Source organism: Pteropus medius, unplaced genomic scaffold (genome assembly GCF_902729225.1).
Source record: "Pteropus medius unplaced genomic scaffold, Ma_sr-lr_union100, whole genome shotgun sequence".
In the NCBI taxonomy this organism is placed as follows: domain Eukaryota; kingdom Metazoa; phylum Chordata; class Mammalia; order Chiroptera; family Pteropodidae; genus Pteropus; species Pteropus medius.
Window position 1 is genome coordinate 39,369,052 of NW_024349800.1, and position 71,650 is coordinate 39,440,701.

Genomic DNA, 71,650 nt, shown 5'->3' on the forward strand with positions numbered 1-71,650 from the left:
ATTCAAATGAGGCACCCCTAGTTTGAAGGGCTAAGATTATGAATTTAGTCTTAGATATATTGAATGTAAAGGTGCATTTGGCAATCGAAGGTAATGTCAAATCAACAGTTTTGTCTGTGCTTGGGCCAGGAGATTTCCAAAGCCAGTCATTTGAAAACATGATGCTCAGAATGGAAGGAGTAGACTTTCAGCTAAGCAAGAAAACTGAGATCAAAGGAATTGATGTGAGCTACCCCAGCATGTTTACCTGTCACATTAATAAATATGCAAACATATATAGTTTCCATTCTGAGAGGCTTGTAATGGACACTAAAATAAAATTACATGTGCCCTAAATTCAATTATACTTAAAAACAAACAAATAAACAAACCCAGGGCTGCACAACTGTAAAAAACAAACAAACAGGAACTATACAATTGTAAAATGCATGCACGCATAACTCTTATTGAAAGATTTAAATCTTACCGACGCCAATATGAAATGATGGGTTGTAATTCATAGGGAAGGTAATGTGATTTCTGCAAGTGGGCTGTGACCTTGGATGCCTCAGCCAGAGCTTGGAGAGGGGTTCTAATGTAATCAACATTCGACTGGGTTGTGTAGAGTGGAGATATAATGTTCACTAGGAGTGCAGAAAGAACAATCTTACTGCTCTTTAGACAGAAGGAAAAAACGGGGTAGCAGACAAGAGATGGTTCACATAGAAAAGGGAGTTTAGAGAAGCAAGATGCGTCCAACTTCTTCAGCTTGGCCCGGGGCCAGGAAACAAGATGTGAAGAGCATGAGTAGCCTGGTGATCAGAGGGTGACCATTGTTTCAGGCATGGGGCCGGGCAAAGGAAATGTCACTGATGTCTCCAGAATTAAGGAGAACTATTGCCTCAACTGCCTTTTGTTCTAATTCTGGGCTCACCAAGCAGCCTTCTGGTGAATAATTCTACTTAATAATAATAGACAACACTTTCTAAGTACTTAGAGAACCATAACAGAGAACATTCTTCTAAGCCCTTTACCTGCATTATGTCATTTAATCTTCATAATAACCAAGGACGTATGTTACTATGATTATTCAAGTATTACAGATTATAGAACTGAGGCAAGAGAAGTTAATTAATTTGCTCAAGGTCACATAATAAGAGAGCTGGAATTTGAACCTAGGTGTTCAGGCTCTCGGGTCTCCAGCTCTTAACCACTTCCCTTCACTTGCATACCCAGCCAGTGAGTTTGATTGGGGTTTAGTATTTTGGTCCTGAGTGAGAGAGTGAGGGGTCAATCCCATATTAATGTAATAAACTGTAATTCTTGTTTCCAAAGCAGTTTCTATGAAATGTGCTCATCTGAGTCTGCTGCTGAAAGACCACTAGAAGAACATCCAATTGTTGTCTTGAAAGGCATGGGCCAGAACTGGAGCGTGGCCTTTCAACATAATTGCTCTTCTTGGAAGTGCCGAGCACATGAATGGCTCTCGAGACTCTTTTATCCGGGGAACTGAAGTGAGGGCATTGCCTGAGAGACTCTGAGGGCTCTCCGGGCAGTACCCTGCTAGTGGCCCCCAAACAAAAAGATGACAATTTTTAGCAAATTTTCAACATTTAGAGATTTTCCCCCCTTCTCAATTGCAAACTCAGACTGCCTAAATGAACAATTGTTAACACAACTCCATACTTGTGTTTTAAACATAGTTATAGAAGAAAAAAAAATTCACTCCCAGATGTAAATTGAACCAAAAATGCACACAGAGTATGAGAACAAGGCTGTTCAGTGTAATCATTTTTTGGGAGAAAATTTTCCAAAAGGCTTTTTTCCCTCACAAAAGGTTCCAAGTGGAAGGAAAGTAGATGTTTTATAAATGCTAAGTCTTGAATGGCTGCAAATGTCTGTAATTTGGAGTAATTTTTGGAGGCTATATTTCTATATTGCCCTCTGGAATGATAAACTTGTGGAGAGGAAAGTTTTCCAGCTTCAATGTCTTCAAAACGCCATCTGAGCACTCAGATGACACCTGAAGCAGGTTTAGCGGAATCAAACTCCCAGCAAACAGGGTTATTTACTATTTTAATATTATTATTATTTTTAAACTTTAAAAATTTGAAATAATTATAGATTCACAGGAAGTTGCAGAAAAATGTACAAGGGCTCATATGTCTTTCACCTAGTTTCTTCCAGTGCAACATCTTGGATATTGTTTTTAATTACATACAGAAAATTAAAAAGTGACTCAGGCCCTTCTGTGGCAAGCTTTCAAAAGACTGAATTTACGCTTGAAAGATAATATTGCTTTAAACAATGAGGGGAAAATGTGTTTTTTGCCTAATAACCTAATTTGAAATTTAAAATGTATTTGAAAATTTTATTTCTTTTCTTTTAAACTTGTAGAAATTGGTCCATATTCCCCGGTAAGAGAACTCCAAGCTCCTCTTACAGCCCTGTGCAATTTGAGCCCTCACCACCGGTCCGGCCTCATCTCCAGCTTCTCCTCCATGGCTTTCCGCATCTCTTTAGAAATTAAAAATGTCAGCCCCTAAAGTGGAAAGATAAAAAAAAAATAAAAATTCTGGAGTAACCATTAAACGTTTAGTGATACTTTGAGGCCAAATGAGTTCCCAGGCATTTTCAGTAATGTAAGTACTTTAATTTATGGCAACTGAGAAGTTGATGGAGAAATTTATGGCAAGGGAAATTACTAAGTTATATTTGTGTCTCCCATATTTTTGGAAAAAAATGACAAGCATTTTCCAGCTTAAAGGGACTTCTTAGCCCTTCTTCTGCATGAGGGATATTTTATGCAATGCTTTTTTTTTTTTTTGTTATGCTCTCTCATCAAATAATTTGCTGACATGAAAGCTCAATATTTTCTTGAAACCAATTTGTTTTAAGAGAAAATTCAGCGGGATGCCTATAGAACTCACCCATGTATTAGTTTCAAGTGACTTTTTAAGGTATTATTTCTCTAGGACTCCTATTAGAGGTGAAAATAAGTATCACAAATTGATTGTGATACTTAAACTCCAGAGAAGAGAAATCTTTACCATCCTTGTTTTAAAAAATCTGTCATTAATGAAAGATAAGCTTACTTTTTACAAAGAGTCTTTCAGAAAGCCTGATCTTGAGGCACTCAAAATTACAAGACATTAAAAACATTTAAGTGATTGGAAACTACTCATATGTCCAAAATAGGTAAATTGTGGCATATTCATACAAAGGAATACTATACAGCAATGTGAATCAATGAACTGCAATTGTGTACCTGAAAAAATGTAAATGACTCACAAACATAATATTGAACAAAAATGCCAGAAACAAGAGTACATAACATTTGATTCCATTTATATAAAGTTTTAAAATAGGTAAAATGAATAATCAGTGGTATTGGAAGTTAGCCCTTGGGAAATGGAGTGGGGTAGTTATTCCAAAGGAATAGCAGAGCGGTTTCTGGGATGCTGAGAATGATCTGTTTCTTGATATTGGTTATATGGGTGTGTTTGATTTGTGAAAATTATCAAGATACATACTCCACAATTTTTGCACTTTCACTATGTAAATTATACTCCCATGAAACATTAGAAAAAAAGCCAATAAATGCAATAGGATTATGGGAGAGCCTGGCTGGCTGGCAGACATCCCAGCATCCTTCACTCCAGACATGCTGGTGGCCTCCATTCAATTCTGTCTCAGACAGGGTGGCGGACAGTGGGGAGGTGGGGCAGGCTCCACAGAGACAACATAGATGGTCTCTAATTATACTTTTCCTTTTAGAAAATTTTTTTTTTCCAAAAGAGACTTTAAATGATAGTTCATGGAAGAACCTCTTTGATTTCATCTACTCTTGGAATACATTTCTCACTGACAAATCCGTGTGACTAAACCTGAACACTCATCTCTAGCTCAGCATCACACTGCTTGAGAGGGAGGGTGGTGGCACCCAGAAGGCTTAGAGTTCCACAGAACTGGCTGCAAATCTCTGCTCCACTTCTCACCTGCTCTACAACCTTGGGCAAGGTCTGCTCTCTAAGCTGCAACCTCCACCTCATGGGTCGACACCGAGAATTAATACCCCAGGGGATATGTGTCTAGTCCAGATATGTGGCAGACGTTTGAGGAATTATTCCTTACTTACAGTGTTTCTAATTTCAACTTCGTGCAGTAGGTACTATTTTTATTTTACAAATAAGGAAACTGAGCTTGCACGTAGCAAGATCACACCTACTGAGTAGCGGAGCAAAATTTGAAGCCTGACCATCAGCTTTGAGCCCAAGTGCCTAACCTCTCTGATATGCTGCCTCAGACTCTGTGCCTGTAGCTGGCCATGCTGCTGTGGTTCCAGGACCCCTTCGGGATGAGCTTTTTGAACCTCTGATCATTTCATTTTCCCAGTTCCCCTGGCTACAGCTCTCGGAAGCCCAACTCTCTTCTCTTCCACCTTGTTCCCTAACTGAAAACCTCTTTCCTATTTTCCTGCTGTCCCCAGAGTTCCAGATGCTGTGGACCCACAGAATAATCTAACTGTGCTCTTCCCTGGGCCAGCTGTGATTTGCCATCTGGGTTAGCAGTGACTAGTTTGAAGGGCTCCTGCCCACACCAGGCTTTCTACATCTGGAATTGGCTTAGGGACCCCCAAAAAGGATCCAAGCCATAGGGATACCAATGCTGTTGTACAGGACCAGCTATATAATATGCAGGGGCCAGTGATAAATAAAAATGCAGAACTCCTTGTTACACACACACACACAAACGTACACACGCACGCACGCACACACACACACACATACACACACCAAGAATTTCAAGACAGTAACAACAGGACATTAAACCAAGCATGGGCCCTTCTGAACATGGAACTCTAGGCCTGGCCCCTTGAATCCTACCTTGTGATTCTGCTAAATGGGGTCCTGAGATTTGTGGCCTTAGACACAGGTCCATCCCAGGATCCAAGCTTGCTGGATTCCCTAGTGTCAGAAGGGACTAAATTAACAGTGAAGTCAGTGGTTTGTGTGTGCCCAGGATTAGAGCAGAAAAACTGCAGTGACCTCGGGACTTGCAGCCCTAGTGATCTAAGGCTCTGAGGTCACACTGATATCAGGTGTCAGGCTCTTCTTGTGCAGCCTCAGGCTCCAGAACTGTGGCCTGGCTGATGGGGTCAGTGTGTGGTGGAGGGTAGGGAGATGTGGTGGTGGGTAGTGATCGATAGATGAATACTTGGGCAGTAACTTTGAAGGCCAAAGGGAGGGCTGAGGGGATGCTAGAGATCTGGACTTTGGAGGAAAGAGGAAGATACAGCCTCTAGGCTTAAAATGGCTCAGGCCAGGACTTTAGGAAACAGGCTGGTTCCTGATGGAGTCTCAGCCTGGAAAGGCCAGTGGCTTTTCCAGCCTGGGAGCGTATGTCTCAGTTTCTGAGGAAGAAGTTTAGGGCCATGCCATCCCTCTCTTTCTGGCCATAAGTGAGGCTGATGACTGTTGTCTCTTCTTTAGCAGGGACCTCTGTGTGCCACGTCCAGGGCAAACCCGTCTTTGTGTGGGCCACCTCTTCCACTCCCTCCACCCCCAATTATGCTACCTTTTCCTTCAGACCCTCTTTAGACTCAGACAGGAGGAGCACAGGCTGTGGCATTAGAGGAATCTGGGTTCCAATTCTGACTTGGCCACTTACTGGCTGTGTGACCCCAGCCAAGTGACTCAACCTCTCAGAGTCCTGGTTTCCTCATTTGTAAAAGAGAATAATAAAAGTCCCTGCCTCATAAACTGGATGTGAGCATTTAATGAAAAAATATAAGCAGAGTACCTGCCACATAGCAAGTGCTCAATAAAATGATAACTGTTAAGTAGTAGCAGTGTAGGAGGAATAAAATAACGTAAACAGGCAGCATGACGTATGGGGACAATAGTTTCTATTCCATATGTAGGTGTGAGAATCAAGATGAAGTAGTGTCTGCGGTACGGAACCACCCAGCGTGGTGCCTGGTGTCAGGCAGCGGCAAAAATGTAAACTGTTTATCTTCTTTCTAGCTGTCCCCTGTGTTCCATCCAGTACTTGGAGTCCCCTTAGATCCTGTCTTTCAAGTTCCTCTAGACAGCTTATCTCACATGGCTCTCTGGCTCAGCAAGCAGCGCTGAGGAGAGGGTCTCAAGCATGGATGAGAGGAGGCCTTGAGACCTGGAAGCCTGGGGCAGACCCAGTGAGAGGGGCAGCCTAACTGGCTTACTCTGCCCACTGGTCCCCAAGTATCTCTATCTGCTACTCGTCTCAGGCTATGGTATAACCCTCCATGTCTCATCTACCTCAAAAGGGGCTCCAATCCAGGCCAAAGCAATCAGCCCTGCTGCCGCGTTCTTCCTCACCCTCTCCTCTCTTTACTCCTTCCAGTCTTCCTCTTTTTTCCCACTCCTATTTATCTCTCAGCCTGCCCTATCTCACCAGATTCTAATCCAAACCCACCCCACCCCTGCCTAGTATTTCCCCCTTCTCCAGGGCTCTGGGGAGGGTCTGTGTACCCCTCTGAGATCTCTAGAGCACATGCTGTCCCTGACTGGAGGCAGCCATTCCATTCTGGTAAAAGCAAATGCCCCAGGGCAGAGTGTGGGTTGTTCCCCTCACCCTCAGGCTCTAGGATGCCCCTGCCGTGCCTTCCTCCATCCCTACCGAGGGCCACTCAGCTCCTGGGGGCTCCTGGGTACAGGGAGGCAGGTCTGTCTCTGCTGTTGTTTATGTAATCCTTTCCCGCAGTAACAAGGTGTTTACTGTTGCACAAACACATTTTGGTTTAATGGCTGACAGTAAAACTGTCTGATAAAGTTTGATTTAGCGAAAGAAAGCAAAATAAATCTGGGGGCATGGAGAGCTGTTGGGAGGACAAACTTCTAGGGCTTTACAGAAGGGGCATGAGAGTGAGGTATGAGGGTGCCAGTTGTACTCCCCTGGCCACTCCTTCTGCCTGTCTCCCAAGAGCACCACTGACAGCAACTCTGCAGTTAGCCAGATTCCTCCTGAACTGGTAAACTCCTGGTCTTGGCATTTTCTTGCCATAGCATATGGTCTGGCTTCCTCCATTGTCTACCTTCAGGAATCGTCTCCATCCTTCAACATCCCATGTAATTTGTTCCTCCCCCACGGAGCCTTCCTTGATTGCTCCAGCTCAGATGGAGCTGTCAGTGTTGCTTGAGAGAAAGATTCTTGAGCTAGGAGACCCGAGGATTAGATTTAGCTCTGGGATTTATACTAGCAGTGCGGTCTTAGGCAAGTCACATTACCTTTAGGGATCTCAGTTGACTCAGCTGCAAAGGGCCCCGAGCGGGGGGGGGGGGGGCTGGGGAATACATAAAAAGTGCTTGGTTCTTTATAAAGCCCTACCCACATTTCAGACATTCCTATCTTGTTCTCTTCTGAAATCTCGTGAGGCAGGTATTGGCTGTGTACTCACTTGTACTCTGCTCACAAAGCAAGGAAGAGTGAGCATCTGTTCTTGTATGTGCGTGATGATTCCACAGTGTCTCCTTGGGCTGTCTCCTACCCCTGATTTGTCGGTATGGGGCGAGGGGAAGGCAAAAGTTACCCACAAAATATTTTTCAAACTTTTTATTGAAGTATAAGGTATATGTAGAAAGAATACAAATCATAAGACTATAGCTTGATGAAATTTCTCAGAGTTAACACATCCATGTAACCAGCACCCTGATCGAGAAAACATTCCCCCACGCCAGAAGCCCCATTCCCCATACCCTTCTCAGTTGATACCTGGTCAGGGCTAATCACTGTCTTGACTTCACCAAAGATTAGTTCCACCTGTTTTTGTATTTTATACAAATGTATATAAATAAATCTGGCTACTTTCTGCTCAATATCATGTTTGTGAAATTTATTTACATTGTCGTGTGACATAGTAGTTCTTTCATTTTTGTTGCTGTGTAGTATTTCATTTTATGAATATACCACAATTATTTATCTGTTCTATTGTTGATGAGTCTTTGGGTAGTTTCTACTTTTTCTATATTATGAGTAGTGATGCTATGAACACTCTTGCACATGTATTTTGGTGAATGCTTTTCTGTTGGATATATATATATACCTAGGATGGAATTTTTGGGTCAAAGGCTATGTTTACCCAAAGATATTGCTGAATAGTTTTCCAAAGAGCATGTGCCAATTTATATTCCACCTAACATCTGGTATTGTTTGTCTTTTTCATTTTAGCCATTCTGGTGGGAGTGTAGTCATCTCTCTCTGATGTTTGAATTTGTATTTCTGATTACTGAAGTTGCGCACATTCTCACATGGCCATTCGTATGTCCTCTTTTGTGAAGTGCTTGTGCAAGCCTTTTGCCCCTATTTCTGTTGAGTAGTTTGCCTTTTTCTTATCAATTTGTAGAAGTTCTTTATATATTCTGGATCTGAGTCCTTTGCCATACACATTCTGTAAATATCTTTTCCCACACTGTGGATTGCCTCTCCAGACTCTCAGTCATGTCTTTTGAAGAACAGAAACTCTCTTTTGAATATAATCCAATTTATATAAGTTTCCAGGAGATATGTTTTGACAGGTTGAACCCAGCTTCTATCTTCCTGGCTAATTCCATTTTCCCCATCTAAGCCATCTGTTTTCCATGTTCTGTCCTATGTTTGGGGAAAATAAAAAATTGTTTTCAAGGAAACTCCCATAGTTCAGGCCCAAATTGTTCACCTTGAAGCCTTTTCCACTTGAAAGTATTTCTTGAGCATCCCTGTTTCTTGTGCCTGGGGAACTCCCAACCTTTCCTCCTTTTCCAGGAATCTGGGTCAGTTTTGTGGACTAATCTTCCTTCTTCCACTTTAAATCTGATTAGCTCACTCAAGAGAACCTGAAGGCTACTATGCATATAAAGAGTTGCTGCAACTTACTAATAATCAACGAGATACAAATGAAAGAAATAATAAGGTATCACTTTACAACTATTGGACTGGCAGAAATCAGAAACACCAAGTGCTGGCAGGGACATTAGGGTATGAGAATGTGTGTGCTCTACTGGTGGGAATGTATCAGAATAGTAAGCAGGCATCAATGAGTTAAGACTATTTATATGCTCTGTACCAGCAGTCCTGCTCACACAGGCCCAGAAGGGATGTGGCAGGATGTGTATCACAGCATTGTGATGGTAGTGGTGAACATCTGGGTGTCATCCCTAGGAGAGCGGATGGGTTAGATGTGGTAGCTACACACCACGGAGTATTATGTAACAGTTGGAAGCAACAGATTATATGTACCCTCAGTAGCATGCATGGATCTTTGAAACATAGTGCTGACTGGAAAAGTAAAAATACAGAAGGAGATATACAACATAATATCATTTGCATAATCTAAAAATATTTATCAACAAAAAAAGATAGGCACTTTGTGAAAGAACAAACAAACCGAAAGATACATAAACATCAAGCACATTAAGATAGTTGCCTGTGGTGGGGATGGGGGTGAGGAATGGGGATAAAAGGGGGCTTGAAAAGCTCTTATACCTTATCTTTCTCTTGCTTAATGCATCTTCTGGCTCCATCTTTGAAAAATCCCCTTCTCTGTAATCTTTTCTGGGTTCCTTCCCAAAGATCTCAGCCCTCATTTGTCACCTTCCTTTTCAGATCAGCGACTCTTAAGCCATGTCTGACCAGCACAAGGTAACATTTATAAGATCCACATTTAACCTGTACAGGCACTTAGTACATGGTGGTGGTCTACATGAAGCCCCACAGGACTGAGGAGGGTGGGGAGCCAGAGGACTTGAGGGAGGCCCATATCCTATTATTCATGGTGTCTGGTATCTGGAAGTTGTTGCTCAGTCAATGTCTTTTGAATGGACCAAAGAAATTCTGGCTCTGTCGTTTACCAGCTGTATCAACCACAGCAAATGTCTTCACCTCTCTGAGCTTTGATTTCCATCTCTGTCAAAATGGAGATAATAATTACAATTCCTCTTTCACAGGGTTATTGTTAAGATTAGATGAGATCATTGCTTTGGAAAGCATTTTGTTCACTGTAGTTACCCAATGCAATGGAAAAAGTGTGGAAATAAAAATGTAGATACACAGATGTTGAATTATAAATCTCGTACACCTGAAAATTATATAATGTAATTAACCAATGTTACACCATTGGTTAAAATTTAACAATAAAAAGAATACAGGAGTCTCAGCTCCCAGCTCTTCTGAGTATTGAGACCTTGAAAAACATAGCATTCCCTGGTCTCAGCTTTTAAATTCTGTAAAATGAAAAATTATGTCAACCTGGTAGAGTTGTTATGAGAATTAATGACAATGTTATAAGGATCAAGGACAATATAGGTTTAGTATATAATAGTAGGTGTTTAGAAAATTAGAAAATGAGAGATCTGTATCTCCATTTGTTAATTTATTCAGTGAATAATTGTTGAATGCCAGGCTAGACACCGGAATGGCGCAGTGAACACAACAGTCAAAAATCCTCAATTCCTATTCTTTGGTCTGGGGGAGAGGTCAAGTAAGAAACAAAATTCATAAGATATGTAGTAAGCTAGACGATGGTAGAGGCAATGATACAAACTAAGCAGGAAAGGGAAATAGGGAGCATGAGGAAGAGATTTCCTTTTTAAGTAGAGTGGTTGAAAAAACGCTTGCCAAGAAGCTGATGTTCAAGTGGAGATTTGAAGGAGGAGGAAGAGCAAGCCCCAGAGAAGTGGAAAGGCCTCAAGGTGGGTGCTTACCTGGTGTGTTCAAGGCATAGCAAGGAGGTCAGGATGGCTGGGATGAACTCAAAGAGGTAAAGGCAGCAGTGGGGCTGATGGTAGAAGACTGCTGTAAATTATGGCTGGGAGCACAGAAATATCTCAGGGGAAGAGAAAAGGTTGAGGGAGCTGTGATTTTCCTGGTGTGTAAGTGTCTTATCTATGGCTGCCTAAGAAATTACCCCCAAAGTTATCAACTTCAACAATAAACATGAATTATCTCACATTTATTATTATCCTGTGAGTCAGGAATTGGGCACAGCTTAGGTCTCTCAGACCACTACAGTCAAGGTGTTGACTGGGGCTACAGGTGTCTCAAGACTTGGCTAGGGGAGGGTCTGCTTCTAAATCAACTCTTGAGGCTGTTGGCAGGGTTCATTTCCTTACAGGCTCCTGGCAGGAGGTATCTCTCAGTTCTTTGCCGTGAGTGCCTCTCAGAATTCACCTCACAACATGGAAGCTGGCTTCCTTCAGAGTGAGAGAGTGTGTCCAAGAACGAAGCCACCATCTTTTAATAATGTAATTTTGGAAGTGACATTTCATTACCCCTGCTTCATACTTTTTTTCTAGAAACAATTCACTGAATCCAGTCCTTGCTGGGGCAGAAGGTGATTACATTTGAATATCAGAGGAGGGGAATCGCCTGGGCGATCAGAAGTGAGGTTGCCTACCACCAGGATGCTGTGATTTTCAGATGTTGCCATAGGCTGCAGATGGATGAGAAATTATTTGTCCAGATGCAAGAGGGACATTTGAGACTTAGTTTGTCAGTCTGATGCAGCTGTACTTTTCTACAAGGACTAGAAGTAATTGAAAACCGTCTATCTCTATCTATTTATCATTTATCTACAGACCGACCGACCTACCTACCTACCTACCCACCCTCTATCATCTTTCTATCCATCTATTTTTCATTTATTAATATATCTACTACTGGTGCTATGTGGTCCTAGCACACCTGGTTAATTAGCCTCCCAGGCTAGATTTCAACCTGCAGGGTAAAGATATTATTTATGTGCGCGCGCACGCGCACATGCATACGCATGTCTGGTTATTTTCTAAAGTATCTGCATCTGGGGTCCTACTCTTCCCTGAGACTGGAGACCCCTGGGTTCACCTTTCCTTTGCTCCCCGCCCCCCACCCCTGCACTTTGTCGAGAGGTCACGTGTGAGGAAACAAGCCCCACGTGGTTTTAATCATTTTGCTATAAAAGCTGAGCTGCTCTCCTCTTTGATCCAGGCTGAGCTGCTGGAGGGAGGGCTGGGGGCCAGGCTGGCCAGTCCGCGGAGCGCTCCGCACACGGCTCCCACATCAGACGGCAGCCGTAAAATGGAGCACAGCTCATTAATTCTCCCTCTTAACCAGGGCACCTGACAAGAAGTGACTTTGGAAACCCGGAGGATGGATAGGCGGGCGGGTGGGCGGCTCTCAGGCTCTGGGAGGAACATCTGTTTCCAGGTCCCTGGCTGTTAAATTGACATCTTTTTATTTGAAACATTTCTTTTATTTCTCAACTTCCTGTAATTGGCAAGGTCTCTGTGCCAGGGAGTAGACTGTCGTGGCTTTTTGGGCCTTATGAGTTGAGTGCCTTGCTGTCCTGCATGACAGGCCTCTAAGTGCCAAAGTGGGCAGCCTGGCACTCTGTCAATTATTAAACCTATGTTTGTGCAGAGAACATCAAACCCCATAAAACCCCAAAATGGCCTTGAAATTGAAAACCCTGTGAAAAATCTATGAGCCTCCATATGAGAAATATTAGCATTTCAGAACTAGAAACTTCACTGGGAGTCTGACATTTTCCATCAAGAGGAGTCTTCTCTCCCTGGGACCTAGCAATCAAGTTTCTTTAACAAGAATGACCCACACTCTTGTGCCTGCAGATTTCATCTTGGATACTGAGATAGCTATTGGTGACTAAAGACCCAGGTTTGACCTTTAATCCTGACTTGGCAAAGGTCACTAGCAAAGGCTGGCTGACCTTTCTCAAGGTGAGAGCTCAGGGCTCTTATGATGTGGGCTTGGAAGTGGTGGGTGGATGATCCTGTTTATCACTACTTTGTCCTGGGGGCCTTTGGATCATCCTGTATTTCTGGCAGTTTGATCCGTATGCTTGATCCTTCATCCTTCAGAATCCAGCCTTGGCCAGGTTCATGATTGTCAGGAGGACAGACAGCAGTCCATCGACAGTTGAGAAACAATGGCATAACCACGTCTCAAAGACTCAGTAGGAGGTAACTGCATCTGCTATAACCCTTGGTGTGCACAAGTTTGTGTGTTTGTGTGTACGTATGTGCTTCTGCGCTTGTGTGGTGCCAGAAGATGTGTCTGAATATTGGCGCATCTGTGTGAAAGCACGATGCCATGATGTGTGTGTGTTTCTTAAGTTTGTGCTTATGGAGTAAGTAGATGAGTGCATAACATGTCTTTGTCAGATGTGTTTCTGTGGGTTAAGGTGCATGAGGAACCGCTGGGATGAAGTGGCGTTGTATATTTGAGGGATGTGTGTGAGAATGAAAATTTTCTCATCTCATGTTTTCTGAAAGCAATGGAGATGTCCTTGTTGATTTTGTTTTACCAGTGACTCCAAGACTCACACCCCTTAATTTCTAAGATCTCGAGTATTCCCATACCTGAATCTTTGAAGGCCCCATTTAGAATGTAGGCTCTTGAGTCAAAGTGCCTGGGTTTAAATCTTCACTCCACCTTTTTTAAGCTGCATGACCTTGGGCCAGTTGCTTAACCTCTATATATCTCAGTTTCCTTATCTCTAAAGGGAGAGTAAAATAATACCAAATTGGAGGATCAATGCAATAATTCACATAGAGCAATTGAGATTACCTGGCACAGAGTAAGCATTTGGTTAGATGTCGGGAGCACCACCCCTGCCATTGCCATCACTCTGACCTCTTAACTCAAATCCTATACTTCTATTATGCTTTGATAGTCTTCCATTCTCCCCCATCTCCCTTCATCATGTTATCAACCCACATAAACTCAGTTATCCAAGCCTCTTTGCCACTGCTCTTTTGTGCCACTTTTCCAATCCAGGCCCCAAAACTAGAAAATTTCCAGAAAGGTGAAGCTGGCAAGGAGTGATCGAGCCAAGATGGGTCACTTAGGTGGTAGAACCAGAGTATAGATCCTCCTTGATTTCTTGACTACTTGGGTAGAGAACAAGAGCAGGTGAGTGAACATAGGAAGGGAGCCACCCAAAGTGTCCCATGCAGCATGCTTCCTTCTCCTCTTCTCCTCTTCCCCTTTTGGGCTTGGCTTGGGGTGAGGAGAGAGGACCTGGGGCAAGGCCATGACCGTTGTCAGCTCACTACCAGATTGAGAGTATCCAAGAAAGAAAGGCAATGTCCTGGTCACTTTGGCTTTTCCATTCCAATTTGAATATATTAAAATGCAACCGTCCAGCTGTGCAAATCCCCAGGCTGTTGAAATAAAAGGTTTTTAACTTTAACCATTAAAGATTTAACTAGCCAATAAATCTAAGTATGTGGGGGGTTGTTACCAAACGTTTATTACATTGCTCTTGCTTTTAACTTAAGTACAAATGCCAAGTGTGGACTTCCATGAAAAAGACATTGCCTTATGGTCAAAACTGATGTCAGTCCCTGCCTCAAAAAAAGCAAGAGATCACTGTCTCCAGAAGGGCCTGCTCACTTTCCTCTCAAATCCCTTTAGGAGTTAACATGGCTGTATCAATTTTACAAAGCAATTTGCTTGCTGCAAAAAAGGCCTATAATAGCCTCATGTTGCCACGGTCGGAACATGACTGACTAAATTAATCCAAAAGTCTACTTTCAGTTAGAGCATCTTGGCGCCAACTTTTCCAAAACCAGATTTTAAAAAGACACCAAGGGGATATAGTTTTAGTGATGAAAATCACAAGATCCTTCCCTTTTACTATCTTCTGGGTGAGTTGGGTAATCAGGGTCTAGGATCATAATACTTAGTTTTGCCATTTTTACCTTCAAGGCAAGCAGATCTATCCAGTAGTGAAATATGGCTTTTAATTTACACAAATATAAACATGTAGAACTTAACAATCATATTCACCTTGGACGTAAAAATGAATAGAAGCCAGATAAAGCTTGGCTATTAAAAAAAAAAAAAAAATCTGACATACATGTTGAGTTATACCAGCCAACAAGAGGACAGAGCCACATCCCAGATGTGCTATTTTCCTGCCCATTGATAATTCTCCAACCCACCCCAGCAGTAAAAAAGTCCTGAATTGGATTTTTAAATCTGGCTTAGACTCCTTTTTGCCCAAAAGACTTGCTGGGTGGGTCTTCTGTGTTTCATTTCTCTCAGAACAAACCAGTGAGCCCTGTTTGTGGAAAATGCATAGAAAATCCTGGCTTGGCTTGGGAAACTTCCCTCTGGACCATTTTTCACATCAAAACAGGAGGTGAATAAAGTTGATAAGCAGTTATATTTTTTTAAAAGTGATTTTGCTTTTAGCTTGAAGAGTTCTAGCTCAAGATTCTTAGCTCTATGAGCCCTTACCTCTGTTCCCTAAATTATAAGCCAGAGTAAATGGCAATGGTAAAGCACATGCTTTGTTTCCAGACAGTTCAAATTGCAAGGGACACTGACATTTGTCTTTTGACTGGGAACCCGTTCACATCTCCCTGGCTTCAGCCAAGGAAGAGACATCGGTGGATTCCATGGTTCCTTTTCTGCTCACATGATCTCCATCTATCCCTTCCATTCATTTGCAACTGCTTAGAAGGAAGCGTGAAACCCAAGGATCTGGGGTACAGAGGCATTTTCCCTAGAGTTCCCTAGCCATGTCTTTTGATGTGGGTGTGGTAGGGAAGGACTAAACTGGATACATTTTAAAGCTTCCTCTCAATGGTTTGAGAGGTAGAGGCACTGGAAAAATTATTTTATTTTCAAACCAGAAATTATTTCAAACTCCTTCAAGGGGAAGCACTGGCTGATTTGCTGGGAATCTCTCTTGAGTCTGGGAGGCAAACTGAGAAACTCCAAAGACCTCTTTCAACCACAGAAATTGGAAGAGCTGGCACCATCCCCCAGGTGGCTGCATGGGCTGTCTGCCTTCTGAGGCTTCTAAATGGTAAGGTTCAGCAACCTACGTGGAAAACACAGGATCTCACGCCAGCCTCTCGCTGGGGTTCTTCCAAATTGACTTTACTGTCTCTTCTACCTTCTCTGATTTTCAAATCCCAACCTGTCTAACCCAGAAGAGAGAGATAGAGCAAGAAAGAAACTTCTAAAATATTATTAGAATATTTTGCTGAATGACAAGCCAGTTCGGAAGAAAAAATTTTATTTGACTTTCTCATACCTGTGCAACTGTCCATGGCAGCCTTGTTTTGGGGGATGCCATTTTGTAGTTGATGGAGAAGAGGCACCCAGACTTCTTCCTAGAACGTATACAGTTGCTTAGAAGGTATTAATTTCATTCATTCATTGATCCATTCAATGAATGGATCTATGAGTCTCTGCCAGGTGTCTGGTTCAGGGCTGAGGGCAGGTTAGGACCCAATGCCTGGTAGACAGCCAGCCAGAGGCCCCTGGAAAGAGAGAAGTGACCCTGGACTATCTCTAAGGAATACTGAGTGGAATCCTGTTCTGTGAGTGTTCAAAAACAGCAGAGCCTTACACTTGTTAGAGGTCGGATTACTCTTTACATGCGGCTTTCATCATCTCCCAAGGGCTCCTCACAGAGCTATTTCAGATCTCCCCACCACCCATAGTCCCCAACTCCACAGTCTCCTCCACATTCTATTCCTTTTTCTAGAGAAAATGGAAAACGTGGACTATGCTTCTGGCTAATTTGCTGACCCTCTGCTCCTGCCAGTGTCCTTCCACATACTGTCCCAGCCTGGGTATCAAAACTGATCCCTCCTATTTGCCTCTTGATCTCTCTGCTCCCACCTTCTCCACAACCCCCCTGAACCAGGAAATCCCTGTCTCCTGTCTGTGCAGTCTCTTCTCCCCACCAGGACTTCAGAGGCTCACCCCTTAGCCGTGGACCTTCCCCTCCCAGGCTCTCCATGGGCTGTGACCTTGGACCTGAGGGAGGAGACAGACTCCATCTGCACAGGCTGGGACCATTTCCTCTCCTGCCAAGACATTGCCCGAAACACATTTCCTTGCTTCTTCTTTTCCCTTCTTAAAATAGTCATTTAAAAAGGTTGAAATGGGCTTTGTGAGGTTTAAGGGGTATATTAGTTTTAAAAACTATGTTCCCTCTTTGGAGGGAGGGAAAACAGCCGCCTTCTTTTCACATTACGTCAATCCACAGGCGTCTGTAATTTACATTTTTTTTTTTTAACTCAAATGTTCAGAAATAATGGAAAGGCTGCTCAAAAAAAGCAGATGAAATAAAAACTGGGAGAAATGTGTATTATACAAAAACCAGACCTGTGAGCCCGAGGCGAGACACCCCGATGACCTGGGGAGCTGATTAATGAGGCAAACCAAAGGAAGGCCAGGTGAGTGTAGATGCCATGATTTCTTCACAGTCACTGACGCCCATGTGCTGGCATTCCATTTCCCACGCACGACTTCACGAATGGTTTTCATTCGGAAATTTTAGAACCAGTGATGTTCCTGCCCTAGGAGAGCTGTGGAAGTGGGGCAGGTGGGGGAGTTTGGAGGAAAGGAGTTGGAAGCTTGGAGAATGGGACCCTCCTGGTCCTAGCCTTTGTTTCTCTTGGTCCTCAAAGGCAATCTTTTATGATCCGGCCTCACTCTATTCAGTCTCTTCCTTATTCCCGATTCCTTCCTCATTCTCTGAGAAAAAAGAGATGAAGATCAGATGGTAAAACCATGGTAGGATGTATTAATAGTTTTATTTTCTGACAGTCTTCTAATACAATCACTTCATTAAAATAAAAAAAAAAACCCAACTCCTAGTTACAAATTAAATATGTGTTTACAAGATAACTTATTCTATTTCTGCGTATAATCATTCTAGGCGTTGCATCTCTAAATGCTATGTTTAACATTCCTTTGACAAATATTTTAAGCACATACTTTACACCAAGAATGATTATAGGTTTTGGGGATCCAAGGAGACCAAAACAGATACGATCTTCGCTGCCTGCTTTGGTGGGGGCAGTATGTTGGATATAGCCATCAGTGTAGGATGATGAGGTCTCTGACAGCAAAGGTATCACAAAAGCACCTGTGGGAGTGGAGGGGTAGGGGTAGGAAAGCTTCCTGGAGGAAGTGACTTTAGGTGCCTGGAAGAAGGAGTAGCATTTAACCAGGTAAAGAGGCTATGGAGAGCATTCAGGCAGAGGGAGACTGTGTGCCTGGGCCCAGAGGCAGAGAATATCGGGAATCTAAGTTCTGTTGAGTAGTGGGACAGCAACTGGCAGGAAGCGAACCTGGGGGAAAGGGAACCAACCATGCAGGCTCTTTCCAAGTTTCATAGACTTAATTCTGTGGGCAAAGAGAAGCCATTAAAAGGTTTAAGCGGAAAGCTGACATCTCTCTGAATCACTTCTATGCGGTGGCCTTAAAAATCATTTAGTCCCACTCTCTTTTCAGATGATGAAGTTGAGGCCCAGAGAGGGAAAGACCACCTCTTACTGCCACTGTTGCCAGCTGGTATTGATTGGGAGCTTATTGACAGCAGTACTGTGCTAAGTGATTTACCTGCCTCTGCTCCCTCATCCTCACAGCGCTCTGGGGGAAGTGCTAATAATATCTCTGTTTTACAGACGAGGAAAGTGAGACCTGGAAAGATGAAGTAACTTGGTTACTCAGCTAGCAAGTGTCGAAGCCAGTCTTTGAACAAGGTCTGTTTGGCTTCACAATCTTAGCTGTACACTCTCTTTACCAAGGTTTCATAATTAACAGCAGGCCTGGAATTTCAACCTAGGCCTTCTAATATTTGTCTGTACTAGTGTGCAAACCGCTCTCTAAAGAGGTGGGTAACAGACCTTGTGTCATCTTCTATGCTTTTGTCGATCGTGTCATTTCTGACTCTGTGTACTCCTTTGTCATAGGGACCTCTCTGAATATACCACTTTTGTATCCTATTCTTCATATGTCTTTGAGGAAGATTATAACACCAATACAGTCAGTGTTGGTGTTGCAAGGAGGACAAGAAATGAACTCTGAGAAAGCTGGTGTGGGAAGGAGTTCTGACCAGTGGGTTAAACAGCTTCGTGGGATTTCGTATCTGGTGGTCTAAGAACCCTGGCTGCTGCAGCAAGACTAGCCCCTTCCCACCCCAGCTGGTGAGCTGGCCTGTTCCTCTTGGGATGAGCAGTCCTCAGGCCAAGGACCTCCCAGGGCTGGTCACTGTAGGCCCCTGGGACTGTCACCTTCAGGTTCTATGGGGCTCGTGGCTGCCAGGCCTGGTGAAGTCCTAGCCACTTGTCACTGTTTCCCAGCTAATGACCTCCTGGCCTGGCCACATCTCAGCTAATTTCTGCAATTAGGGAAGCTTGTTTTCAGAGGCTGAAACAGGAACTTTTCTGAATTAGCTTTTATGGTTCAGAGCCTTTAATTTGAGATTTAAAAAACATCATAGCTCGCCAAAACCAAATAAACTGCAGCTAATGAAATTCACAGAAGTTCTCGAGAATGCTTCTCACTGGTGCTCCTGCATGATTTATTGACAGCCGGTTGTAAAAACAATCTTATTAAAGGTCATAATGTTGGGTAAAAAAAAAAAGCCCTTTAATTTATAGCATAATTAGGCTTCCTCCAATAGCTCTGCTGCCAAGGCTGTCACTTAGGGCTCTGAGGAAGCACTTGGTGTTTTTCATTATATCACAGTGAAGGAGATCTATGCTCCTAGAGGGCCCACTGACTTTCTCTTTATGGCCCTTTTATTGCTGCTAAAATAGTCAAAACAGGGGGTTGATTAGAGCTGACTGATGCCTACTGATTATGGGAACACCTCTTGTGGGGGGAGGGAGAAAAGGTAGGAGGGGGTTTAGGACTTCAGGACAGGCCACCGACAAAAAGGGACGGACTGTGAAACTTGCCTGGGAAGTGTGACCAGGCTTCCGGGCTCTTCCCCAGACACTTGTGGATTGAAGGTTGACCCCAGGCAGAGTGGGGCTGGGGTGATAAAAGGCATGTGGAAAGTGCTAATGCTGCAAGGAAGAGGACAATCCCAGGACAGGATGTATATGGGAATAAGAACCTTAAAAATGCTAATGGGTCCCTAGGTGGAGAGCAGGCTGAAGGCAGGTGGTGAGGGTAGCAGCCCCAAAGAGTGGAAGGTCTTGGCTGCTGTTGGCCTTGCAGAAGGAAGAAAGGCGACTAAGTTTTTTGTGTATTGTGATGGGGGTGAGGGAGGTGACCAGGTCCTGGACTCCCACTTCCATGAGCCCCAGGCGTTGTACTCTGGAACCAGCTCTCTGGGGGCTGTGGTTGCGCAGTGGCAGAGCCTGAGAGAGGTGATGAAGGCCAAACCAGAAATGCCCCCAACTGCCACCCCAAATCCTGTCTCCCTCCCCCGATCTGAGGCTCTTGTTAGGGGCAGGAGCTCAGAGCTGCAGCTCTAATCACGGAAGTCATGCAGCCCCAGCCCAACCCCATGCCAGCCTTCATCCCAGCTCCAAGCTCTGATCCCCCACCGTCAGGCCGAGTGTGCCACCGGTTCTGGAGCTGCCTTCGCTCTGCAGACGGTGTGTGTGTGTGGAGGATGGACTATCCTTCTGCCAGTGTGTGGTGTGGCCATTGTGACAGGGGAAAGGGGTGGGAGGCCCTGTAGTTATTCTGGCATTTGGCCTGGAACTTACCTAACAAGAGAAAGGTGATCACGTGCAGCTTTAGCAGCTGCAGCAACTGGTCTGCTTCTTCTGAGTCTCCTTTGTTGTCTGCTCTACCAGATACTGGAGTGAGAGCTTCAAGATTCATCCAGGGCTGCCTCATTTTGTCCGGTCCCGTCCTGTCCCATGTCTCATCCCCTCTAGTCTCAAGTCAGATCTTACAAAATCTCTTTCTTCTCCTCTGAGGTTTATCAACCACTCAGGTTTATCCACCACCCTGTGTGAGACTGGGGAGTACATCTCAGTCTCCTGGCATCTGCTCTACCTTTGGAGGGTCAGACCTAGGCCTGTGGGCACACACTTTGGGGTTGTAGCCACTTTCCTCCTTCTACTCTCCTTTCCCTCCTCTGTCTCCTCCTTTTGGAATTAAGTGTGCAAAAGGTTTATTAGGGAGTGATATTGTGAAAGGAAAAGGGCAGAGTCTTGAGATAATAATACAGAACTGACGATGTCTCTTTTGCCTCTTCTCACAGGTTTCATGGGCACATGTGGACTAGTAGGAAAAGCTTACTGGGTGCTGTCTGTGTCTACCTCAGGAGTGGGGCAAGGAACCAGTCTAGAGCTGAGCTAGGGGAAACTTGCCATTGAACCTGGCATTTTTCTGAGGAGTTACTTCAGATATTTTTCCTCAATTCCAACTTCAGCCTGAGAGGGAGAGAGAGAGAGAGAGGTTGTTTTGCTCCTTGGACCAAAGTCTTTAGTCATGGAATTCAAAGTTCATACAGTGAACATTATTGAGCACTTATTATGTACCAGGCACTGTGCAGAAAGATGGGCTTACAGAAATAAACTTAGAAATTTTCCAGACTGAGGCAGAGATGACGGGGAGATGTTATATACTGAATCGCATTATATGTGGTAAATGCCACAGCTGACTTTACACCAGGGGCTACTAAGGAAGGAGCAGGTACCTGCCTCGTATGTATGTTTATCAGTAACTGTGTATGTGAGTGTATGTGAGTGTGATGTGAGTATATGAGTGTGTCAGTGTGTGCATCAGGGGGAGTGACTGTGTGACTGAATGTATTTGCGAGCGTGCAAATATGTGCATGACGCTGTGGTGTAGGATAATGTGAATGTGTGCACATGAGTGGGTGTCAGTGATACCTTGCGGGATGGGCCTGGGTATCCATGGCAGCCTTTGTGAAAGATGGACATGCCCAGAGAAGGGATGATATGTGCAATGCTGTAACGGTGCCTATCGCAGTGCCGGCACACAGGACATGACCAAATACACACTTTCTGAATGAACAGCCGCCTCCCCTAGCTGTGCAGAAAACAGAATCTGGTCTGTCAGCATTTGCTGGGGCACTGCTTTCTTTTCAGCTTTTGTTCTCTTGGACAAAAACGGGGAGCAGGAGAGTGTTTTTCTTCTCGATGTTAGTAAGTGAACCTAGAGAGTAAAAGGATACATTTTTGAAATAATTAAGTGCTAGTAATGTTCTAGCCCTTTAAATGACTGTAATTCAAGTCAAAGAGTTGTGGTTAATTTTAATTTGTTTCTACAAAATTTTTATACTTTCTAAATTTTCTTCAATTTTTTCGAATCAGAAAAACAGAGTTATTAAAAAAGGAATCTGGCTTTTCCATGGACACTTGGGCTGTAAGGGTGTAAAAGATGCTTGGGGTGCTGGCATTTGGACCCTGAGATAACTTCAGACCACTTGCCCCCTGTCTGCCTGCCCCGACCTGCAATTTCTCATTCCGGCCTTCACTGCTCCTGCCATCCTGCCATTGGGCTTTGTGTCTTAGCCTCAGCTATTTGTCTTGTTTCTCCTTGATTGACAGATCATTTTGGAGTCACATTTCTAGACTGACCTCTACCTTCTCCAACAGAGCGTATAACTCTGGAAACTACCTTGGTCCTCATGCCCTGAAACTTAACTTTCCCTGCCTCACATACAACCCTGTACCCTGTGGGCCACAGGCCTGGCACCCCTAACCAGCCTCCCAGGGTCCGGTGGAGGCTGGATGTTAAGTCAGAATGAATCAGCTAGGGGAAACTTGCCATTGAACCTGGCATTTAAAAATCTAGCTTCTCCCTTTGGATTCTTCTATCTTCTCTTTTCTTAGAAGATGGCAGTTATTCATCATTTATAAATTGAAGATAATCCTATTTCCTGATGACTGCTGGCAGACCAGAGGTGGGGGAGATAAGTTTCTTAAGAACTTTCATCCCATTGTGCTGCTTGTAGAGGAAATAACTAAAATGCTTCTATTTCTCAGCTATGAACTTCCAAGGCCTGGTTATTTCCAAATAGATTTCTGAGGATTAAATCCTTTAATAATGGCAATCATCTCCTATCAGGTTTTAAACCCAAAGGACAATGTTCAGAGCACGTTTCAGGCTACAAATTGCAGACAGCTGTCGCTCGAGACCACCAGATTGTGGGGCAGTGGCGATTCTTTCTCTGAAGATCATTCCTTTCCATCTTTCCTTTGACCTAGGGTGAGGTTGGAATTGGAGCTAAAGTTAGGGCTGAGGACAGTACAGGATTGATTGGAATTGAAGTTGGTGTTTGAGTTACGTTAGTTATTTTGGGTTCCAGAAGGCCCGGGCTGGGATTCGAATGGTTGTAGTGTTAGCAAAGAGGATGAGGGTCAGGTGGAATGTGGGTTAGTGTGTGGCTGCTGTTGATGTCAGGACTGGGGCTGGATCAGGTGGTTTGCTGAGCTTTTGGAAGCTCATCAGTGGGGACCTTCTATCTGAGGGTTGTGCCACACCTAAATTTTCATGCTCACTGGGACCAAACCCTTGCACTTGCTGTGCAATTTGGGGCTGAGAAATATAAAGACATTGTTTTTCCTTTGGGAGTGTTTGGGGGTGTGGCGCCACATATGAACTCCATGGCAGCCTCCTAGGTAAGACCCAACATTGAGGTTTATCTTTTCTGGCTCCTGTGGAGGCAGGAGGGCAGGAAAAGGCAGTAGGCTGTGATGTTTGACCTCCTGCACTGTCTGGCAGTTGGGACAGGACTGTGGAACTCAATCTCAGGACCTAAGGCACAGAGTCAGTCAGCTGAGTCCTGGGGACACCTCTGGCTGCAAACCCCACCTGCTCTTGTACCTGGTGTCTAGCTGACACCATTTCTTCCATTTCAAGCACTTGGAAGAAATACCTGCAAATGGCAATAACCTCATTCTATTCCTCTGCCCCCACAAGGAGATATACATGGAGCACTCTGGTGCCTTTCTGGACTATTCTGTGAAAGAGTGTTTTATTCACAGTCTCCCCAGAACCTCGCACAGGGACAGAAAGAGAGTGGACATAAAACAACATTTGTTGAAAAAATGAAGAGCAAAAAGACCAGACCATCATGCTGATGAGTTTTACCAATGTTATTAAGACTGAGGCTGTTTTATAGAGTGCCCTAACTCCTCCACACTTCAAAAATCTCTTTTTTAAAATTGCTCCTTCTCCTCCACTTGAGTTGAATTTCAATAAGCCTAACAAGTGATCATGTCTAGGTGCTATGGGGTATATAATACTTTTATAGCATGTACAGCTGGGAGTGTAAAATATCTCCTCAACATTGCTGACATAGGCCACAGATACAGAGAGGGAATCATTCTTATTTCTCCTAGCAGTGCACTTGGTTTTTAGACAAAATTTGGCTCCTATAAAGTTTTATTGATATTGTGTTTTTAATAGCTAATATCTATCGTATTCTTAGTATATCTGGAAACTGTTCTAAGCTTTATGAATGTATTAGCTCATTTAATCTTCTCAACAACCCTGCGAAGTAAGTGCAATTATTATCCCCATTTTACAGATGAGGAAACTGAGGCCCAGTGAAGACAATTTCCCAAACATCTCACAGTTGGTATGTGGTGGAACAAGAATTCAAAACTAGATTGTGTGATCCCAGAGTTCATGTTCTTACTCTTCTTCTCTATTGCTTCCTAAAATATCTCTCAAATTCATGCTTTCTTTCCCCTTCCAGTTGATATCACCATCATTTAAACCTTCATTTTTTGCACCTTTTCTAGTAGGCTCTGAATTGATCTCCCTAGGCGAATTTCATCCTTCTTCATCTTTCCTGGGCACTACAGCCAGGGTGACCATTATGAAAAGATAAACATCACCTCCCTGACACCCTCCCCATTGTGATGGCTTAGAGATGCCTGCAAATTCTTTGACATTCTTCCTATTGAGGGGTGGAGTCTAATCCCCTTTCCTTCAGTCTGGCATGGCTTGAGTGACTTGCTTGGCCAATAGCATGCAGTGTAAGTCAATGTCTGGAATTTTCAATTAAAGCTCTTATCTGAGCCTCTTAGAACACTTTCTCTGAGCCACCATGTAGAAAGCCTGACTACTCCTAGAACGATATGCTGGTGAAGACATTCAGATCAGTGGTCTTAGCTGAGACCAGTCTCCCAGCCATCAAGGCACTAGAAATGTGAGCAAAATATCTTAGATTCTCCGAACCAGACCATCAGCCAGCTGATGCCCTTGAATGACTGCCATGCATACCATGGAAGAGATGAATTACCCAGCTGATCCCTTCTCTAATTACAGACATACAAAATTGGGAAACAAAATGGCTGCTGTTTTAAATGACTAAATTTTGAGATGGTTTGTTGCCAGCCATCTACAGTGGGAAGGGCTTCTGGGGGCTTCTCTGCAGCTCACTGTGCTGACCTACCCAGCACCTTGAGGCGCATGGCTGGAGAGCATTTTAGATTGTGAATATGTCTTATTGCAACCCCACAAGAAATGTTTGGATAGTGGAGGAGAAACAAAACTTGGAATGTATAGAACCTGTCTTAGTTTCCTAAGGCTGCCATAACAAATTCCTGTAAACTGGGTGGCTTAAAACAACAGGAAAGTAGTCTCTCACCGTCCTGGAGTCCAGAAGTCTGAAATCAAGGTGTCGACAAGACAGCACTGCTTCAAAGTCTCTTGGGAAAAACACTTCTTTGCCCTTTTCAGCTCCTGGTGTTCCTTGGCTTTTGATAGCATCACTCTAATTTATGCGTCTGTCTTTACATGACCTTCTCCTTGGTGTCTGTGTCGCCTCTTCATCTGTTTCTTATAAGGACAATTGTCATTGGATTTGGGGCTCAGCCAGCGAAACCAGGATGATCTCAAGATCCTTAATTTAATCATATCTGCAAAAACCCCTTTTCCAAATAAGGTCAAATTCACAGGTTCAAGAGATTAAAGCATAGACATATCTTTTTGGGACCCAGCAGGCAACTCACTACAGAACTATAAGCTGATCTAGGAAATTTTTTTTCATTCATCAAAAGTGTAAAACTATAAGCAAGAATTTGGTTTTCATCAACACTAAGTCAAGATGGGAATTCTTTCCTGCCAGAAATATACTCAATTGTAAAATACATTTTTCTTTTTTTTGATGTAAAATATGATTTAGTCAGAATTCCTGTGTTTGTAGGGTACAGATTTGCAGCAATGCTACAAATAGCTAGAATGCTTGTCTGTAAAGTCATGTGTTTATGATTCTGAACTTGTCACTGAATCTTATAAACCAAATTTCAATTTCTTGCTTGTTTGACATGAAATACTGACATTAAGAGATAATACAAAACTCATAGGTAAACCACTGTAATGAGAAAGCAGCAAACTGGTTAGTAAATATCGTCAATTCAAAGAATATTTTAAGATGAGTCACTGTGCAAGAAAACTTGACACACCCTGAAATACTATAGCTCATATGTGAAAGGAACTTGATAGTGGTTTTTCCCAGTATGACAACAATCCTAAAAATTTTATGACATTACCAATATCAAGTTGTGAAGCTGAAAAAAAACTTTTCTAAGCCATCAATAATAAAAAATAAATTTTAATCATTCATTCTAAAGGAAAGACTGAGTCATTTTGCTATATTTTCTATAGAAAATAATACCACAAAACTTTTGATATAGAGGAATCAATAAGAGTATGCAGCAAAAGAAATATTTTTTTTCCTCGAAGTATTATCAATGTGTCAAATAATTAATACCTAAAAGTATTAATTAATTCCTAAAAGTATTAATTAATTACTCAATAAATAATATGTTATTATCTGGGTTTTATGATTGTATTTATCAGTGTAAAACTTTTTTATTTTCTCGCGAATAATTTTCTTATAAATAAACATATACTTTTATATCTAATTTTGTACTAATAAATTTGCCTTCTTTTTCTTAATGAGGTCCCCCTCCTGAAGTTATACCTGTGTCATTGAACCGGGACCATCCCCGGGTTGGAGCCCTTCGCTTTAAGTGTCTTGCTCTATTAACCAGACTTTTTGTTCCTCATATCCTTTGCCTTCTCCCCTGGCTCTGTGCCCATATATATATTCAGGTTGTTCTCATCCCAAGGACGTTTCCATCTTTGCAGTTACTCCTTGGGCCTTAGTTTCATTTCTTTCCTCTTGCTGCCAAAGAATGGTAGTTGACACTTCTGCTCTTGAACCCTACCTGGCCACGACCCTATTAAACCAGTTCTTTGCAGAGTCACCAACTCCTTACTAACTGGAGCACTTTGGAACAACTTTATCAGGTTCTGACTAGTGTGCAATGACTCCCTCCAGTCTTTACAAATGATCCTGGAGCGCTCTTAGGTGACTTACATGCCATCATGTTGCAAGTAGTATTTGTCAGCATCATTTCCCTCAAATGGTAGGTCTTAACATGAGGTCTGGCATACGGGAAGGGAAGAAAGAGAAGGGGAGTGACTAAGAATTGAGTGCCAACTATGTTCCAGTACAGTTCCTGTACTGGACATTTTCATACATTTCATTTATTTTCATGTGACTTTACTTAATTCTTACGGCAACCTGGGATATAGTTTATATTAATCCTCCCTTTTTTAACCACTTGGAAAACAGAAGATCCAACTAACTGGGAAATAGAAGTTTACATAACTAGCTTACAGTTGCACTGTTATTTGGTAATAGAGTTGTGTTTAGACCTAAGGCTTGTCAGTTTCTCTTTCAAGTCCATACTACCTATTAAGCTTTTATCTCTGGATTACTTGGGGAGAAGGGACACAATTATTTCTCAAGTAGAAGTGAACCGAGAGTGCCTTCCTCTTGAAGACCTGTCTTCCACTAACTTTGCTGATGCCCCGCCTTCCTGATTCTTCTCTCATTTCCTGCTGCCTTCCCTAGCTTCTTATCCTTGATTCTGTCCTTGCCCATCTTCTCTCCACTCTCCCTTTTGCTCATTTGGTCATACAGCTACTGCAGTCACTTCTTGGAGGATAACTTCACGTGGAAAATTGCCAGTTGGGATTTTTGTTCAAGCCCTCCTCTTGTTTCTGTAACTATCCACGACATCGCCCCAGCTGGGAGTTCTGCTAGGCTTCCAGTCTCTAACCCACCATCTACTCTCCTCCAAAATTGTCTTCTCTTGAATCCCCATCTTCTTACTCATATTTTTACCCCGGGGTTGGGGAGTATCACCGTTGTCTTTTTTCTGTTCCTCACTCTTTTTAGTTTGTCCAACAAACATTATTGTGTATGTACTATGTGCCTGGCATCATGCTGGGCTCTGGAAATTCACTGGTGAACAAGACAGAGTCCCTATCCTCAGGGAGCATGTGTTCTAGTTGTAGCTTGCTGTTGTCAACTCTACTGTGTCCCATCCTTTGCTTTGTCACTGCCAGTTTCTTGTAGATTTGTAGTTCTTTATATATTCTGGTTCTGAGTTCTTTGTAGAATTGCAAATATCTTTTCTCAGTCTGTTGCTTGACTTTTCACTCTCTTAACGAACAGATGTTTACAATTTTAATAGACGTACAATTTAGCAATCTTCTTTCGTGGACAGTGCTTTTTTTTATTATGTTCTCTTTAAAAAATTTTTTTATCTACCCTAGTAACTTGAGTATTTAAAAAAATATTGATTTGTGGGTTTACTGAACCAGATTTTGGAGTGTGGGACCTGGAGATCCGTATATTTTAAAGCTCCTGTAAGTACAGGTGGCTTTTAAACCCAAACACATTAAAAGTTCCCCAATCTTATTTATAATGAGTGAAATGCAAGTTATAACTGTAATGAAATGTTATTTTTCTCATCCATCAAATTAATGTGGATCAAAAAGTTTTATAACACACTGTGTTAGCCTAATATGTGAGACACTTGTATATTGTTGGTGTCTATGTAAATAAGTGCAACCTCTAAAGAGCAGTTTAGCAATACCTATCGACACAAAAATACATACACGTGCCCTTTGATCTACCTGGAATTTCTAGGAATATGCACTACTCGTACTCGGAATTGTGCACGAAGAAGTATGTTTCATGGATGTTTACTGCAGTGTTATTTTTAATAGAAAAATATGGACAATTATCTAAACATCCACCAAGAGCCACACAATGAAATATTAAGAAGTCAGTAAGGAGGAGACAGTTCTATATGAACAAATATGGAATGACTTAACCATATAAGTATAAAAAAGGCATTGTAGAAGAATGTGTTTCTTACCAAATATGTACAGATTACATATATAAATATATATGTCTCCATGCTTGCCTATCTGTATGTGTATCTATACCTATATATATACCTGTATTCAAATATATTTATTGAAGGAAACGTCAATGGCGGCCACTAGTGGTATTGTCTACTATACTTTTTCTATACTGTCGGCCTTTACATACCATGAAGCATTTATTCTCTTTTGTTTTTTAGAGACCCCCAGCTGATTTGGTTGATCATCATATATCTCACATGAGGAGACTAAGCCCAGAGAGTTTGGGCTCTGGGATTGCGTAGGACTCCCTCCTGGGAGTCAATCATTCCTTCTCTTCTCTGCTTTCCTGCCCAGGCTTGGTCTCTGACTCTCAGAACCAATTTGTCCTGCACGATTTCTGTCTTTATACCACAAACCATGAGCCAGGCGCCCCCTCTGAGGCTCTGGGTGGGAGGGAGAAGCCTCATGTGCTGGCCACCAGCCCGTCCCGCCCTCCTTGAGGGTGATCTATGGCTTGTCAGGGGTGTGGGTTCTCACCACTTGCTGAATAGAAAGATTCTTTGTTCTTGGGAGTGAAAATAACCCTAAGATAAATGTTGGGGCTGGAAGAGCTCAGGGATGTTGGGCTCCAGCTGCCCTGAGGCTCCTTCCTGGAGCAGGTTTAAATTTGGGAGAGACAGGAGCTGGTTTTGGAGGGAGGATCGTGTCCATGAAGGGTAGCCATGGACTCTTCAAAAATGTAACCTAGTTCCTGACACCTACCTGAAACCTACTTCCTTGGTCAGTAACCTTCTATCAACCCGTGGAAACTTCCTATCCCTCATCCCTTATTGGTCATGACATGACTGACCTCCTCACAACCTCATCTTTTTCTTCTACGCCTGAGGCTGTCTTTGGCACCCCTACAAAAACTTCCTTTTGTGTTCCCATCCCCTTCCTTCCTACTCGCTCTGTGGAGATTGCATTTCATTTCTCTGGCTGTTGTGGAGAAAGGGCACGACCCGGCTCTGCACCTGGCTGCTGCAAACCCCATAAAGTTCAGGGTATGACTTCCATGGACCATAACCTCCTGCCTTCCCTAATCCGGCTCAAGCAGGACTGAGTTGGAAGATGCAGGAGCTGCCAGGAGAGGAGAAAGGGGAGGAGGAGGGTCGTTTCGGGCTATTAGTAGTCTCGAAGTAAAGCCACAGACAAGGTTTGAGGCTGTTTATTTTTCACCCTCATTCCTAAGGTTCTGGGAGTTGTATCTACTTTTAACCCAGGAACTTTGGGATGTGGCCTAAGACCTTCCACAAACCCCAGAGGGACAGAAACCCACAAGGGACAAGGTGAGAATAGTATCAGAGTCCTCCAGGATATTCAGGGTTGTGGTCCCCCTACCCAAACCCCAGTCCTGGCTCAGAAAGGAGGAACTTGAGGGCCTGAGGTCAGAGCCACAGAAAGGACTTAAGTAAAATTCTCAAGCTATGACCCAGTCCTTCCCTCTTTATAAGCATGATTTGTCTGGGTGAAGCGTGGTGGGAAAGGGTGGGAGGAGGTTGTAAGGAGAGGAGGGTGGATATGGAAGGTGCTAATAGGACACCATCTGTCCAAACGTCTTATTTCCTAGGTAAGAAAATAGAGGCACAGAGAGGCCTAGCACCATGTTTCCCCCGGTGCCTGTGTTTCTGTTCGTTCTTGCAGGCCCTTCACTGAGGTCTAATGGAGTGGGAGATTTGAGGCAGGCTTTGGGACTGCCTGGACCTAAGGATAAGCTGTCCAAGGTGATAAGAGAAGCCCCCCTCCCCGCCCCCGCCAGCCCTCCTCTTCTTTCCTCACTGTCGGGGCTGGTGCTCCAGCTCTAGGGGCTTCCCCAGTGCTCTGCAAGGGCTCCCGACACCTCAAGGCAGAAAGGGCCTGTTTGGTCCTCTGTCCACAAAGTTTAGGATGAATCATGGTTCTGGTGTATATAAAGGAATGGGAAAAAAAAAACGGGTAGAGATGAGAATGACCACTTATTGAATCCTATGTGCTAGACCCGGGGGTAGGCGCTTGGCCTACACAATCTTATTGAAGGCTCACAACAGCATTTTGTGGTAAATATTACTGTTCCCATTTCACTGAGTCTTCATTAGGTCCAGTGACTTGCCTAAGGTTGCACAGGTGTGTAGTGGTGGACAGGAAACTGTGACTCCAGGAGTGTCTGGCTATGGATGTATTGCCATCATAAGCAGGCTGCCCTAGTGTGTGCTGGATGCTGCCTGGCTCAGTGCATGAAGATCATGATGTCAATGAGAGCTTCAGGCCTGAGGTAACCTGAGGTAACTGGAAGAGCACCCACTTCTGTGGACGGAGCTTTAACAAGCCAATCGAAGCACTTCTAGAGGCACCAGCCAAATTCCCCAGAGTCTCTGGACGGTTGGGCTGCCCAGCCCTGACCTCTGTGACTTCCTTCCACCTGTTCCCAGGCACGGATTTCTTCGGGCTCCTTGCTGATTCTTGATGCCCTGGGCTGGTGAAGGGCTGGCTGGCTTTGTGCTCAGATTTTAATAATCTGTGGAGAAATCAATGTGTTTCCAACCCATCCCCTGGATTCAACCAGAATTCACCAGCATGGGTTATAATTACATTCATGTAATTTGCCTATCTGAGCAGGGGCATGAGGTGGAGAGGGGGTGGGGGGAGGGTGGCTGGGAGCTTCAAATTCAACTTTTCTAGACTAATAGACTGTTCCTCTCATTACAACTCACTGTTCTTGCCTTCTCCCGCTGGCCCCCCAGGATTCCACTCTGCAACCTTCTCCCTGGCTTTCCTCTCTCTTTCACTGAGGCTGACATCACACTCACATTTTCCAAAAATTCTAAATTACCCACACTCTTCTGAACTCCTGCTGTCATGTGGAATTACACATCCTAGACGCTGCCCCTGTCATTCCCTCCCACCCTCACCCTGAGCATCAGGACTCCCTAGCTCTGGCTCCTGGCTGGCCTTGGTCCCCAGCTCAGCTTGACTTGGCAATGAGGCAGCAAGGTGGGGTCTGACCCACTCAGGAGCTCTTCCCCTTACCAGGTCCAGTGGGGAAAGGGACTGCTAGGAGGAAGTTCAGCTGTGTGTGTGTGTGTGTGTGTGTGTGTGTGTGTGTGTGTGTGTGTATGCAAGCTGGCTCTGCATTATGTGGGGAAAGGCCGGTCCTTTCTGAAGTCCTGATAGATGGGATTGGAAGGCACATAGTTCAGTGGGAAAAGCCCAGGATTTGGAGCCAGAAGACCTGGGTTCAAATTCTGGTTCTGTCACTCATGGGTGCAGTGCTCTTATACAGGTCACCTCGATGTTCTCCTCTGAATATTGGGACTCTGCTTATTTTCCCAAAAGGGTCACAGGAGTATTTCCCTTCCTACACGCTTTCCAGAACCCTGCCACGTTCTTTTAAGAGGTGGAGTCTATGTCCCCTCCTCTTGAGCCTGAGCAGTTCTCTGTGACTGCCTCAACAAATCCAATGAATCAGAGTGACACTATGGACTTCCTAGGCTAGGTCATCAAAGACATATGACTTCCACTGGCTGGCTCTCAAATTTCTCTCTCTCTCTCTCTCTTTCTCTCTCTCTCTCTCTTTCCACACACACACACACACACTGGAACTGAGCTACCAGGCTGACAAAGGCCAGGCCATATGGAGAGGGCATGTGTAGGTTCTGGCTGGGAGTCCCAGCTGAGGTCTCAGAGGACATCCAGCATCAAGGACCACACGTGTGAGTGAGAACCTTCAGATGGTTCTAACCTTCCAAATGGAACAGAGAGGAAGGGCTTCCCCATTGAGCCCTGCCAAAATTGCAGATTTGCAAGCAAAAGAAATGTTATTGTTTTAAGTCACTGAGTTTTGGGGGTGGCTTGTTAGACAGCACAAGATATCTGCCATGGGATCATAACAGTAATATTTGCCTTACAAAAACTGTGAGGGTTAAATGAAGAGATCCCTGAGGCAGTGCCTATGGAACCTCTATAAATATAACACACTGTCATCATCATTGCCTTCAAAGCACTTCAATATGTGTGTACGAGATGTGTGTATCTATAACGTAGCAAGAACTGGATTGTTAGATGGTTCCACGCATCACTTCATTTAACCCTTACAACTTTTCTATGCACAATAATCTCCTTCCTTCTCTAATCCAGCTCAGGCAGGACTGAATTGGTTGTGGTAAAAATTAAAATAAATGGGTATTATTATTTTCACCAATATGGAAATGAGAGAACAGAGACACAACTAGTTTAAATTCACGTGGAACTGGAATTTGAATCCAGGTCTGGCTTATTGAATAGTTTTTACCCCTCATTCTCTAGGAGCTAGAACTGGGGCACTCACCTAAAGAAAATGGTAGCACTAGGATATCTCAACTGGCCCTGACTTGAGAAAAGTTTACTTAATTTCATTTTTATTTCAACAAACATATATTGAGCACCTGTAATGAGACAGCATGCTAGGGAGACCCTGCATGTACCAGACCATGGCCCTTTCTTGGAGGAGCTTGTAGTTTCTGTGGGAAACAGATACTCCCTAGTTATGTAACCTTGGGCAAGCTCGTCACCATCTCTCAGTCCCAATTTTGTTATCTGTACAATGGGGATAATTATAGAACCCATCTCATGGGGTTATTGCACAATATAGAATTGCACGATATATAATTCTACTTAAAGCATCAGGTACCTAGAAAGTGCTCAATAAATATTAGTTTTTATAAGTACAGAAAGAAAAGTTTATAATATAATGCAGTATGTGCCACAATAGAGGGGACATAAACTGTTATGGGAGGAGAGAAGAGTAAGTAATTGGTTCATCCTGGGGTGGAGGTTGGGGGTGGTAGCAGAGAGGAGCCGACTTTTGTCCTGGGACTTCAAAGGCAAGTAGAAGTAGCAGATGGTCTATGAAAGGACAGTGTTTGGTGTGTCTGGGTAACAGAGCAGCCCCAGGTGGCTGGAACACAGAGTCCCTAGGGAGAAAGATTTGAAGCAGGTTGCGTAGGGCTTTGTGTATCAGGTTGTGGTGTGGTGCTGGCTAAGCTGTCCCATGAACTCAGGCAAGAGTCTCCCCACTCAGGCCCAGAGGTGAGGCTTTACAGTGCCCAGAAGGAGGACCCCAGGTTCCAGGGGGCAAAAGTTTTGAAGGAGAAAAGAGTTGAGCAGAATATGCAAAGGTCCAGGATGCCTAGCCTTGGGATAGAGGACTCAGAAGGGGGAGTTAGTGTTTCAAAGAGATACTTTCGCTCCTCTCAAAAATCTGCTCATGGTAGGCCCTGCCAAATTTCAGCTAAACCAGATCAGCAGAACCTGCTCTTGCCACAAACCATCAAGCCCCCTTACCCAGAAATGTCGCATAAAGGTCATTGCAGATCAGTGAATGGCTACTTGGGGAAATTTGTCTCAGGAGGTCCAAAGCCACAGGGCTGACAAGGGGCTTCCAAGTTGGTACATCCGGCCTCAGGGAGAAGCCTCCACAGGAGTCTTGGGCAGGCTCTGGGCTCTGTGCGTACAGAGAACAGCTGCTTTGGTTTAAATATTAATAATGCAAAATGAAATGTGTGGGGTGCCCAGCACACCAGAGCCCAGCAAGTGTGTGTTGCATCTAATGTCCTCCGCACTCGGGTTTGGAAAAATGTGGTCAGTGAATTTAATATACTTTTTGGCAAAGGGAAAACGACAGTTAACTTTTCTCTGGAGCCTCAGTAAAGTGGCTTTTCTCCCTGGAAAGTAGAGGAAAGAGAGTGGTTTCTCCCAGTATGCCAACTGCCTGAATTCTGTCACAGCCCCTCTGCTCTGCCCACTCTGACACTTGCAGGGGGCTCTGAGGCCACAGAGAGTCCCATTGTAGGGAAAAGAGAGGTAGCTGGTCTTGTTCAAGATCCAGTGGGGCCTGGGTGGGGTCTGGGTGGGGCTGAAACCCCAGTTACTCCTCCCTCCAGGATGTTCTCCCCCTATTTTGTGCCCCCTTCTTGGGTCTCCCTCACCCACACACTGTTCATCAGAGGAACTCACCATGAGAATGTCTGTGCCACAGGGCTCTCACAGGGCCCCTGAGGTCCCTGGTCCAAGGTGACTGGGGGCCAGACGTCAGCCCCTAAGTGCTTCGCTTTCCTCAATCCCTCTGCATTTTTAAGTCCTGGGGAGGTTCTGACATGGCCGCTATGAAGAAGCTGCCTCCTGCTACCAACTATCAATCACCAGAGCTTCTGTGGGCCTGCTCCCTCTTCTAAAACGTCCCAAGCCCTGGCTTCTTTCTTGCCAAATGCACAGCTTTCAAATGCCTTCTCGAAAAGATAATAAATGCTTGGTGACATCACAGCCCCAGAGCCAAGGAGCAAGAAAGCATCAGAGGCAATGTTTCTGAGGAGAAGTCAGAGGCTCTGGGTTTGCCCAACAAAGGCGCCCTGTGCAAGTGTGGTCACGGTAATGGCCACTGCCACCACAGAACTGAAACAAAGCTGGCTCGGCGTTTCCCAAAGTCTATCTCTGGTTTTATACAACCCGATAATGTTCCCAGTTAAAAGCCTGAGCAAATCATCCAGTACTGAAAACCAGGCAGTGGCCCGCTCTGGGGGGCCTCCCTAGCTGCTGGAGAAACAGTCACCCCAGGGGCCCTCGGGGGGTGAAGGGTGGGCTCCAGGCAAGAGGGAAGTAGCTCTGCCTAGGAGAGGGTAGGAGCGGCAGGCACCCCGGCTCTGAGACTCCAGCTGTGCCCCAGGCTCCAGCTCCCCACAATCCACCCCTCTTGGCGTCCGGCCCTTGGGGAAGCTGAGTGAAAGTCTCGCCTGTTCTGGATGCCGCAGGCAGGATCGGCCACAGTGATCTCCTTCATGTGTCACCGCTGGCTGTAAGCGCTGTGTTTGGTTTGGCAAAACGGCTATTTAAATAGCAGTGAAATGTGTCACTGGAAAAAAATTAGCTCATGTTTCCTTTGCCATTTCTTCATGATTTCCATTAAAAGTGTAACCACGGGTAATAAATTAACAAGATCTGTAAAAGCGACCATAGGAAACCATGGATCCAGAATTCTTATAAACTTCTAACCCATGATGCTAAAAAGCAAGGCTACTTGGGGGAGGGCGGATTGGATCACCCATACTTCAGTTTTCTTTGTGTCGGATTCCTGCGCCCTCCCTGCAAAATGTGAAAGGAAGCCCTCCACTCTTTTCAGGGGGTGCTGTGGCTATCACCGGGGAAGGTCTTCCCCTTGGAAAACTCAGAGCCTTGGGGCATTGCTTGGCTCTTCCTGTTTCATAAAAAAGCACGAAAACAAAACTAAAAAGTTACTTCTCTGACAGAGCATAATCTCCTTCCCCCACACTGTGCCTCACCTGGTCCTAACCACAGTCCAATTGTTGGATTCTCAACTCCCTGAGGAAATCAGACTCTTTCCCACAGGTACTGGATAGCCTGAGGTTGAACTGTAGCTCAGTTTCACAGATTGGGACACTGAGGGCAAAGGAAGATATTTGCCTGGGGACGCAAAGGATCACTGTAGGGTCCTGAAGGTTTCTCTGGAGATAGTCGAGTGAAAACGCTGCAGCCTAGGAACACAGCCCCATGTGTTTGGTTTGACAAGCAAGGGCTTGGGGGTGGGTGCCAAGGGAGCTACAGGCAGGCTTTACCAAGATTGGGAGGGGGGGGCGGGGAGCTAGGACGGAGGGAGTGTGTTCAGTGTTACCCGCAGAGCCCGGCGGGGGTGGGTGGCTGGGAGAAGAGAACTGCAGCAGTGTGTTCAGTGTTACAAACGGGGACTAAGGGAGTCGGGGAGAGAATGGGGAGAATGTGCCGGTATTACCCAGGGCTAGAGGACTGGGGGTGTGTGTTAGTGTCACACACATGGCTGGTAAATGGAGAAGACTGGAGCCGCGTGTTGAGTGTTACACGCGGCTGGACGAGTGGGGGAAAGGACTGGGAGATTGTGTCCAGTGTCACACCCAAGGCTTCAAGAGTCGGGGAGAAGACTGGTGGTGTGTGCTCAGCGGTACAGGACTGGAAAAGGGGGTGGGCTAAGGCTGCTGGGGGAGTGTGCTCGTGTGACACAGAGTCAGGGCAGAGAGGATGGAAGGAGTGAAGGGAAGGCAAGTGGTGACAACTTAATCTCCTTTGGTCTCTGGTCCTCTGTCCTCCCTCCTTCCTAAATTATCCCTTTCACAAGTATCTCGACCCCTTTTATTAGTCATAGGTGACTGCCCCTTGGTCTCCTAGTAGATAGAAGATGGGGTGAGAAGGGCAATTTTGTGCCATTTTCTAAGTCCAAGTCATCCGAGCCCCAGGACATCCTCTGTCCCCAGAGCCCAACTCCTCGTGCATGTTAGTCCCTGGGGGCAGGAAGGAGGCCATTTCTTAATTCTTCAGGACAGTCCCTCTCCCTGGAAGGCAGTGGTGTGCAATGTGGAGGCTCAGAAAACCCTTTGTCAAGACGAATTAAATCTGTTATCAACTCCTTCTCACTGATTTGTATTACGACCTTGTTTTGTTTTTCTTTTGAGAAAGCAGCAAAATTACGCCCCATAAATTGATTTTCATCTTTGTCAGCAATTTACTTAGCACAGGTTCACTATGGGGATTATAATAATTTCACAAGCCAATAGCACACAGGATAATATCTCTTAATAAGCAAAATGAAGAAATGACCTACTCTAAACTAATGACAGATTAATCACACTATTATCCCAGGCCAGGAGAGAAGAAGGAATAGAGTCCAAATGTAATACGAAGTTGTACGTTTTAATATGAGGAGTCCCTCGAGAGAGACTGAGACCAACCGAGAGCTGCCAGTCCAAAAGTAAAAATCCCCTATTGCTGGAGCACATCGTTAGGGAACGAAGACACTGGCATCGGCAGGCAGGCTGGCTTCCTTCGTGGAGTCGCTGTGAGGCTTTTCAGCCATAAGAGAGCGTCCCTTACCATGGCAGGAGTTAATGCCCCAAGGGTCTCCAGAGAATTTTTAGCTTAGGAAAGAGTTGCCTCACCCAAACAGAAACTCTCAGATAGTCCTCACAAACTCTCAGTATTTATAGTCAAAATGTCCCCTTGCCATAGTTTCTTCTCCACAAGTTCATGTCCATAAGCCCCTGGCGGGGCCCCACAGCAGCTGAGTGCTTATCAAGGACAACTGATGAGATGATGGCATCCTAAAACAACTTTATTCTTATATCAAAACAACCTTACTTCTAAAAACAACTTTTTTTTTAATCTTTGTCGTAAACCAGTAGATTAAAACAACTTCACTTAAGTTATAAACAAGTGAATTTGAAATCATATTTAACCAATACACAACAGACTTCTCTCCTCCTATTCCTTCTCCTGCCTCACTTCCCCGCCCCCCCCCCCCATCATCTCCCAGTCCCCAACCTTTCCTCCTGTCCACGCAGACGCCATCACCCACTGCCAGCACTTTTTTCCTAGTACTGTCAGGCTTTCTTTGCTTATTGATCTCTGAGAAGACCAAGTGACTAGCTCCTTGATAAGGGCAATGGTGGAAGCCCCCCACCCCCTCTGGGGACCTGGACTCCAGGGAGCGCCCTTCGCTTATAGCCAGAGGCAGAGGCCTCTGCCAAGGCACCTGCTATAATGAAGGAGAAACATCTGCTTGTTTTGTTTACATCTCATCCAGATGTTTGGGTGCCATGTAGACACAGCCTGTGGGCCGTCTGAACGCTGTGACTGGAAACTGAGATGGGAGGCCAAGAAGGAGGGCTTCTGAACGGAGAAAGGATGGGGCTGGGTGGCAGACACTGCCTGGGGATGGGAGGGAGGTGGGAAGGCGAGACATAGAACTGAGGGCGGATCGCAGCCGTGGCAACAACTGGAACAAGATTCTTCATAAACACTGGATCTGTTTACAAAGACATCAGTGTAGGCAAACACTTGCCAAATTGTGATTTTAAAAAGTTGTCCTTTATAGTGCTTCACACTACTTACCAGATGCTGAGTAAGGGCCTACTGTGTGCTCTGCAGGCCCTTCCCAGGCTGTCTGCTGCACCCTTCCAGCTCTCTACAAACCCATGTCCTCTGCTTTGACACAAAGAAAAGCAGCGTTCCTGAGGCTCTGGTCTAGAAGGCCAATTAACAACGCTGGGCAGTGAGTATAAATCACCACGCTCCCCCTCTTCCTGGGCTCGGGGCTGGAAAGTATCAAAACTGTGCAAATACTTGGGATATTTCTCTTTATTAGTGATAAAATATTGGACGTCAGCGTGTGCCGTTTCATGCACTGCCTCCGACAGTTGGAGCAGTAATTGTGATGAATAGGGGTCCAGGGGCAGGGCTGTAGGCGTTTAAGAAGGCTCTGTGGATTGAAAATATTAGGATTGATTAAAGGTCAAATACTTTATAAATTTATCAGGGCTGAATACATTCTTCCGAGGTGCGGGCTACCTTTCCAGTCTGTTGAAAAAGAACTCAGTATGGTCCAATGCCCACCCTGCTCCTCCCCTCAGGCTCCGCCACATTTAACCTATAAAGTTGATGAAACCAGCAGACATTTTCCTGTAATTCGCCTGCCAGGAGATGAGTTCAGCACAGACAGCTGTGGGCAAGAGTCTGCCCATTTCTCACTAGAGAGAGGAAAGAGAAACATCTCTTGGACAGAGGGATCGAATCAGCTGGGGTGGAAGCCGCTCTGGGCTCTGACATCAGCCATCAGGGCAGAGCCTCCGGGGACCTGTTATCAGAAAGAGCTCTATAACCCACCCAAGGAGCCCTTAGAGTAAAAAGGAGAGTCTCCTTTGATTCTGTCCCTTCTGGAGTGTCTGATTTCCTGTTATTAGACGAAGAGATCTTTATAACTCTTTGCTGCCAGGAAGCTCCGAGTGAAACTCTATGTTGAATCATGGCAACAGCCCTCACCTCCTTCCTTACGATAAGGTCCATTTATTGAACAAATAGGTATTGAGGCAGAAGCCATTCTGGTGCTGGGGATAAAGCAGGCAACAAAATAGAGGAAAAGCCCTGCCCCCATGGAGCTTATATTCTAGGGGTGAGCAAGAAAACGAATATAAAAACTTATAAATTATACAGTATATTATTAAATGGTAATAAGTACTAAGGAGAAAACCAAAATAGAGGACAAAAGGAAGTAGGGAAGGCCAGAGGAGGAGATTGACATTTATAAATGCAGGGGAGGGGTAGTGCAGTTATTGGAGGAAAAGTTGCTCTGTAAACATGTTTAATTATGCTGGTACCTGAGTATTTTAGCATTGGCTGTCCATATCCTTTCCTTTTTGGAACTGAGCGTGGCATAAATAAAACCACGTGCAGAAAATGGATGAGGCAGAATAAAACCTACTCAGAGAAAGAGATTTCCAAAATCTTAGACTAATGACTTGCCTTTGCATCACCTGGGGGGGTTGTTAAAACACATTGCTGGACTTCACTCCAGAGCGTCAGATTCAGTTGGGGTCTGAGAATTTGCAATTCTATCAAGTTCTCAGGTGATGTTGATGATGATTCAGGAGCCACATGTTGACAACCACGGCCCTAAACCAACAGAGCATGCTCTAGTTGTTCAGGTGACACTTCCTGGAAGAGGTAAACTTAGAGAAAAGTTTGAGAAGAATAAATACTAATTTTTCAACCTCACTCTTTAAAAACAAGGGACAGTAAAAATTAAATCAGCCAGTGGGTGCAGATGCAGGGCCAAACTGCACATAGGTGAGGGAATGGATCTGTTGGTTGAAGCTGAAGCTGACATTCTCCCTTCCTTCCTCGAGCATACTGGGCAGGGACAGAGAAAGAAGGAGCAAACAGAGCCAGAGAGAACACCTGTACTGGGGCAGGTGTGCCGGCCATACTTAGGAACAAGAAGGCAGGAGGGGAAAGCTCAAGAAATGTTCTTCCTCCTGGGTTATGATAAACCTCATGAAGCACTCACTGGAGGAGTGAGGGGACACACACATCTTTAAAGGCAGCTTTTCCAAAACTGTACTCCTATCAATAGATGCTCATAGGTATCACCAAAATAGGGTTCTTTCGTCAAATATGTTTAGAACACATTTGATTAAACAAATTTCTTTACTGAAGGACTTGCTCAGTAAAGGGCTTTTAATATGCAAATTTGTGTTGCAAATTTCCTCAGAGGAGGATCTAGTATTTGATGTTTCTTAAACTTTTTGACCATAGACTATCCTTTACTTTTTCATGGAGAATTTAACGAGACTAGTGTACAGTGGGAATCTCTTTGGAAAACATTGGCTCTTAGGAATCTTCCAATCCACACTGAGGGCGAAAATGAAGACATTCTCACGTAGCCAAGATCTTAGAGGACATCTCCGGCGTCCTTTGTTCTCTTCTAGATTGGGTTAGAAGGACCTCCAGATGTGCCCAGAATTTGATACCCATTCTTAGGTCCCCGTGGTTCTATGAGATGAAAGCCTGGATACCTGGGCTCCTGAATAGTATGCATTTGACTTGAGCAGGACTGGAACACACCGTTCCTCCCATGGATATTTGAGTCTTGCTTAAATACACTCCCACCACCCAAAATGTATAGAAGTAGGCTCTGTGCTTGCTTGGCCAGCAGAATTGTAAACAATACAAATGTATATTCAATGAAAAGTGTCTCCCTCCTAACCCTGATTGCCACTCAGTTGCCTTTCCAGAAGCAACTGCTATTACCAGTTCCTTGTGCATTCTTTCTGAATCTGAATCTGAGCACGTGGCTCATGCCTATAAGTAGGGCCTGCAGAGCTGAGAAAGGGAGGGGCCTAGAGGCACAGCTGTGTCTGGAGAACAGCAGCCCTGATATTTACGACTATGATGGTCCTTCTCTAGTGGTCCTGCTTTGGAACATAAATAAACTTAATAGGCTTCAAATAATTATGACAACTGAGTTTAAACCCCAGACTGTGGTCCAGGGCAATGGATGTCTCTCTCTCTTCCCAGCCTGATTCCATTGAGCCAATACTCAGTGTTGAGCATAGCAGCACCATGAACCTGGTAGATCTTTGGTGGCAAAGAGATTGGGGTGGGGGTGGCTTTGGGAGTGAACCAAAGGAAGGAGGTCCATTCTTGCAGAATGTCCCAGGCTGAAATGTATTACTGACCTAGTTCAGCCCCCAGCCAGAGGGGGCAAATTTCGGATCCTGCTCCTTTCCTGGGAAGGAGGGTGAGCCCAGCCCTGGCACCCTTCCCAGCCATTCTCAGAAGCTGTGGCTGAGACATGTAGAATTCTAAATTTGGTTCAAGGCACTGGTACCTTCTGAACACTTTCTATTTGTGAGACATCATACCATCTTGTAGGAAAGATATCTATCTATAATGTGCAGCAAACTGAGATAAAAGGCCATGGTCTACAGTTAAAAAATAATGAAGGAGATAACAGATGAGCTTAGTTCCTGCTGAGCAGAAATGGGACTTTCCAGGAGAGGGAGAGACCAAAACAAAGGCATGGAGATGGGGCGATGTTCAGGGTATGTTCAGAGAATGGTGTGGTCGAGTGAGAGAGCAAGCAGGAAAATACGTTGGATCCCGAACTTGGAGAGCCCTTCCTTTCATACTAAGGGACTTTATCAAATGAGCCCTGGAAAGTCAGGTCGTATTTTAATGTTTTAAAGTAATACATGTATAGACAAAAATCTGCAAGCAATACAAATGTATATTTAGTGAAAAGTATCTCCCTCCATTCCCTGATTGCCAGTCACTCAATTGTATTTTCAGCAGCAACTGCCATTACCAATTTCTTGTGCATTCTTTCAGAGCTAGTCCATGTCTTTACAAACAAATATGTGAATATATCTCCCCAATACTTCTAAAAGACAAATATTAACATGTTGTATACACGTACCTGTACCTTGTTGATTACACTTAACTACAAATCTTGGAGATTTTTGGGTGAAGCACATGGTGTTCCACAGTTTATTTAATAATACTGACTGACGGACATTTGATGTTTCCAGTCTTTTGCTACTTCTAACAATGAGGCAGTGAACACTCTTGTTTTTAAACCACTTTGTGCATGTGCCCGCAGATTCACAGACCTGAAATTTGGTCAAAGGGCATTTGCGTTTTTAATATTGACACACTTTATGTGAGAAAATTTAATGCAGGGGATCCTGGGACCAATCTATTTTAGGAAGATCCTTTTGGAGGCAAAAGGATGATGGAAAGGAGGAGAAGAGACAAGATTGGAGGGTGTTCTGATTACACCAGGCGAGATATGATGAGGGCCAGAACAGAGCACTGGCTGAGGAATGGGAAGGAAGGGCAAGGATGGAAGAGACACTAGTAACTGATTAGATGTGTCCATCTGGGAAAAAAAGAAATCCAAGGCACTCAGAGGCTCAGAGCTCCACTTAGGGAGGGGTTAAGCAAGAGATAGAAAAAAGGAATAGCTTTGATCAGATTTTTGAAAACCAGGAATGTGTCCGCATAGATAGAAAAGTGGAAAGCTAAGAAATCACCACCTCAGGCCCAATAGAGCAGGAAGAAACATGAGACAAAAAAAGTTAGAGGGTCCTAATGTCCCCTGGTGAGGGGTGATCGGACCCAGTGTAGTTCCTGACAAGGAAGGGGTTAAGAGCATGGACTTTGGAGTCCTTGAATTTAGAAGCAGCTTATGAACTGTATTAGTCAGTTTAGGATTTCTGCTGGAACCAACAATCACTAAATTTCAGTGGTTTAACGCAATAGATTATTTCTGGCTCACATCACTGCCCAGCTGCAGAAACAGTGATGAGGAAGGGGCTCTGCTAAAAGCAGTAATCGAAGATCCTAGATTTTTTCGTATTCAGATTCTACCCTCCTCTAAGTCCTCAGCATTCTTTTCATTCAGCCACTGGTTAGGGGGGAAAAAAAAAAAGAATTATATACAGGTAGGTTTTATGGGCCAGGATTGGAAATGACTTATGTCCCTTTCCACCACTTTTCTCTTGGTCAAAATTGAGTCATATGGCTGCATCTAAGTATAAGGGAGCATGGACATGGCATCCAGCTGTGCACCCAGGAGGAAAAGGTTCATGCTTGATAAACAACTAGCCAAACTTTGCCATCAAAACTATGTGTCCAGGGCGAGTCACTTAACACCTGAGAGGCTCAGCTTTCACATCTGTAAAATGGGAATAATCACCTCATAGGACTGTTCTGAGGATTAAGTGAGATTATGTGTGTCATCCACTCAGCCTGGCATATGTAGATGAATAAATAATCACTGTAGTGAATATTTCTACATAATCATAGTGCGTACTCTTTGGTCGTTGACCCTAGGAAAGCAATTGTGGTTTTCTCTGTCTTTCTATGCCCGCTCCAGGTCTGCACAGACAGAGGAAAGCTCAGTCTGTTTGTTACTGACCTGGATTATTCTAGCCCCAAAGTAGGTGTATTTTCTTGAACTAAATCATTTGGGTTGGCTGATTCCACGGATCAAATTCATGAGCTTATTTCCAAATCTCACTATGCCTGCCTGGTCCATGTAGACCCAGCCTCCACCTCTGCCAGACATCTCCACTCCTAGTATACGCAGGCTGCAAAATGATTCTTGTTCATTCTTTCATGTTATTCCCACACTTCAGAAGTCTGGAGGGAAGCTGAATGTTTGCCGTTCTGAGATCATTTGAAGCCGGGCATGCAAAGAGTTCCGAGTCACTTTCAAGTCTGCCCGTAGGAAATCTTTCTTGGCAACCAGACAACTAGAATTAGTTATTAAAGGCATGTCAAATGAATAAAGACACCTCTGTGAGGAAAACCGCAAGAGCAGTTACTTTTTCTAATATGAATAGGAGGCTAATATCAAATCACCTTTAATTTTCCACTCTTTCTATGCTGTTTGGATGGTAGGTCAAGTCTAATAACACAGATACAATGGAAAACCATTTATGTTTTCTTCTATCTCAATACATATGCCCATTGCAGATGTGTGTCTTAAAAACTGGGGTCTGGAATTTAAACAAGTACACTGACAAAGCTGTTTCCTCCAGAATATTCTCCCAGATGTCAGGCCCATGTTGCCCTCACAGGCTGTAAGAAGTCAACCTATGAAACAGAAAAAAGCATGGTCCTGTCTACAAACCATGCATCCCACAGAGCTCAGGCCACAGCATTTGTCAAAAGGCAAGAATGACTATGAAGACCCAGCCATGAGAAAGACCAGGGAAGAAAGTGGAGTAAAGGCATTTTGAAAACATGGGCCTGCTTTTCAGATGTGAGTCACCCAAGGTCCAGTGAATTCTCTTTTCCTCATGGCCTAGATTTAGAGTTATTAAGGATAGATTTGTGGACAGGGGAGCTGATGGCCAACAAGGAGTACCATGTCATGGTTAGGAGGTTCCAGTTTAGAGTCCAGTACACTGTCTGGGTTCAAACCCCAGTGCTGCTACGTTTGGTTATAATGGGCAAATTGTTCCATTTCTCTGGACTCAGTTTCCTCATCTATAGAATGGGGACAATAATACCTATTAAATAATACCCATTTAATACTCACATGGTTGTTGTGAGTATTAAATGAGCTAATTCTTACAAAGTACTTAGAAAAACGTTTGGCAAGGAGTAAACTCTCAATAAATGTTGACTATTACTGCTACTGTTACTGACAATATTATTATTATCCAGTGGGCAAATTCATAAAGTAAGTGTGTGTAGGGGGAGTGGGGGGAGGGTGTCATGTGAGCTTGAGCAATATGGACTTTATATGGAAAGAAATCTGTTTGGTTGAGAAAAACCAAACTGGCCCTTTAAGGTGCAGCCACCTTGAAAGCTCTTCCGTTAGGTAGACATACATGATTTGAACCTTCATGGTCAAATGGTGAAGCTGTCCCCATACAGATATCCTGAGTAGACAAGTCTATCCTCTGGATGCAGAAGATTTCATCCAGGATCGAAAATACAGAAATCATTTCACTAAGTTCACTCCAGCCTTCTAGAAATTAACACCCCTCAGATGGGTCCTGTGGGCCGAGGCTTCATGCATTTTGTGTATCTAAGAGCTTTGAGTGGCTTTTTCTTAAATTAACTTTTAAGGGACAGACAGTCATTTTGCAGCATTTGCCCCTGGATCTAGGTGCAAGCCTCCAATGCGATCTTCCTGCCCCTTGTCTTTACCTCCAGGTTAACGCCCCCTGGTCCCTCGCAGGCTGACACTAGCACTTGGCTCTCCAGCTTCCTTTCCATTGACACTGTGGGTGGATCTGTATTACCTCTTTGTTTCAAAAAAAGGGTCTAAGGTGGCTAATTTGTCTTTGTAAAACAAAATGAAGATGGAAATGGAAAACTTCAGTTGGATACTGGGCTATGCCATTTGTTCAACTGTTAGCCTTTGGGAATCAAGGCAAACAGTCGATTGACTTGAGTTTCAACTAATTGTGGTGCTCTAGTAACCCAGCCTAAGGTCTTCGATGAAGACTTTGACATGTGTGTGCATGTGTGCAAGTGTGTGTATTTGCATGTGGAGAGAGTGTGTGTAAGCACAGCTGGTAAAGCAGAAAATAAAATAGCAGAAGTGTCTGAGTGCCTGTTCTATGCCAGGAGCTTTATTTCACTCATTCCTTGTAACAAACCGTGGAGGCTAGTATTAGTATTATTACATATGAGGAAACTGAGGTTAGGAAGGACAAGATAGTTCGCTCAAGCCCAAATACCAAGTAAGAGAAAGAACTGTGACCCAGACCAGTCTCTGACTCTGTAGGCTGGGTCTCTGACTCTGGCTCTTTTCACTTCGGCAAGGGGACGGGGAGGAAAGAGAGGCAGAAGCAAGTGGGGGTGTCAGTGGCTGTAGGAACTGAAAAAGAGAAGAACCTAGGGACAGGGTCTGAAAATCCTGGAAATCTACAGAATGAAGTCTGAGCGTTGGTACTAACTCTGCCCCTGGGACCCCTAATTCTCAGCTACCTTGAAGTCTGTAAGTCTGCCCTCTCCCATCCCCGCCCTGCTTTTTTTTCTTCCTCTTCTTGACTGATAGGAGCCCGACCTGCCAAGGTGATTGTCCTGCTGCTGGAATCTGGAGCTCCCACATCTGGAACTGGGCTCCAGCAGAGTTGGTAGAGAGGTCAAGACTCTGCTTAGGGGCCACTGCCGTGGCAGGGGGCATGTCCCTCGGCCTCTATTCTGAGCTGGGTCACCTGTGAGAGGGTGCCCGGGTCACGGGGTGGAGCAGGGCTGGAGGGGCTGCTCTGTCTGGGGTTAAATGCTCCCAGCAGTTCAGCCACAGGCACCCTGCACCCTTCTGCCTCATTTCCTCGGCAGCTGGTTCTCCTTCAGCAGTCACCGGGGCTCAGCAGGAGTCATCCAGATGTAGCTGTGACAATGTGGCTCTCGTCTTCCTCTGAGGGGATCCCGTGTGAGGGAAGCCCCCTTTGTTTCTCTCCAGCCCACATCCATCTTCCCAGGGCAGCACACTGTCATCCAGGAGAGGAGGCCTGTGAGCTTCCCCCTGCCCTCCACATCCCTGGCCTGGGAACCTCTGTGCAACCTCCCGCCCCTGCACCGCCCCAGCACTCCCAAGCAAAGAGCCAAGCCAGGCCAAGCCTGTGCATATAGGGCCTCAATTTCAGATCAGATTCACAAATTTAATTTCCTATTCCTTAATTTAATTCTGCATTTTAGTTTTGTTTTTATTATTTACATGGGTTCCCTTTAATGATTCCAAATTGCTGCTGCCCTCTAGCAGTATTTTGTCTTAGGTTAACTTCTTGAAAACCGATCAGCGTTGGAGTTTTTTCCACACTGAGTTTAGTTATTTTCTGAAACGAAGCACAATTAAATTAGAATAATGAACATGCTCTTTAGAGGATTAATTCATAATGAGCAGGCCATGTGCTACAGCTCACAGAAGAAAGGGCACGAGGACCGAAAGCTGTTTTTTCTGCCTAAATACGAAAAGTACATTCTGCCGAGCAGAACAAATCAGCTAATGACATCCAGAGCGCTGGCCAGCCCCAGAGCGGCACAGAGCTGGCATCTCGAGTTAGCGCAGTCCCCGTCGATGCTGCTGCCTGAGAAGGCTGGCACCAGGGATCCTTCTGGATGCCCCCTCCTCCGCACAGCTGACAGGGACTACTATAAGTCTTCTACATTCTGTCCCAGGAAGCCCTGGACGCCACAGCCTGTTACTTCACAAGCTTCACCCTCGGAGCTTCCCAGAGCCTAGTCATTCATTCATTCTTTTATTCGAGGAATGCTTTTCTGAGCTGCCGTTAGGGACCAGGCATCATCCATGGATACACCATTGGATACATTAGCGAAAAAAACCCAAACGACCCTGGCCCTTCTGGAGGTTACATCCTCGCATGCAGAGACAGGCAATAAATAGTAGAAATAATAAGAAAATTATATAATATGTTAGAAGATGATGAGTGCTAAGTAGTAAGGGGGGTTGAGAGCCATGCCGTGTGAGTGTGGTTTGCAGTTTTCAATATGATGGGTCAGGATAGGCTCATGGAGAAGGTGTCAATTGAGCAAAGACCTGAGGAGATGAGAAAGTGAGCCACTTTCAAGAGTGTCCCAGGGGTCAAGAACATTCCAGAAGAAACAATTGGAAATGACACAGGCAAAAGCCCTAATGTAGGAGTGTGGCTGGTGAGTTGAGGAAGGGCAAGGCCAATTGGGCCAGAAAGGAGGGAGGTGAGTGGGACCAGATCCTCCAGCCTTTGGCTTCTGCTCTGAGTGAATGGGAAATCCTGGCAGGGACTTGACTAGAGAGATAGGACATGATCTGACTTACATAGGAGGGTCTCTGGCTGCTGGCTGGGAATAGACTTTCTGGGGTGAAGTGGAGTGGGGTGGGTGGAAACTGGAAGACCCATCAGAAGGGTAACAGGCCTCTAAAACTCTAGCCCCAGGCTTCCCCAGACTGTATTCTCTGGAAGCCCAAGTGCTAATCTCAGGCCTCACAGCCTGGAGGCTCACAGTCTCCTATAGTCTCTGCCTTCCAGATGGCCCAGAAAAGCAGTTTTCAAGCAGCCATGAAGCATGTCTCGAACGTTATTCCTTGGTTTAGGAGACCCTTCCCACCCCTACCACTGACCCATGGACTCGAAGGCCAAAGCCTGAAATGGAAAGAGCCTTCAGGCAGGGGACAGCTCTGCACTGTTCCTTTGGTTGTTTCAGGCTCCTCTGAGAGCACACCCTCCCAGTCAGGTAACTGACAAAGTGACATCGGAAGGCCTCTGCTGTGCGGCGGCCACCGAAACCGGGGACAGATCAAAGCCGAAGAGGACCAACATCTGTGGCAACCAAAGCAAGGAAGAGGTACAAACAAACTGAATGAATAAATAAGCAGATGAATGATTGATGGGTGCGGGGGGATGAATGATTAATGAATAAATGAATGATTGATGAATAAACGAGTGTATGGCCTGGAGTCAGCTCCTCCTCTCTGCTCTTTGAGTATATTCTTTCCTGGGAACCCAAGAATAAAGATCCTCCCACGGTCTTCACCTCTAGAATTTCTTGCTGAAGTTGGGATCACACTACTTCTGACCCCAGATGGGGAGGAGCCTCTGGCTTAGGAGCAGAAGTCTGGGGCAGTAGGGGTGGGCTGGGGAAGGAGGGCCCAGCAACTGGGCCTGGGATAGAAGGTATCTGGGGCAGCCTGTAGGCTCTGATAGAGGAGAGCTCTGAGGGTCTCCAAGGAGGGTAAGGTGTGTGGGGGCGGGGAAGGGGGCGTTTTACAATATAGGTTTTATTATTATTCAAGTTTGGTGAGGCCAGCAGATCAGGAGACAACCGCCATTGAAAAGATAGTTTGTTATACTTATAAATCCCAGGAGAAGGGACCAGGCCACACCATGGGGGGGTGGGGGGTAGGGGGGACACAAAGAGAAGCACTAGGGTTGGTCAATAGGTGGAGGAGTAAGGAAAAAACACAGGCAAGAGCTTTTATTTTGGTTTCCACAGGAGGGACCAGTGAGGCAGGGTAAGCGGAGTTAGGGTTAGCTAATGGAAGACGTGTTAGTTGTCTCTGGGGCACAGGGGCTGTCCCTAATTGTCTGGTCCCTGTGCCCATGGGAATTATGGTAGTGGGTAGAGGTCTAGGTGTAAGAGCTCTGAGAAAGGAAGCGGTTTGGGATATGGACTCTGGATTGGTTAATTTTCATATGAAAAGCTTATTATTGGCAGGTAAGTCCTTTACTCACTCCAGGAATTGGCTAACCCTGGGAGGGATAGACCCTCCAGTGTCAGCAAGGCCCCAGATGTCAAAGCATCAAAATACAGAAAATAAAAAGACATGCTTAATACAGAGGGAAAGAGGAGAGATTTGGTTTTCCCTTTCCTAATCCCACACTAGGCATTCTGCAGATGCTGGGCCTTGGATTTGTCTCATTCTGGGACCAGTTACGATAGAGAAGTTCATCTCAACTGAGTGTGTGTGGCTGTATTATTCCAACAGGCAGGAAGACTGGTGACTAAAATTTCCAGACACTTTGCTCCATGAGGCAGGCCAGTGGTGGCTCCCGCTGAGACCCAGACAACCCCTCCTGGGTCCTGGCATCACCCAGATACTTGATGTGCCCCTACTTCCAGAAGTTCTTGTCTTCCAATGTGCCCAGATCCTGGTGCCTTCTAGGGGAGAAGTGCCCTATTGGGGGAGGGTTTGAGGAAGCAGTGTCTGGAGACCCTGGGTCTCATGGTCCCACTCAGTTTTGGAGGAGGGTCTTGCCAAGGGATTCCCATGGAATCTAGACTGTGAGTTTAGGGTCACAAGACCACTTAGAAGAGTATGTGTGTATGTCCACTTTATTTTCTGAACTTTTAATAGATAATTATAAGAAAAATGGCCCCCTTAGCGAAGGGCTAGATGTTAGGCTAAGAGCTTTGCATTTTTTCTGTCATTTAATTCTTTCATCAACCTCAGGATATAGGTATTTTTATCCTGATTTTACAGATGAAACTGAGGCAGAGAGAGGCTAAGTAACTTACTGCTAAGCGATTGACCCAGAATTGTACCCAGGTTATGGACACTTAGAATTGAAAACTGAGGCAGTTCTTTCCTAAGTACCCTGCTGATCTTTCACTTCTTTGTCCCTGTGGTTCTTAACCCTTTGGGGGGCCACAGAGCCCTCTAAGCATGTGATGAGTATAGAGCCTCTTTCTAGAAGATGTACATTTTCCATTTTGCACATTTACCAGGCAATTTCAGGAGTCCACAGGCCCTCCCGTTGCTCACCAACCCTGCTTTTGGCATTTGCTTTTTTTCCCTTTTTTCTTTCTCATAACCTAAGGCCCCCAAAATCACCTCAGTGGGGAATGGAATCAGACAAGACAGGTTAATCAATGAAAGCTCACTGCATGCTCCTTCCATAATTGCATTCCTGCCTTTTCATCCTAACAGCCAGCACTTAGCGTAATTGCATTCCAATAAGGCTCCCAGGTCTGGGGCCTCTGGGGCCTGCGCTGGAACCTGTTGACATGCCATCTGCTTCCAGAGGGGTTCTGGAGACCAAGACAGCCTTTTAAAATTCTTCTCTGTTGTCTTTGCTGCAAGAGAGACAAAGGACTCTGTAACAGACCTTGTCCAGAAATCCCACTTTCTTGACCCGCTCACATTAGCCCTGGAGCCAAGAAGGCTCCCTCAGGCCCAGGCTGTCTTTCAGAAGTCAAAACAGCAGCACCTATTATTCCAAGTGGGTGACCTTTGGAGACACCTGGCTTCGGAGAGGGGTGGCTGCCACTGTCAGGCCGCGCAGAACCGAAGGGCTCGGGAGCTCCCTCAGGGGCTGGGTGTTGTGCGGCCTCCAACACCCCCAGCTTCCCTCATTTACTCAAGATTTATGGAAACCTCCCTAAAGGGCTTCTTCTCCTCTTCACAAAGAAAACCCACAATACCAGGAAGTAGGGAATCCCCCAAGAAACGGGGATGTTTCCTGAATCCGGAGAGTCTTATTTCCACAAACACAACTTCCTCTTAAAAAAAAGTCCAAGTGTTCTTCAGGCATAGTGAAGTCCATACAATTAACAGAGAAAACGCAGGGTTCGGAGTGATTTAAATTTCAGTTTCCCAAATAGAAAAGGCTCCTCTGTGGACCCCCACCAAAGGAATGAGGTATAAAATGGAGAGGTCTGGTGTTTGTTATATGACTTACAGATGCCCTTTCCTCCCACCCCCCTATCCCCGCTTGATGCTTCTTTCCTGGGAAGAAAATTCTCTGGGGCTCTTCTTCCTCTGGGTTTGAGCCCCTAGAAGTCCCCCACAAGCCCAGCACTCTTGCGCTACAAGCTCAGGGCTGAGAGCTGATTCCCTCATCCCTGCTGAGAACTTCCTGCTCTCCCTCAGAGGAAATGGATTGTTTTGAGATGGAAACGTGTTGCTGCAGAGGGGAGGGGAGATGAGTTAAGTGTTACTGGCTTACTGGATGGTTACTCCCCGCTCTAACATTATACTCCTTGTGGCTGATCGCTAAGCAGAGAGTAAGGCAGGCCAATGTTGGAATCCCGGCTCAGCCAAGCACGAGCTGTGTGACATTGAGCAAGTCTCTTCACCACTTTGCATCCCAGTTTCCTCCAAGGGATGGCGGGAAGAGAATAAGAGTTACAAGGTTGAAATTGAAGAGATAACCTATACATGGTGCCCAGCCTTTGATACTTGATTTCCTTTCTGCTTTTTTTTTCTTGATGGCACAAACTTCTAAAGCATTTTGCAGATATTAGAAGGCACTACTGGGTTGTTCTTCATCAGTGCTCTGGGGCTAGCCCTTCTCCCCAGCCTTGATCCCGCCCCACTCAATTCTTTTTTCTCCCTAATCACTCCCCTATCTATGATCTCAGAGAACTTGGTTCTCACTAACAGGCTCAGCATCCCTCTGTGGTTCACAGCAGTGGCCGGTGCAGCCTTACAAATGGGGACACCCGTGGACAGGCCAATTTGTCCATCTCTGCCTCTTCTGGTTTAACACTGTGGTGTTATGTGGTGTTAATAGACATATGTACATGTCTATTAGGGCTGCCACGTGCTTTCTATGGGTGGTAAGATTGCAGACTTTTCATTGTATGGAGTGGATCCTAAATGGGTGTCAACCTCCTGGGGACAACCAGAAGCCTATAGGGCTGTATGAGGCACACACCCTCCTCTTCAAGGCTGGGTGCATTGCCATCACTTTACTGTAAGCATCGCCTTTGTCAGTTTTACCACCATCATGCTCACCCTTGCCATCAGCATCCAGCACCCCAATCAGAACGATCTGAGCCTCAAGGAAATAATACCCTATGACACAGCACAACCAGACCCTCAAAGAGGATCAATCCCAGGCCCAGGTCCACCATTTTTGGGGATGTTTTGCATGCTTACAGGTTAAGTGTTTTAAATGGAATCTTGAAGTTCCCAAGTCAATTGGGGAGGAGTAGGGGAGGAGGAGAAAGGGGGTCCTGTGTAGGGTAAGGATCAGAATGGGCCAGAGGAGATTAGAGATTTAATTAAACTGCCCGTTTGGGTAAAGGTTTTAGGGCAAAGCTGATTTGCATTATAATGGCAGTTTATCTGAATTTCATTCTGCTGAAGGAAGCTCTTTTACACTTAGTTATTGTGGCCTAAGCTTTGCTTCTCCTTAATGCTCCTCCCAGGGTAAGCAGACTGCTTTCCTCTCAGCTTCAGCCACGCTGGCCGCTGCCAGGAGCAAGACCCCCTAGTCTTCTGTCCCAGTACGTACTCTGTCCAGGTACCAGGCAATACCTGGGTAGGTGAACGGCCTTTGGGATTACTCAGCAAAGTCAGGTCTGGTTTGGGGGTGACCCCTGAAGGTCCCCATAGAGCTCCACAGCCTGCCAGGGAAGCAGAGAATGGCTCTGGGAGTAGACTGCTGGGACTGGGCCTGAGGTCTCTGCACCCACAACCCTCAGGCACCAAATAGCACTGACATTCACCTGGTAGCCTCCTGCTGTGAACAGTCGCCCTGGACAGGCAGAGGTGTGGTGGCTAAGGGTGCTAGAGTAGGGGGGTTCTGGACCAGAGAGAGTCTCTCTGGCTGACTTGTCAGGGAGGCCTGAAGGTGCAGGGGCTGGCACCTCAGTGTTTGGTGATAGTAATAACTGTTTTCCAGGTAGAAAGTCAGCATTCAATGACCCATCAGGACGGAGGGAGAGGAAAATAAAAAGTTGATGGGGAAAGTCAGCGGGCTCTGATACAGATAGCAGGAAGCCTCAAGGAGAAGGGCCTCAGCGTTTAGAGGAACGGGCAGGCTATGGAAGGGTTAAAGGGTCTGGGAACTCCTGTTTCCAATCACTTGTCAGCCAGCTTTGCTCTCATCCTTATCAGCAGGGCTAGGGCCGAGGGCGGGGGCTCTGAGAGCTTTAGTTTCCAAGCTCTTCCCAGACTCCAAGCTCTCAGCATTCTCATTACCTTCTAAGGGCTCCCTGGCTCAGTGTGGGGGGAGGGGGTGGGTAGGCGCTGGGAACCCAAACACATTTAATGGAGTAGAGTGTGAGTTACTAAATACAGCCCTGGGGTGGTGGGGGGCTGTAGAATCTCAGCTGTAAACCTTCAGAGTCAAAGTTCCCCTCCTTCTTTTTCTCCTTCAACTAAAAACCAGATTAGACAGCCTGTGTCTCAGCTCCTATTTAACTCACCATTGGCTAAAACCTTTCGATGTTTTTCTTTTTCACAGTTATCGCTGAGTCAGAAATCTCCATTGTGTATTTGTGCAGTGACTTTTGGAACTCAAGCAAAGGAGCTTTCATTTCAGGTGAAATTCATCTTTGTAGATTTGACCAATGCTAGCCTTTGGAGAGGTATGCAATTTTCATTTCTGCCAATCCACCTATTTACTAACTGTCCCCATTTCAGCCACTGAGAAATTTGATAAATCTGCCTTTTCTATATCTTCATTCAAGTTATTGATTTAAAAGATGTTGCCTGCGAGTGGGCTGAGGGCAGATCCATTGGTGGCACCATCATAGTCTTCTAGAACTTGACATCAACCTGTGGTCTCTATCCTTTGGGTGTGGTTATTGAATTAACTACTCATCTCCTGTATTGTGCTTCTCTAATGTATAATCCACCAATGTATCCAGAAGGCTACCACAAGAAAGGATACATGCCTTTCTGAAATCCAATGTACTTGGTCCCCTGAATTTCCTTGATTTGCTATTCTAGTAACCCTGCTAAAGAAAGAAGTAAGGTTCATGTGATATTTTGCAGTAGACAAGAGCTATGCTATAAATGCAGATGTAAACATCATAAGTACCATTTTGTAAACATTGCCTGCCAGGAAGAACTGGTATGTGTTTCAGATATGCCAGGGAACTGGATCTGTAAAAGAGAAGCGAGCGAGAGAAAAAATGGGGACCTAAAGGTGATTTGAGCTAATCAAAAGCAGGGGCTGGGGGAACACTTTATGGAAAAGGCACCAGTTCCAGTGATTTTGGGGGTCCTGTGACTGCAAGAGTAAGTCTTGGGCTAGAACTTTTGCCCTGGAGAAGCAGCCATGAGGCTTTGATTCTTCTAGAGCTAGAAACTCCAGGCAGGTTCTGACCCCTCCAAGCTGTTTGAGCCCCCATGCCTGTTCCCTCTGGAATGCCTCTTTCTGCTGCCCTCCTGGTGTATATCTCTCCATCTTTTATTTTCATTACAAGTCTTCCATCTTCTAACAAGTATTGCTTGCTTCCTCCTTACCTCTAATTCTAGACTTTCCAGGTAAAACTCAATGCTCCTCCCACTGTGACCTTCTGTTCTCTGTATAGATGTCTACATTTGCACTAAAAACACTTTATTGTACAGAGGTATTGAGGGATTTTCCACTCAAATGGCTAACCTTGTAATCAGCTCTTTGTTCTGTTTCTGTAGAGAGCTTGCTGCATAGGCCGAAGGGCAGAGTGATCTCCAGATCAACGGAAGGCTCACCCTCCCCTTTGATTGTTCTGTCTAGATAACAGATGTGTTGCCTAAGTTCCTGTCTGAAATCTCATGCTCTGTAACTGCTCTTAGCCCATAGCAGCTCCTGTGGTCTGTAACTACCTGAGGATAAATCAACCAATCAGCGCATGCCAACTATAACAGCAGGATAAGCCCTATAAAAGCAAAATTGCCCCTGAGCTCTGGGCCCAGATCTTCAGAGCTCTAGCTCTTCTGGTTTCTCTAACTCTCTGAGTGGTGCTTGGTTCCTCGCTGGTCTGAATTCTCAATATTTCTGTAACAGTATGAGCATAGGCTTTGAGTTCAGTAGACTTAAATTTCGGCCCTGACTTTGCTTCTTATTTTAATCTCTCTAAATCCCAATTTCTTCATCTATAACATCGGGACAAGAATTAATACTCAATAGGACTATCATGAGAAGTCAGCAGGTAATGAATGCAACGCACTGGATTAATTATTTATTGCTGCAGAACAAATAACCTCAAGTTTAGTGGCTCAAACCAATAATAAACACTATCTCACCCTGCACCTGTGGGTCAGGAATTTGGAACAGCTTACCTGAGTGGTTCTGACTTGAAGTTTCTCATGAGGTTGCAGTAATCTAAAGGCTTGTCTGAAACTGGAGGCTCTGCTTCCAAAATGGCTGAGACACATGGCTGTTGGGAGGTTTCAGTTTCTCATTGGTTATTGGTGTGAGGCCTCAGTTCTTCTTTAAGTGGACTTCCCTATAGAGCTTCTTGAATGTCTTCACTGCATGGCAGCTGATTCTCCTTAGGGTAATTGATCTAAGAGAGAGCAAGGTGGAAGCGGCAATATCATTTATGGCTTAGCCTTGGAAGTCACATATGTGTTGTTGTTTTTTTTCCCCACAAATCCTATTAGTTATACATGTCAGCTCTACTCATTGATAAGGGGCCTACACAAGCACAGGAATAGCAGGAGGTGAGGATCATTTTGGGGCCATTAAGGAGGCCAGCTATCACAAGTGCTTAGCCCAATGTTTATCAAAAGCATATCATATCATAAAGTGAAAACAACCTAAGTGTCTGCTGACAGGTGAATGGATTTTTAAAAATGTGGCATATATACACAATGGAATATTATTCGACCTTCAAAAAGAAGGAAATCCTGCCATTTGCAAAAACATGGGTTAACCTGGAGGACATTACACTAAATGAAATAGGCCTAACATAGAAAGACAAATATCACATGATCTCACTTATATGTGAAATCTAAAAAAGAAATAAAAGCCAAATTCATAGTAACAGAGAGTAGAATGGTGGTCACCAGAGGGTGAGGGTAGAGAAAATGGGAGCTATTTATCAAAGGGTACAAACTTTCAGTTATAAGATGAATAAATTCTGGAGACCTAACATACAGCATAGTGACTATAGTTATAGCGTTATATACTTGAAATTTGCTAAGAGATTAAATCTCAAATGTTCTCACTATACATACACAAAAATGGTAACTATGGGAAGTGATGATGGATATGTTAACTAGTTTGATTATGGCAATCATTTCACAATGTATACATATTTCAAAACACATTGTACGCTTTATATGCAATTTTTATTTGTCAAAAATAAATAAATATAAATATATTTTTTAAATAGCTGCTATTATTATTCATTCAAACATCTGGTTTTTTTTTTTTACTAGAAAATAAACCCCTTGAGAGTAGTGATCATGTCTTGGCTACTTGTATCCCAAATGTCTAGAGAAGTGTCAAGCATACTGGTAGGTCTGTTCTAACTGCTGACGGAGAATACTTGGACAAAGACTTGGAGAGGGTTAGTCTAGCGACAAGCCTTAGAGTGAATGGAGAGAAAGTTCGCACTCAGATATCAGGTAGGATTCTGTAATTCCGCCATGTATCCGGAATTACCAACCTGTATAGGATCAAGACCTGACGGTTCCTCACATTTTGATGCTTGAATACCAAAGACGTCTGATACCAAAATGGCAGGCAGGGAAAGCAAAGTTCTTATGATTCTCCTTGGAAATGATGCCCTGAGCAAGAATTTGGTGTGGAGAAATGGTCCCAACCTTATGCTTTAAAGAGCGAACCCATCGTTGTTTAATTCCCTGGGCCAAGGCAGACATGGGAATCTCTTGATATTTTTTGTCATACTCAAATTTCTATCTTGATGACTCCTGTGTCTTTCTACGAGGCAAAATGATCTCCCTTTCTAGGAGAATTTGATGCACAATTTCTTAGAGTTAATTAAAAGCTGCACAGAGAGTTTCGTGTCAGAGACCTGCCTGGCTACTTCTGCTCTCTGAGGAAAGGATCAGAGCCTGTGAGGTAATTGATACTCTGGGCGATATCGAGTTTCCAGACATCCAGCTCAAATTGTAAGCCTTACCGCACCCTCTGGGCTTGAAAGTTCACTGATTGTCCTTTTCCCACAGACAGAGCCCTATGTCCCTGCTGGCGCTCCGCTTGTTTGCCGCTTCTGTAGGGCTGCACCTCCAGGAGTCTCGAGACAAAGACCGATACAGGAGCAGGTGTCCTCTCAGAGATTTCCCATGTAGATCACATTCCCACTTGCCTGAGGTCCCATTTCTCCCCAGTCCCTTGAAATCTTAAACAAGCGGCTTTAATTGGCTCTTTCTCCCCTTCTTACAATTAGGGTGATTGTGACAAGAATAGGGACACTCTTCTTCTATCAGGGTGCAAAGGGTTTGGTTGCACCGATCAATATTTTGTGCCCAGATAATAAAAAACACCAAGACATAAAAATTATAGATGGACACAGCATGGAGACAGATGATATCTGAATTTCATCTAAACCAAACGAGGTCACCATATGGGATTCTGAAAGGAAATTAAAAATGCTTATTGATTGAAATAAAAATTTCTATAATTGAGCCTGATATTATGTATCAGGGACCATCGTAATCCCAGGAAACTGGACTCTGGAATGACCTCCATCTTGAATGAACTTCCTTTACAGTATTTATTTCACTTTCCCTTAGGGTTTATCCAGAAAGAACATTTATGGTAGAGACAGCATTGAGAAATATGGACAGTGAGAAAGCTGGAGACTTGTGCATTTGAGCAATTCTTTGTGTGTAGGATCAGGCGATATGACTCTACTGGTTTTCAAATTCCTCTTCTGCATTGCTGTGGAAAGAATTGTGTCATTCCTGGTTAAAAATCCAGTCAAAGTATTCCCTTGGAGATAAAAACACAGAATAAGTGTTTTACGAAATACTGGGGGAGTCAAAAGAATGTTAATGAGGTAGTCAATAAAGTTATACAAAGAAGTTGAAAATAAAACAAACGCTTAAAACTAGCTGAAATGTTTAAAAAGATGCTGAGAGAAAATATTGAGCTTTCGGAGTGGAACCATGGAGAAGGGCAGAAAGAATTCAATAAGGGGGATAACATGGAAACCAAATTAAAGAATCACAACTTTTATCCAATGATTACTAGCAAAACAACAACAACAACAGTTATCATTTCCTTTAAAAAACAAATTGTGATTCTAGGAAAAGGGACACAAAAAATCAGCAAGTCTTGGGAAGACTATCATGTTGGTTAAGCTGTGAGGTTTAAGGATAATATCTCTTATTTCCTCTGGTTAAAATACTGTTCTTTGGATCACTTCTTTCAGTTGACAGTCATTTATTGAGCATATACTACATGGCATTGCTCGCAATAGGCATGCAGTAAACATGCTTTAAAAATCCTTACAGCTCTATGAGTATGTATAATTATTAGCCTCATTTTAAAGATGAGGAAATTGAGGTCCAAAGAGGTTAAGCACTTGCTGAGTGCCACAGTTAAACGGTGGGGAAAGAATTCGAACCTAAGAAGTCCTGTAAACCACTACATAATGCTGCTCTTGAGCACATGAGTAACCAAAATGCAAGACAGAAAGTGAAAAGCACTCCATGGGTGATCTAAACAAATGGCAGTCACAGTTCTAACCTCTGGCAAGGGAAGGGAATGGTGGGAAGGGCTCCCAGGAGGTGAGCATTTGAGTTGAGTCTTAAAATGTGGGCAAGATTTCCTAAGCGGGCAGAGGGGAAAGCATCTTCAAGATGGAGGGGGTGACATGAGCTAGCACTCAGAAATGGAGAAGTGGAGGTGCATTTGCAGAATTTTATAAATCCAGTTTGTTGGGGAGCAGTTCTCCATAGTGGCAGCAGATTAGCTGGTGTGGGTTGGAAGCAGCCACAAGCAGGGCTTCTTACGCAGTCATGTGCACATGGTGACCTGGGGTCTTGTTAAACGCAGCTTCTTGCTCCAGTGTCTGTGGTGCCGCCTTCCAGGGACCCCAGAGTGGCTGGTCTTGAATCATATTGGGCATTTGGGCTTTTGAAGGCCTTGCTTTCCTGGCTTGTGGTGTGGACTATTTTGGGTATGCCAGAGACTGCACAAATGGATTGTAAGCAGGGAAATAAGGCTTTAAAAAGACGTTTGGTGGTCGCGTAGAATGCTCTGGAGGGAGTTTGGACTTTGGTTCCTTTAGCTCCTAATTTATAGCCCTCAAAGCTCAGAATACTGATCCTTTCTGGGTTTAGGCAGGAAAACTGACCACCCTAGCTACTTTAACAGGGCTAATTTTGCCCTTGACTTCTGATTGTCCCTTATTCACCAAAGCTCTCTAGAAACTATTCCTCCCCTTCTTCCAGGACTGGCCGGAAGCAAAACTTGTCCTATTCTCTAGGGGTTTAAAAAGAAGACTGAAATGTTGGCTTGATCCTGAGCCATCCTTATGGGCCTGTCTTAGTAAAGACTGGGCTCCGTCACCCAGCACGTTCTAGATCACTTTTCCACACTGGCAGATCTGCTCAGGGAATGAAAAATGCTGCTAATATCAGCCTGAAAAAAGTCATCAGGAAATTAAATCTGTGGCTTTAAAAAAATCCCACACTGCTTTCTGGCACTGCTCAGTCTTCCAACAGGGATCTCTCTCTGCCTGGGGGCCTCCTTCCGGCCTCCTCCCCTCCCTATCTCATCCTCCCACCCTCTGTCCCCTTTCCTAGACTCCCCTCCTCCCTTTCCTTCTTCCTTTCTCATCCCACAGGACTTCTAGCTTTCCTTCTTTCTTCTCCCTGGGCTCCTCCACTGTGGCTTCGGGCTTCCCTCCCTGCCTCCAGGCCTCCAACTTTTCCTCAACTCCACGGAAGCATCTGTCTGTCTCCTTTTCACTTTCCATCAGGGAATCCTAAATGCTGAATAGGCCCTTCAGACAGGGCCCTGAAGGGGACTTGGCTGGGGCACTGGGGGAGAGGGAGGAGAGGAGGGGTGCCAGGACCTGCCGGGACCATACAGAAGCCCATTGATAGGCAGCCCCTCAACACAGACAACCCAGCCCAGCCTCCATGGCTCCGGGCGGAGAAAGGTGTCCCTTGAGGCGGTGGCCAATATCCCGGCCATCATGAATGACCTCAGTGTCTCTGGCTAGTGGGGGACCTTCATTCTGTACACTCCAAATCCTTCAGGCCTATCAGCCCCACCACTGGTGTGAATATATTCATCCTGAAAATAATTCGTCAGTACATCCCCATCAGCCGTTCTGATTTCATTAATTGGAAGAATTAGCTCTTTGTGGCCAATGGAAGAATATGGAGCCAAAACATACGGAACACTTTTCCCCAGTGACCCACAGACCCTTGGACGAACTCCTGGGTGCCAGGAAAATGGATCGTTTTGCAGAAAGAATATCATTGGATGTTTATTTAACATCACTCTCCATTCCCTCCCCCTAGCCCCCCAAAGACCTCTGAAGCCTCTCACATCTGGCTGATTTTCTTCCTTCACTTTTTTGTGCAGAGCCAGCGCAGGGAGGAAACTTCATCAGTCTGAAAACATCCAGCAGCAAAGTGTAAATTAAATGTGCAGAGAGGCCAGGGGAGGGGTAGTCATACATCCTGGGGTGTAGGAGTAAGGAGATTGCCCTTACCCCCATTCGGTACGGGCAGAGCTGTTTCTGGACCCTGCATCTGCCGCTAGGAGCTGTGTAGCCTTGGGCAAGATGCTTAACCCTTCTGAGCCTCAGTGTCCCTTCTGGTAAAATGGGGAAATAAACACATGCTCATAGGGTTGTTGGAGGGTTAAAGCGGGCAATACGTGTAAAGTGTACGGCATATAGTAGACACTTGATTGACAGTAGCTACTATTATCGTTGTTGGGGTCAAAGTCAGAACAGAATCCCAACTGTTTCTATATCACAGGGACCTATCATTGCTGGCCCCATTCAGGGAGACAGATGGGCAGAAGCATATCCAATGCGGGCGGGGAGACAGATGGCCAAAAAAGCATGATCAAGGGGATCAGATGGAATGACAGGCCAGTGGGATGATAGACAGATGGAACATCCCATGAGGAAGGTGGATTTATGACAGCCCAAAGGAGATACTGAGAGACGGTTGTCCCATAGGAGGGAGAGATGGATGAGGATCCAATGGGGAGACAGAGAGATGACAGGCTGAAGTGGAAGATGGATGGATGGCAATTTTATAGTGAAGTGGGGGTGGGAGGTAGGCTACCCTATGATTGGGGAGAACAGATGGACAACATGCTGATGATGGGGCCTGGGCTTCCTGTTTAGTTTCTATAACTTAGGCCTGGACATCCCTGAATTCAGAAGAACCCCAGGGGCTCTGTGGGCATCTGAGGGGGAAGAGAGTGGGAGTGTCACATGACCTGAGAAGACATTAAATACCAGGGTCAGCCTGGCCTCTGTTCCTTCCCCTTCCCACAGCCCCTCCCTGGGTGGCCCCACAGATAAAGGCTCAGGCTCGATGAGAAGGAGGAGGAGGAGGAAGAGGGAGAAATCAGTGTTTTGAAAGCAAAGAGAAATAAAAACTGGCTAAAAGTTTTATTTATTTAAAATAAAGGTTCAGTTATGCTTGACTGTAAACATGCCGGCCCATCCCTCCCTCCCTCGCTCTTCGTGGCAGAGGACTTGGACCACACAGCAAGCTGGGGGCAGGACACAGAGAGCAGGCCAGAGTAGGCTGTGGGGAGGGGTGGGACCAGGGAGCCTCAGGTATGGGGAGAGAAGAGGGACCTAGGAACTCAGTGACTTGCTGAGCGCAGCTGGGCTGGCTTGGTCCTAAGACCCTTGGGCCTCCAGCTTCCAATCCTTCCGCACACAAATTCATAATAGTCCAAATGTCTTCAATTCCACAGGCAGCACACGTGGGCGCTCAACTCAACATAAGGATGGGGACGGCATAGACAGGAACCAGACACTCAGGTGCATAGGCCTTTCTTTCCCTTGTTCATATGTGTGTGTCAGAGATAGACAGTAGGATCCTAGAGGAGGTGGGTCAAACTCCAGTTGTCACATTTTCTATTTGAACTAAAAATCCATATCTGCCTTTTGTGCTTTTTCTTTCCAGTTCCACATGACTTCCATGTTTTTCAGTGACTGAGCCAATTTGGGTGTCCTGTAATAAACTATGAGTTCCCCGGAGAAGGGAGACATTGTGGGTGGAGAAGACTCTGGAGTGGAGACAGGTCTGGGGACCCTGCCTTGCAGATCTTTTGTGGAGAGGTTGCTGGGGCCGCCTTTGGTGGCCCAACTGGCCAGGGAAGGGCTGTGGTATGCAGGGTCAAGAGGGGATAGGCAGGAAGTGTTTGTGATAAGAGGCTTCCCCTCTTGCAAGCTCCCCTCATTTCCAGACGCAGCTGTGGGATAAGGACAGAAAGCTTTGGAGGCGGAGGCTGCAAGAGCTAACCTTTGGGACTGCGGCAGGAAGGGCTGCATTTGCAGGGCCCCTGGGGCTCTAAGAAAGGCAGGGCTTGGGGATATGACCCTGAGATCCCAGCCAAAACTGCCTTCCTTTGAGACCAGAAAGTTCAATCTGACTTCATAAGACTGAATCAATCTCTTAAGAAAAAGAAAACAAACAAACAAACAAAAAACCCCCGGACTTTGTTAATTCATGCCGCTGAGGAGGTGAGGCAGGTCTAACTATGGCCTGGCCCCAGGGCAGTCCGTGCTCTGGGTTGGTCCCATTTGGAGCCAGTAAAAATGGAAATTGGAAGAGTGCACTAACAAAGACCTGACTGGAAGCTCTGAGAGGGAATCTAACCTAGTGGGGTGTCTTCTGCAGGGGATGGAGTCTCAGTAACGTGTGTCATGCAGCCATTTGCAAAGCTCAGTTCTCCTTGGGTTGCTACTGTCTCTTGTTTGCTTGAGGCCTAGCAATGTCAGCATCTGTGGTTGACTTGGACAGCTCACAAAGGAGCTGGAAGTGCTGCAAAGGAGCACCCCTACGGATGGGGGCGAGGCTTTAGGCCTCCTGCTATTGTACCGGTGCCTCTTCTTAAGGATTAGCAGCTTCTATCTACCCCTGGGGGCTGCACTGTAAATGCCTGTGTAATGCTAATTTGTGGTTGGCAGGAGATTGATTGGGAAGGAGCTGAACAATGGCAAGGGGTGGCTGAAATCTTTCCTCTTGAGGCAGGGTGTGGTGTGTGTGTGTGTGTGTGTGTGTGTGTGTGTGTGTGTGTGTGTCTCCTAGGAGGAATGTAGCAACAAGGGCACAGAAAGGATGATTGAGAGGATAAGGATTAAGTCACTGATGGCCAGAGTGGGAGTGTACAAGCACAAATTTTTTGATGAGAGTAAGTGTTACCCCATCACTTTTGCCATTTTCTATTTTTTCGGTCCAGCCCACTCTTAAGGGGAAGGATTACGTAGGAGACAAGAATTGTCGAGAGTTATTTCAAAAGCCGCCTACAATGCTTAGAAAGATCCCAGTAAAATGCATGCTAAGTAGTAAGTGCTCAGGAAAACAGATTGTTATTCGGTCTAGTGATGTGGTCTGGGATGTGTGAAAGTTTCCCCTCAGCGGCTCTGGTCTCTGCTGTCCCTGTTGAAATTACTGAATGTTCTCTGAAGGTTTTCCGTGCACTCTCTGGGTGTGGCGTCAGAGAGGATAGATGCTAACTCATGCTCACATGGTCTTCCGGATAGCCTCTTGGTGAATGTGTGTGCTCTTACATTGTGGTCAGTGTACAGATATTTTAATTTCCTGCTCACCTGCTCAGTGGAGGATCTGATTTCTTCTTGCATTTACATTTTTTTCCTTGGGCAGCCTGTAGACAGGTATTTCTGTCTGACCATCTGGTAGCCATTCGCCTTTATGGGGCTTGAGAAAGAAATTAATTTCACTAGTATCTTTAGCTGTATCTGCCTCCTTTGACAGCAAATTACCTTTATCAACTCTTAAAATTCTTATGACGTTGGTCCTTTGGGTGCCTACGGAAATCCCCTCGCTTTATACGAGGGCATCTCCTTCTTCGGTTTAGCTTCTCAAGTCTTTCTTTTCGTACCAAGGTTTTAAACATCCTAGATATATATACTTCTACATATGTACCTCTTCCCGCCCACTGCCCACTGAGAGTGATGGATTTAGCTGGACTAGGCCAGGTCTAAAGTACTCAGAAAACAATAACTGAAAGAGAAAATCTGACCCTTGCCCCGACCCTGTCCCTGGGAGACTGTTGAGGCCTTTGACCTAGTTCTGGTGGGTAATTTGGGAAGGGCAGGGTATGGAAAGATAGAGGAAATTCCTGAGTAAGAATGAGGTGGGTGGAACCTCTTTATCCTGGCTTCATGTCTCAAGGGCCTACTGTCTATCCCAAGACGCTTAGGAGGTGGAGAAATCATGGATTTGCATCCCACTTATCAGATGGGACATGAAAGGCTTCTGTTCAGGATTCTCAGCTCAGCCCACCATGCTCTGTTGTATTTTTGTTGGAAGGAGTGTAGAAAACGCAGTGGATATACATGGGGAGATCTGACATAGAAAACAGACACTTAAGATTATTGTCATGATATGCCTCTCCTGAAAATGGTGCTGCATGGAGTGGGTGACTAATACTTTGGTCTCCATTGTCCCATCTTCATCCCTGTTGGAATCACTGGGTATCCTCTGAAGGTTTTTCCCTGCACTGTCTGGGTGTAGGTGTCAGGATAAATAGGTAGAGGACAGGATGAAGCCAATGACTGTTTTCTGGGATTTTAAAACTCATCATCTACATACTCATTTCTAATAGGTTAATAGACATGGTCACCATTTCTAAGGCTCGTTGCATACGAGTGTAGTGGTCAAGAGTGTGTGCTCTGGTCACCTAGGTCTTGGTTTGAATTTCAGTCCCCTCACTTACAAGCTGTATGACCTGAGCTAGCCTCTCAAAGTCTGTTTTCTCATCTGTAAATGGGAATGTGATGGATTCTGTTCTAATAGAGTTGTTATGAGGATTAAAGTAATAAATGTAATAATATACATAGTAGAGATTGCCCTGTGTATAGTAAGCTCTCAAAGTCTATTATGAGTTTTATTATCTCAGCCACCAGGATCTTCCATCAAGTAAAGCCTATTTTCAGAGCTCACCATCTCCATTATACATCTTACCTGATGGAGACTCTCTCTCTTTTCCTCTTCCCTTGAATGTTGGGCATTTGATGACTCTTACATCAATTTCCCTCCTGGACATTCTGTCCCTGGGACCTTGACTCCTCTCCCTGCCACCCCCTCTCCATGCCCCTTCCAGTGTGTGAATCACTTCCCAACTTCTGCCATTTTATCACTGCAGAGTGTCCTCTCGGGGCTGAGGGACAGTCCAGCTGGGAGGTCTCGCTCCTTATCATTGATGACCTTGTCATGAACCTTACTGAGGCACTGAGGAGAAATGTAAAAAGTTCAGATAACTTATTTTTTGTCTTCCCTCTCACCCCCACCACCCCCCGCCCACCCTCCCTGCATAAGTTAACGAAATTTAACTCACCCTCTAAAACACAGAATTGAGTCAAAACCCTTTTTGTCTATGGACACAGAGTGAACGTTTCACTGGGCTGGAGAGCTGAGCTGAAGAAAACACCCAGGAGGCCAGATGGAATGTCTGTGGTGGGTAGGGCCTCTCAGTGAGCGGACATTAGACTAGGGGACAGGGAAGCGTCAGTGTGGCCTGAGGTTCCATGGTGATCCTAGGCTGTGTTCACAGCTGCTCCAGATTGGAAGCTTGCTTAATTTCTTCTATAGGACACTCTTGCAAAGCAATGTACCACGAACAGCTAATCTTTCTCATTTGGAAAATGGCACACTGGTTTCCAGGGCAACAAGATCCCCCACTCTGTCCTCCCTGAGCCCCATCTCAGAAACTTTTTGGCATGGCTATCAAGGCCCAGGGTGTGTAGTCTTTTCAGAGAGAATGAATCATCTGCATACTTTATCCAAATGGAATTGGGCTTTCTAAGCCCAAAGATCTCCTGTGATGTAAATAGTGATGCTAAAGGCTAGGATGTAAGGGTGTTAGGGAGGTTGGCTAAGCTCAGAAAGCAGGAATGCTGAGTCAGTTGATGGAGGCAGATTTTGATGAGTGCTGTGAATTGCTGGTTTGGCATGAACTGTGGAATGGCTTCGTACCAAATCATTGGGGTGTGGGGGAGGGCTGGCACTAGCAGGGACCCTGACTTGTTCCAGATAAAGTGACGGTGCCTGTGAGCTCCTTCTCAGAGACCCGGAGAGCTTGCGGAGTGTGACAAAATTTTCCTGAGGAGGGTGAAACTGATAAGCTGTCCTCTTAAGGGGGTGGAGAAGGATTATTCTTCTGTCTCAATGACTACTGCTCTGCCCATCAGGGGTGGATAAGGACTATTTCTCAGGACAACAAAAGCGAGGGTTCTAGGGTATGGGTGATCATTAAGTGAGCAGGAGTAAAAAATATCTTTAATGGGAGTGAAGATATTTTTCATTTCTAATTATTTCAGAAGAAGACAAAATTGACTGGATAGTGGATGACAGTTGCCCTTTGCACAGAGGCTGGATAGAGAAAGAACAGTGCTGGAGAGCTCTGCAGGCTAATTAGCTACCGGAGGAGCTCAAATTTACTTTGGGAAGCCGACCATTGATATGGGTCTTAGTTTTACCTGGGTTACTTCTATGTTTCTTTATGTGTTTATAACAAAGCAGAGGGAAAAGGATGAACCAATCTCTGCAGTTTTTATACAAGAAGATCCTGATAATTTATTTGATTTGAGCATTTTTACCTGTGCCTGGAGGTTTTTACAGGAAAGGATCATTGGGGTAGACTCGAAACATGGTGCCTACGAGTGGGGAGTGCACTAGGGCGGCCACGGAAAGAACTTTCCTCTGACAGCTGGAGACAGCCTTCAAAGTGGGTGGGTGGGCACATTCTCCCTTTTATCCTGGCTTTGGTTTTCTTAATTACCTCTTCAGCAGTGCGTGTTCATAGCTGCAGCAGGCGTCAGGCTTTGTAAGGGCAGATGCTGAGAGTCGACCAAGATCCTTGGTCATTCCTGACACATATGGCTGGCTAGACCTTCATTCAATACCATGAGATCTTATTCTCACTTGTGGTCTCTGGTCCTGCAGATGAGAGGTATTGTGTTTATTTCGGATAAAAGTCCAGAAACAAGTTGGGAAGAGCAGCTCCTCCATTTAGATCCAAAAAAGAAGCTACAATAAAAGAATTGGGTGGGAGGACAGGCGAGGTTAGGGAGACCAAGGGGATTTGTTGTTGCCTTGGAAAATTGTCCTATACATTTGCAAGTCATAGGAAGTTAGCAGAAAAGAAACAGCTGGATTCTTTTCATCACCTTAACCCTTGGCATATTATCTCAAGATAATATGCACTACGCTGTACTTTGAGAGAGTGTAGAAACATGAGAAGTGCCTGATAGTGGGAGTCGGAATACTGGGATTTTAGACTGCCCCTGACCGGTTGTGAAACCCTGGGGAAGTTGCTTTGGCTCCATGGGTCTCTCCACTTTTCTTTTCTGTTGGTGGGCATAGGGAGAGTGGGTGGACAGGGATTAGGTGATCTCTATCCTACGACTTACTGGCCACAGCATGACCATGTCTCATATACACAGCCAAAGATGTTGATTGCTCTCAGCAGCATTGCATTCTCCCCTCCCCAGCCTCCCCAGCGGGTTATCGTGCTGACTCGACTAACACAACCCCCATCTGGACACAGTCCAAACACCAGATGTGCCCCCGATTAGTGTCGGTCTGGGGAATGTTTCCATGACTGAAAGGTCAGTGTCAGCTGGAAGTGCCCAGAGTGGGCGTCTGCCTCCCACCCACGTCAGCTGCAAGAGCTGAACCTTCCATTATCTCACTGGCCAACGACCTTAGCTGGGGCGGTGTGGGGGCAGGGCTGGACTAGTTCAGGACGGCCTTGTTTTACTCGCCTTCCTTCTTTGCTTTCTACTGAAGGACGGAGTGGATTTTCCACTTGGAAGAGACTCCAGGGATGTGCAAAGAGGGAAATCCTGCTGGTGTGTAACTGAAAACACTTTGTTCTCCTTTAGATCTGCAAAGTGCTCATGTCTCTTTTGATTTTCTTATGGCGGCCGTCACCTCCACTATCGAAAGAAAAATGAACAATAATGTTGTGATGGGCCGGGCTGCCATGTTTTACCCTATTTACAGGTCATTTTAAGTATCGCTTCTACACTTCAGACAGGCTTTCATGTTTAATTTCACTTGTGTAGGGCTATGCTAGGCTTTCCTCTAGGTAGCAATGAAAATTAAACACAATTGAGTTTGATGTGTACCTTATTGATTCCAGACCCATTTCAGTAGACTGTGACACTTCAGCGACCTGCAAATTCTACACATTAGAGTTCATATTTTATACAAACGCTGTACATCCAAGACATGGCCTCAAATTTCCACCAGCAACCTCCAACTCCTAACACAAGACACAGGCCCTGTCAGAAGATGATAGCTACTGATGAAGATGCATTACAATTGATATGGTCATCCCCTGTGGGGGCGAGAAAGATTCATGAATAATTTCATGGAAATCACACCAAGGAGAAAGCAACACTTCTCTCAATTCCATGTTGTCCTTTCGGTTCTCTGTAGGCCGCTTCTTGTCCCACAAGTCACTACAACTTCATTTCAAAAGGATAAGGTAGGAAAGGGGAGAGAGGTTGTGTGTTAACCTGGCTTGGAAACTACCAAGTAATGAAAAGTGCCCATTATTTGATTTATTACGTCCTGTCAAGGAAGACTGTGTGACTGCAAGGGTGATTCCTACTCTTCTGTGGCTCATGGTTCCTCTGGCAGAGGCATCGTTAAAGCAGGCCACTTGAGCAGAGGGAACAATGGGTAACAGAGCAAGGCAGGCGGGTGAGTTCTGACCAGTCATTGGTTTCAGGGTATTGTGTCAATCATCTCTCTTTTGCAACTGAGCTGGGAATTAGAGGCTTTATTCAGCCCGAAGTGGGAGAAAGGGAATTTTTACTAGAGGGCATGGCCTTCTGAGGCAAGGGAAGAATGTATCGTCTGCCAGCTGGGGCAGGGAACAGAGGTGAGTCAGAACGGCTTGTGGAGAGTGGTATTCCTCTCTGGGGGTCGCAGGGCCACTTGTAAAATGACGCCTAGATATTGGTCCACAGCCAAGGTTATCAACCTTGGCTGCACATTAGAATCACCTAGGGGGAGATTTTACAATCCTGATGTCCAGGCCCCATCTCAGACCAATTACATCAGAATCCCTGGAGTGGGACCCAGGCCGAGATAGTTGTCAAGGCTCCCAGGATGATTCTAATATACATCCAGGCTTGAGGCCCACTGATTAGGACCTTGCTAATCAAGGTAGCCTGAGGACCAGCAGTGTCTGTATCACCTGGGATTTGCTGGACATACAGAATCTCAGGCCCCACTCCAATACCTACTGAGTCAGCGTCTGCATTTTAGCAAGGTCCCTGGGAGATTTAAAGTCTATTAAAGTGTGAGGAGCTGTGGTTCTCAAACTTTACTGCACATTAAAATCACCTAGGGAGCTTTAAAAAAATCCCAATGCCCAAGCTGCACCTTGTACCAATTAAATCAGAATTTCTGAGGGTGGGATGCAAAAATGAGTAGATTTTTATTGGTTCTCAGGTGATTCCGATGTGCATGGGTTCTCAGCCCTCGTTACATATTAGAATCTCCTGGGGAGCTTTTAAATGCCCGGGTAATTGATCCCCACTCTCAGAAAGTTTGATTTAATTGGTCTGGGATAGGCAGCAAAAAGCTTCCTAGGTGAGTCTGACATACAGCCAGCGAAGGCCTCTGTTCCAGCAGGTTGGTCCAGCTCCCCTGAAAGGACAACCAGCTCACAAACCCTGCTACAAGTCAACGGATCCAAGAACAGCTGAAGGAAAAGAATGAACAGACCACGTCTGGACTTATCTGGTCTCAGGGTTCTTTGATATTTGATCTCCTTATGTGTGACAATTACTATATTCTTTTTATGAATTTAAATATTTGTGTGCCCGTTTATGTTTCCAATAAAATTTCTTTTGAAAATTCAACCTCGGTTCAACTGAAAGAAGGAGGCAAAAGCGTTGATCTACACCTGGGCCACAGGAGCTGGGAGCAGCTGAGTGATCAAGTGAGATGGAGACAAGAGAGGTCATGATGGTGAACGTAACTGAGCTGCGGCTGAGGCGAATAATGAAGAAAGACCCTGGGAGACAGGAAAGAGGTGAGCTGGTTGTGATTTTTTTGTCCCTTTTATGGCACTCTCTCACCATTGCCAACATGACTGTGGAGTCACGTAGTTCTATAGTAGGGTTGCTGGATTTAGCAAATGAGAACATAGGGCACCCAGTTAAATTTGAATTTCAGATGAACGATGAATTATTTTTAATATAAGCAAGTCTCCTGTGATATTTGGGACATACGTATACTAGAAAACTCTCGGTTGTTTTATCTAAAATTCAGTTTTAACTCGATATTCTGTTTAATCTGACAACCCTGTTACACAAACAACCCTAAATTCTCAGTATTGGAAAATCTGTCCTGAGAGTTGGGCTTTCTCCAGGCCTTGTGTGGGGTCCTGCCATCTGCAGTGAGGTCCATGTGTGTCCGTATGAACACTGTCCCTAGGAGCTCCACCATCCTGGGTTCCACAAGGGTTACTCAACACCCCAAAACTAGGACTGGCAGGGGTATGTGGGG

General features: G+C 45.0%; 3 long non-coding RNA genes across 5 annotated transcripts in view; 2 read left to right on the forward strand and 1 right to left on the reverse strand.

The window, feature by feature from the left end:
* Positions 1 to 25,507: 25,507 nt before the first annotated feature.
* On the reverse strand, positions 25,508 to 35,746 carry LOC120621732 (uncharacterized). 3 transcript variants are annotated; one of them, XR_005658275.1, is made up of 4 exons: positions 34,930 to 35,746; positions 34,258 to 34,417; positions 30,739 to 31,453; positions 25,508 to 25,524 (listed from the first exon to the last, which is right to left on the reverse strand). It is a non-coding gene; the product is annotated as an uncharacterized LOC120621732 (long non-coding RNA). The 3 variants fall into 3 exon arrangements; XR_005658276.1 differs by lacking the exon at positions 25,508 to 25,524 and having other exon boundaries at positions 30,112 to 31,453; positions 34,258 to 34,436; XR_005658274.1 differs by lacking the exon at positions 25,508 to 25,524 and having other exon boundaries at positions 30,112 to 31,453; positions 34,930 to 35,697.
* A 3-nt stretch (positions 35,747 to 35,749) lies between these two features.
* On the forward strand, positions 35,750 to 54,553 carry LOC120621734 (uncharacterized). The gene is made up of 4 exons (XR_005658278.1): positions 35,750 to 36,315; positions 38,881 to 39,004; positions 48,958 to 49,098; positions 54,447 to 54,553. It is a non-coding gene; the product is annotated as an uncharacterized LOC120621734 (long non-coding RNA).
* A 16,058-nt stretch (positions 54,554 to 70,611) lies between these two features.
* The window catches only part of LOC120621733 (uncharacterized), a 5,439-nt gene continuing 4,400 nt past the window's right edge, over positions 70,612 to 71,650 (forward strand). Inside the window, exons 1-2 of the long non-coding RNA XR_005658277.1 lie at positions 70,612 to 70,882; positions 71,020 to 71,174. This is a non-coding gene — a long non-coding RNA (uncharacterized LOC120621733). The remainder of the gene's footprint in view (positions 70,883 to 71,019; positions 71,175 to 71,650) is intronic.